This window comes from Etheostoma spectabile, unplaced genomic scaffold (genome assembly GCF_008692095.1).
Source record: "Etheostoma spectabile isolate EspeVRDwgs_2016 unplaced genomic scaffold, UIUC_Espe_1.0 scaffold00019033, whole genome shotgun sequence".
NCBI classification, from domain to species: Eukaryota; Metazoa; Chordata; class Actinopteri; order Perciformes; family Percidae; genus Etheostoma; species Etheostoma spectabile.
The window spans coordinates 1-50,687 of record NW_022604634.1 but is presented as its reverse complement, the minus strand read 5'-3'; the positions used below and the strand labels follow the sequence as shown (position 1 = coordinate 50,687).

General features: G+C 42.9%; 13 non-coding genes across 13 annotated transcripts; 4 read left to right on the top strand and 9 right to left on the bottom strand.

Moving 5' to 3' along the window:
* Positions 1–9,844: 9,844 nt before the first annotated feature.
* On the bottom strand, positions 9,845–9,917 carry trnak-uuu (transfer RNA lysine (anticodon UUU)). Its single transcript has one exon. It is a non-coding gene; the product is annotated as a tRNA-Lys (tRNA).
* Positions 9,918–11,081: 1,164 nt separating this feature from the next.
* trnar-ucg (transfer RNA arginine (anticodon UCG)) lies at positions 11,082–11,154 on the top strand. The gene has a single exon. It is a non-coding gene; the product is annotated as a tRNA-Arg (tRNA).
* A 4,283-nt stretch (positions 11,155–15,437) lies between these two features.
* LOC116683537 (U5 spliceosomal RNA) lies at positions 15,438–15,551 on the top strand. The gene has a single exon (XR_004330568.1). It is a non-coding gene; the product is annotated as a U5 spliceosomal RNA (small nuclear RNA).
* A 1,300-nt stretch (positions 15,552–16,851) lies between these two features.
* On the top strand, positions 16,852–16,923 carry trnap-cgg (transfer RNA proline (anticodon CGG)). The gene has a single exon. It is a non-coding gene; the product is annotated as a tRNA-Pro (tRNA).
* Positions 16,924–21,590: 4,667 nt separating this feature from the next.
* On the bottom strand, positions 21,591–21,663 carry trnak-uuu (transfer RNA lysine (anticodon UUU)). The gene has a single exon. It is a non-coding gene; the product is annotated as a tRNA-Lys (tRNA).
* Positions 21,664–26,865: 5,202 nt separating this feature from the next.
* trnav-uac (transfer RNA valine (anticodon UAC)) lies at positions 26,866–26,938 on the bottom strand. Its single transcript has one exon. It is a non-coding gene; the product is annotated as a tRNA-Val (tRNA).
* Positions 26,939–27,120: 182 nt separating this feature from the next.
* On the bottom strand, positions 27,121–27,193 carry trnav-uac (transfer RNA valine (anticodon UAC)). Its single transcript has one exon. It is a non-coding gene; the product is annotated as a tRNA-Val (tRNA).
* Positions 27,194–27,432: 239 nt separating this feature from the next.
* Positions 27,433–27,505, bottom strand: trnav-uac (transfer RNA valine (anticodon UAC)). Its single transcript has one exon. It is a non-coding gene; the product is annotated as a tRNA-Val (tRNA).
* An 850-nt stretch (positions 27,506–28,355) lies between these two features.
* Positions 28,356–28,443, bottom strand: trnay-gua (transfer RNA tyrosine (anticodon GUA)). Its single transcript is given in 2 exon segments — positions 28,356–28,391; positions 28,407–28,443. It is a non-coding gene; the product is annotated as a tRNA-Tyr (tRNA).
* Positions 28,444–28,609: 166 nt separating this feature from the next.
* Positions 28,610–28,681, top strand: trnag-ucc (transfer RNA glycine (anticodon UCC)). Its single transcript has one exon. It is a non-coding gene; the product is annotated as a tRNA-Gly (tRNA).
* A 1,253-nt stretch (positions 28,682–29,934) lies between these two features.
* LOC116683538 (U5 spliceosomal RNA) lies at positions 29,935–30,047 on the bottom strand. The gene has a single exon (XR_004330569.1). It is a non-coding gene; the product is annotated as a U5 spliceosomal RNA (small nuclear RNA).
* Positions 30,048–31,996: 1,949 nt separating this feature from the next.
* LOC116683536 (small nucleolar RNA U3) lies at positions 31,997–32,212 on the bottom strand. Its single transcript, XR_004330567.1, has one exon. It is a non-coding gene; the product is annotated as a small nucleolar RNA U3 (small nucleolar RNA).
* Positions 32,213–37,995: 5,783 nt separating this feature from the next.
* Positions 37,996–38,067, bottom strand: trnaw-cca (transfer RNA tryptophan (anticodon CCA)). The gene has a single exon. It is a non-coding gene; the product is annotated as a tRNA-Trp (tRNA).
* Positions 38,068–50,687: the final 12,620 nt, after the last annotated feature.

Here is a 50,687-nt window from a genome sequence, read left to right as displayed (position 1 = left end):
TTTCAAATCTTCAGGGGATGTAGCTCAGTGGTAGAGCACATGCTTTACATGTATGAGGACCTGCATCTCCAGCAGGTATTATGGTAGAGTCTTTAAAAGAGCTGCAACAGATATACCTCCTGTGGTAATCTGGCTGGTAGACAGACAAACAAGCACTTTGAACGTACATGTTTACGGTTTCCATTTACAGTATTTATTACCTGTAGTGTAGTATATTTACTGTATTACACTCCAGTTTTTATGGGGTTATAGCAGGAATAAAAATGTATGAGCACTGTCTTTATTTATGGATGAAATAATCTCAACATGAAATTAGTTTATCTTCAGCAGGTGGAGAGACATTTCACTTTCAGACACTGCAACATCAGAGGCTTTGGTAAAATCAACAGACGGGAAAATAATGATACAAAGCACAGGAATTAGCAGAGGATGGTTTTGATCCATCGACCTCTGGGTTATGGGCCCAGCCGCTTCCGCTGCGCCACTCTGCTCTGCTGATAACAATCAGGGGCTGGAAAATATGTGATTGACATTTGTGGGGAGATTTGGGAACCTGTGGCAACCAAGGTTCCAAACGCTACGGGTTGTAAAGTTCAACATTTGGGGAGACCTTGCATATCTTTATTTGAGCTCCCTGATTACTCACACATTGATTATCACATGTAACACTTGTGATTGGCTGGTGTTTTTTAAAAAAAGGGCATTGTGAGCACAGATATAAACATCAGTAAGGAGTCTACCAAGTTGCCTCTTATCATTTTAGTTGGACACCCAGTGAGGCTTACATGTAAAAAGAGGGCCTGGTCGGCTAGAACTTCCTCTGCTGGATCTGGCTGTACTGCACCGCCTAATATACACCCTTGACATCTGGATGTCCTATATTAATAACAGGCTTATATTGCAACTCGTCACCCTACATGTAGGTGTACCTATATTTAAATGAACACACTGTAGCAAAGCTTATGTAGGTTTTTTAATTTTACCTGTGTTTTCTGTGAGGACAAACTCTGTCCGGCTTATTTATGTAGCATGGAAGCTAGCGTTACACTAGCAGCCAGCCTAACAAATACTTTTTATTATCTCAACACTTTTTAACAGTCAAACTGAAACACTGGCGGTGAGCTCCAGGTCCTGCAGCTGCAGACGGACATGGATAGCTTCAGACCCGCTCACCACTAGTGTTGGTGGAATAGCAAGCTAGCGTTGCAAACTACCCCGCTTATAATAAATACCTTTTAATTATCCTAACACTTTAAACAGTCAAACTGAAAACACGGCGGTGAGCTCAGGTCTTGCCACACGAACGGACATCAATGGGTATAATGCGTGCCTTTTAAATTACATTTTTTTTAAGCGGGCTGGTTGGTTAGTTCGCTAACGCTAGCTTGTGGAGGTGGGCTCAGGGGGGTTGTGCCGCCGCTATCGGGTCTGGAGCTTTCCATGTCTCGCTGGAGATCAGATCCCGTTGAGGTCGGCAGCGGAGTTTCTAGCAAGAGTTGTCCCTCATCTGAGGATAGAAACACTTAACCCCTCCCCCCCATCCTGTTGCTCGGAGCCCCACAGACTAAGTCCACAGGTACAACTAGTTTGCACCAAATGTATCGCAAGAAGTGTGCAAAAGTTGAGAGCGCAGACTTGCCGCTGTGGAAAGTGACTGAAGTGAAGAAAAAAATGAAATAAAGTACAAGTACAGAATTTTTCTTACAACGCTCTCAAATCATATTCTCTAAGCGCCACCTCAAATCTACGCGATCTCACATTTGCACCATATTTACCTGCATATTTCTTGTTGAACTTTATTGCTTTACAAAACCAAAGCAAGTAAGCGCTGTGACTAACATTACTCTTCTGAAGGGATTTTGGAGAGGGACATCAGGTAGAAATACTCTGGTTGACTAGCAGGCACCATTGTATCATATAATAATCAATAAGGTTAACGTGAATGAAGTGACTGCATGTGCTTCCTCTAATTTCAGGTTGTGGTCGACTAGCGAGGCCGCTCGTCGGTTTGATAAACTGACGAGACCTGCATGCCTCTTGTTTCTTTGGGCTAGGTATTGCTTTAGCTGGCTGGTAGCAGCTTTCTGCTGGTTTCTTAAGTAACTATTAGCTTAGCCTGGCTGGTAGCAGCTTTCTGCGTTTCTTTAAGCTAACTATTTTGTCAGGGCTGCCAACTTTCCCAAAACTTGGAGTGAGATTTGGGGGGGCCACCCATATTTTGCGCGTACCAAAGCAATTCCTTTGGGTCTTTATCCTTTAGGGTTAATTGGGATTGTTATATGTGGGGGGATGGGGGCTCTCCCTAGGGGGTCTGGGGGTATGCCCCAGGAAAAAATTTGAAAAATAAACCATTAAAGGCACTTTCTGGAGAGTTTTTTTCGCACAAAAAAATGGAGAATCAAGTCTTGCATGATATGTGCAAAACTGTTGGGTTAAGAACCTTTGCATTGTTGTAGTATCAACAGGTTTTAGGGCATTCAGCATTTACATTATTAACTTCTTATGATATAAGAACTGACCCCACCAAGTGCAAACATAATGAATCACATGAAGAGACAGTAGCATATGTCACCAACAGCTGGAAGATTTGGGTCTGTGGGAACAGGTCCAGGGGTCCCTGGTGTAGGGACCAGGGACCCAAAGTTAAATTAATGTTGAGGGATCAACTAAGACCACTGAAATTCTAAAGAATGAGAACAACTGAGTTACATAAATTCTAATCCTTTAACCTTTGTGCCAAGGCCAGTAATGTTGGCCCTCATCCTCTGGCCCCACTTACTGTTTTTACTTTTTGTGAAAATAAAGACTATTTGTTCATTTTAAAAAACATCAAATTAATTATTTACAGTTACATTAGAGATGCAGAGTTAGAGAACAATAGTGGCCCAACGTTGCAGTATCGATATATATATATATATATATATATATATATATATATATATATATATAGTACATATAGTATAGCTCAGATGTGTTTCACCAGATTTCTGCTCATATTTACAACTTTGTGCACATTCAAAATATAACTCCTCCCATCTCTGTTGTCCGAGATTTGAAGAGTTGTAGGCTAATATAGTCTGCTGTGCATGTCATTGCTCCGCTGATATGGTAGATCTCATTCAGACCGCCTGACGGACACAGAGGCCCATTTGGGTCTCTGGTCTCTGACAGAGTTTAGAGTAGGCTGTACGCTGCTCTTAATCGGGGACTACACGGATGCAACGCGTCACTGCCCCCCCCCCCCAGAGCGAGTCCAATAACATGAACTGAAGTTGCTACACTACCAGCCGCGCTGCTCACCTCTATCTTTACAGAGAGAGTGGACACGAAGCGACGGACGGGTCTGTGATACTCAGAGCTCATACCTGAAGCCGGGAATGCACCTGGGCTGGATTGTGAAAAAAATGTTCTCAGTTTGCGACAATTTGAAAATTCCACAGACAGGGAGCGCTCTTGAACCCCTCACAGTCTCTGAAAGCACAACTAGTCGATCACAAGTGGCTCAACAGGTAAAACATAGATAAACTCATCTTTCAGAAATTTGACCGACCGGGTTGACACTTCAGCGTGAGAAATCGGGGGTGTGGCGTGTGCGCGTGTGAAACCATTTAAATGCGTGTGTCTCACGGCCAATGCGTGAGAGTTGGCAGCCCTGCCACTAGTGTTGGTGGATTAGCAAGCTAGCGTTAGAAAACTAACCCCGCTTATAAATAAATACCTTTTAATTATCTCAACACTTTTAACAGTCAAACTCAACAATGGGGTGAGCTCCAGGTCTTGCAGCCACGGACGGACCACCATCAGTGGGTGAAATGCGTGCCTTTTAAATTACATTTTTATTTTTTTTAAGCGGGCTGGTTGGTTAGTTTGCTAACGCTAGCTTGCTATTCCCCCAACATGGCGGTGGGCTCCCGGGGGGTTGCGCCGCTGCTACGGGTCTGGAGCTTTCCATGTCCCGCTGGAGATCAGATCACGTCGAGGTCGGCAGCGGAGCTTTCTAGCGATGTTCCCCGCTGGCCAAGCCCCACTGACGGCGGATCGTCTGCAGGACCTGGAGCTCAGCGCCAGTGTTTCAGTTTAATTGTTAAAAAGTGTTGAGCTAATTAAAAGGTATTTACAGTATTAGAAGCGGGCTGGATGCTAGTAAGCTTATGCTAGCTTTCATGCTACATAACTAAGCCGGACAGAGTGTCCCTCATCTGGGGATAGACTTTAATGCTTTACAAACACCAAAGCAAGTAAGCGCTGTGACTAACATTACTCTTCTGAAGTGATTTTGGAGAGGGACATCAGGTAGAAATACGCTGGTTGACTAGCATGACACCATTGTATTCATATAATAATCAATCCAGGCTAACGTGAATGACAGTGACTGCATGTTGCTTCCTCTAAATGTCAGGTTGTGGTCGACTAGCGAGGCCAGCTCGTCAGTTGGATAAACTGACCAGACCTGCATGCCTCTTGTTTCTTTGGGCTAGTTGTATTAGCTTTAGCCTGGCTGGTAGCAGCTTTCTGCTTGTTTCTTTAAGCTAACTATATTAGCTTTAGCCTGGCTGGTAGCAGCTTTCTGCTTGTTTCTTTAAGCTAACTATTTTAGCTTTAGCCTGGCTGGTAGCAGCTTTCTGCTTGTTTCTTTAAGCTAACTATATTAGCTTTAGCTTGGCTGATAGCAGCTTTCTGCTTTTTTCTTTAAGCGAACTATTTTAGCTTTAGACCGGCTGGTAGCAGCTTTCTGCTTGTTTCTTTAAGCTAACTATATTAGCTTTAGCCTGACTGGTTGCAGCTTTCTGCGGTGGGAAATGGCCGGGAGACGTTGTGATTATGTTGCATTAATCAGGGGGTTTAGTTTGTATTTGAGGAGAACATAAAACCCCAACTACTGTAGCGTCACTCACTACCCATCAAATACTATGACATCACTGTGTCAGAGGCAGCTGTTGCCAACTGTAGGCTACTTTTCTACACGCGAAGAGCCTCACTTCCCATACCAAACCCCGTCGGACTAACGTCACATCCACACGTTGCCCACATGGCTACCTGTCTTAAAGGGGAACGGTCGGATGGTAATAATCATGTAAAGGAGAAACGGTGAAAGGTTACTTTTCTATCAAGCAGCAAAAAAGTATTAACGTCAACATCGTAACGTCCTGCAATGTGACTTTCGCGCATGTGCACATTGCGATGTCGATGCTAAAACACAATATTGTTCAGCCCTAACTGACGGTATACTTCAGTAAGCTAGTTTGCCACTTTTATCTTGGGTAATGCCACATGTAAGTACATCTTAGTTTATTTAGATACCCAACATAGGTTATACTACGTACACTGCATAACAATACATTACATGTTTCTTTATTTCATCTTACATTTTTGCTAGCCTGTTGTGTAGTTATATTGTTTTTACAATTATCTTTGTTTAATATCTGTGACTCATTACTATCTAAGTAACTGGTCATTGTGTTTTCTCCCAGTTTCACCCTTTGTTACTCAAATAAACGTGTTACAAGGATCCCGGTCGCCAGTGCTTAATGGTGGAAGGTGTTTAGCTGCTGGTCAGATTGCACAGCGTTACGTACGTGAAGGACAAGACATATTTCATGGTAAGTATTTCCAGGTAATCTCTGCATCTCTAATCTCTGCACCTCTATAATTCTAATATTACCATGTAACAAAATTGAAACAGGCAGTTTTGCATTTTCCACCACTGATTCATGGTTGTTTGACAGTAACTACCAGAAGCATTTCCAGGTAATCACTACACCTCTGTCTTACTACGTCATAAAATAGAAACAGGTAGTTTTGCATTTTCCACCACTGATTCATGGTTTTTATTTCAGAAACTACCGGAAGCATTTCCAAGTAATAACTACACCTCTGTTTTTGTATTATTTCCATGTAATTAAATCAAAACAGGCAGTTTTGCATTTTGCACCACTGCCTTCTAAATTTCTAGCCATGCGCCATTTCTTGCCTAAAACAATATAACCAACAATATGTTAAATTAAATTTGATAGATGTAACTCCCTGATGGTCTAATGGCTAGGATTTGGCGCCCTCACTGCCGCGGCTGGGGTTCAATTCCCGGTCAAGGAATGGTCAGGACTTGACAGATACAGATTTAAAAGAGTAAGTTTTTGGTTGATTTGTCAAATTCTTCCTCATTAGTTTAACGTTTTAAAGAGTACCATTTCCTTTAAATCAGACCCCGACAGCGGATGTATCCTTTTGTCATCATTGATGGGTCATAAACACCTCCATCTCAATAACAATTCTTTTCATTTTTTCAAGCAGTAACTAAACCCCTAACCAACATTTTTAACTGAAAACCAATGTATGTGAGTGTCAAGTAATGTTATTGTTGGATTCAGGTCCAAATTTTGACATTTTAGCGCAATGCAAAGGTTCATAACAGATTTTTTTTCTACATACCTGGAGCGATGCAAAGCAGGGGTGGCCGACTAGTCAAGGAACAGCAAGAGACTTGGTATTTAAGAATACAAACTGACTATGTGACAGATGTGTAATCTGTCATGGCCTTCCTTCTGAAGCTCTAGCCAGGCGCCATTCCTCTCCTAAAACAATATGAGTTATTCCAGTAAGTGAAAAGAAAACTCACATTTACAAAGATAAATTTGAAAGATGTGACTCCCTGATGTTCTAGTGGCTAGGATTCGGCGCTCTCACCGCCGCGGCACGGGTTCGATTCCCGGTCAGGGAATGGTCAGTTAGTGCGCATGCGCCAACGTGCATGCAGCCTGTTGTAGTTGCTCCGTCTTCAGTCTTCTTACTTTAATTGTCTTTTTTGTTTCTTTTCAACCGTCTTTTTTTTGTTTCTTACGTGTGTGACTTCCAGACACTAAGTCACAACTTTACTACACTCTCCCAAATTATGCGAGTTGGGAGAATTTTGGAAAGCCATGGCACCGTCGCGAAGCAACTTAATGCCCGCTTTGTTTACACTCGGGACCAGCTGATTGCGCTGAAGCCGAACAAGGCGCCGTCTTGGGCGCCCCGGCCCACAGACATCCCCACGGAAATCTGGAGGAGGACACATCGAGGATGCAGAGGTGGAATGAAACGGCGAGGGAAGAGAGAGGGGTCCAGGCAACGAAGGCTTAGGAGAAGGAGTTTTAAGCCGTGTCTCCCCTCTCTCATCATGGGCAATGTGAGGTCACTGGCTAGTAAGATGGACGAGCTAACAGCGTTAGTCCGGAGTCAGCGGGAGTACAGGGAGTGTAGTCTAATGTGCTTCACGGAGACTTGGCTACACTCGGACATTCCCGACCACAACGTCTCCATCAACGGCTTTCAGACTGTTCGGGCCGACAGGGACTGCACCGAGAGCGGTAAGCGTAAAGGCGGGGGGCTTGCCGTTCTAGTTAACAACAGATGGTGTAATCCCGGTCACATTACGGTTAAACAGCGTATCTGTAGCCCGGACATTGAACTGCTCGCTGTGGGACTCCGGCCATATTATCTGCCACGTGAAATCTCACATGCCATCGCCGTTGCTGTTTACATTCCGCCCTCTGCCAACTCGACGTCGGCGTGTAACGTCACCCACACCGCCATTGCCCAACTCCAGACTCAACACCGAGTGCCCTCATTGTGATCTCGGGTGACTTCAACCATGTCACCATGACCTCCACACTAACTAACTTCACCCAGTACGTGAGCTGCCATACCAGAGAGGAGAGGACCCTGGACCTGCTGTATGCTAATGTCAGGGACGCATACAGCTCTTCCCCCCTCCCCCCACTGGGCAGATCCGACCACAACCTGGTTCACATCAAACCCTGCTATGTGCCTCTGGTGAAAAGGCAACCTCTGACCTCAAGGACAGTGAGGGATGGTCGGAGGAGGCCTATGAGACACTTTCAGGATGTTTTGAGGTGACAGACTGGGATGCACTCTGTGAGCCACATGGAGAGGACATAGATGGGCTGACTGAGTGTATCTCAGATTACATAAACTTCTGTGTGGACTGCACTGTCCCAGCAAGGACTGTTCAGTGTTACCCAAACAACAAACCGTGGGTAACAAAGGACATCAAGAACATCCTGAATGCTAAGAGGAGGGCTTTCAGAGCTGGGAATAGGGAGGAGGTGAGGGCCATTCAGGGGGACCTGAAGGTGAAGATCAGGGAGGCTAAGGAGAAGTACACTAAGCTTTCTGAACAATGTTCTTCATTTTCTGAACGCATTCACTCAGTAGTGTTTTATTATTGGTTGTGCATCTGTGATTGCCCTAGAGGTCTCTCAGTCCAGCACCTCTCCCGCTCATCTTTGTTAGTTTTACTCTGTCCAGCATAAATCACTGACACCATACCTCACACTCATCCATGCATATACATTCACCACTGACTAAACTGACTAACACCATCATTGAATTATCATTTCTTTTGTTGTGGTCATATTCTCGCATTTCCTTCAACCTTTGCACACGGTCTTTTGTCCTGGCCTTTTCATGGGGTCATGACAAAGCATCTAGGGTCAATTTTAGCCTTTGTGTGAGTACATAGCTTTCCAGATACATTGTTTTTGTGAAGATTGACGTCCAAATTGTTAGTTTTTCTGAAATTTTGCGAACCATTACAATACGTGTCATAGCCTCGTTGGCGCAGTAGGCAGCGCGTCAGTCTCATAATCTGAAGGTCGTGAGTTCAACCCTCACACAGGGCAGGTGTTTTAAAAAACACTACTGCTGCTGAAAATACAGTGACAGGTGGTTGAACACTGGCACAAGCACATGAATGGAATCTGTCATTCTTTGGTTATTTCTGAGATTGATACAATGAAAGGAATTATTTAAGAGTGGTAGCAAACCAATGAAAAGGGTTATAGACCATAAATGGTATGTCCTTAGACATACTATCCAAGCAGGGAGATGAGTACAGAGATTTGGGTGCTAGCAAGATGGACGTAGGTTGCCCATTGTTCATTTAGACTTACCAGCAACATTGTTATGATACAAACCTGCTTGAAAAACAGTCACAATTCTTTTTAAAGACTTGTGCATGGAACACATGATATGATAGTGTCTGAATTGGTCCATGTCCATACAGGTATGTCAAATGGACAACTCATCTAGCAGAGTTTGCAACTCTACACCTGAACAGGGACATAAACCCTGGACCCTCAGATTAAAAGTCTGATGCTCTACCGACTGAGCTACCCAGGCTTCTAAAACAGAGAACTGTGGGAAAAACAATCTCCTGAACTACAAATTAAAGTGCAAGTAAATGAAGACCAAAAAGCTGTTGCAATGATCACGGTCTTCTGGACAGAAGGAGGGTAGACCATAATTTGCACATTGCCTGAGAACACCAAATGTTATTGCACAAACTGGTTGAAAATTGGCTAAATTGACCAAAACGGTTAAAAAGCTCAAAGTCCCAACTCATCATGGCCACTTGCAGATTGTGAACATCCTGCAAACTTGAGCTGTGGTTTTCTTTTTCGCTCAAAACGTTGACAGCCTAATGCAATTTTATGGCTATAGACAAATAAACTTTACTGCTAGTGGGTACAATAAAACAACTCTCCCTCTGGTTCCGCTTCTATACTCTTAGTGTCCTCATTCGGAAGCACTATACGTAGTTTGATCAAAAGCCCTTGTGACAGGAAAAACCCACCAGATGACTTGCCATCCAAGCAGGGAGATCAGCACAGAGATTTGGGTGCTAGCAAGATGGATGTAGGTTGCCTATTGTACATTTAGACTTACCACCAACATTGTTATGATGCAAACCTGCTTGAAAAACAGCCACAATTCTTTTTAAAGACTTATGGATGGAACACAAACGATATGTCAGTATCTGAAGTGTTCAAGAACATCAACTCTACACCTGAACAGGGACTTGAACCCTGGACCCTCAGATTAAAAGTCTGATGCTCTACCGACTGAGCTATCCAGGCTTCTAAAACTACTGTCTGTGGAAAAAATAATCTCCTGAACTACAGATTGAAGTTTAAGTAAATGAAGACCATTAAGCTGTTGCCATGATCACGGTCTTCTGGACAGCAGGAGGGTAGACCATAATTTGCACAATTCCTGAGAACACCAAATGTTATTGCACAAACTGGTTGAAAATTGGCTAAATTGACCAAAACGGTTAAAAAGCTCAAAGTCCCAACTCATCATGGCCACTAGCAGACTGAGAACATCCTGCAAACCTGCATGACAGATAACAATAGCGAGCACTTCATACATATCACACAATCAAGCTGTTGCCTTACCAGGGACTTGAGCTGTGGTATTCTTTTTCGCTGAAAACGTTGATAACCTATTGCAATTTGTGGACAAATAAACTTTATTGCTGGTGAGTACAATAAAACAACTCTCCCTCTTGATCCGCTTCCTCTTGACGGGAAAAATCCACCAGATGACTTGCCATCCAAGTAGGGAGATCAGCACAGAGATTTGGGTGCTAACAAGATGGATGTAGGTTGCCCATTGTTCATTTAGAGATAGCACCCGCATTGTTATGATGCAAACCTGCATAAAAAACAGCCACATTTCTTTTTAAAGACTTGTGCATGTTACTTACATGATACAACAGTGTCTGAAAGTGTTAAGAATTGCCAAAGTGTACAACTCATCCAGCTCATCCAGAACTCTGCCAATTTTGCTCAATTTGGCCTTAATTGTTTCTGGACATCTGTTCTTTTTAAACAGTTAAAAAGCAGGCCGGTTAGCTCAGATTGTTTGAGTGTGGTGCTAAAAATGCTAAGCACCGGCAGACACTTTAGGGGTACTAAAATCGCCAAACCCTACGCCCAAAATAATCTGTATCCACCTTTTGTTTGCACAAATCGGCCATTAACGCAAAAAACAAGTCTCAATCTCTATAGCTCTGCTTTCCATGTCTTTTGTAGCAAGGCCACAACAGTTGTAAGGTTGTCTGATCAGTAAGTGCAATATGAGTCACAGGTAACTGATGTGCCTAGCATTCAATCTATTTCCTTCAACAAAAGCTAACTGGCCACCTAATTAGTCTGCCTTTTTTAAAAATGTTACCTCGCTCCTGAATTTCAGATAAACCATGGCAGTTCAGATTTGGAAATATTACCTTTTCTTGCAACCATGTGGCCTAATGGACAAGGCGTCTGACTTCGGATCAGAAGATTGAGGGTTCAAGTCCCTTCGTGGTTAGAAACTCCTGTCTACCTCCAGAAACAGAATGGTAGCATTTTGGTTTGGACTCTATAGCTATGCTTTCCGTGTCTTTTTTGCAAGGCCGAAAACATATGCAGTCCCTACAAACCATTCACAACCAGGTAACCCATCCAGAACTGGCCCAATTTTGCTTGATTTCGCCTGGTTTGTTTCCGGAAATCTTTCTTTTTCAAACACTTAAAAAGCAGGCTGGTTAGCTCAGATGGTTTGAGTGTGGTGCTAATAATGCTAAGCACCTGCAGACACTTTAGGGGTAATAAAATCACCAAACCCTACACCCAAGATCATCTGATTCCACCTTTTGTATGCACAAACAGGCCATTTACGCAAGTGAAGAAGTTCTTGTATCTCAAAGGCATATGAGGTTGCATACAGATGGAGAGAAGGAGGAGGAGAGAGGTACCTAGTGCATCATGGGAAGTCACCCGGCAGTCTAGGCCTATAGCAGCACAACTAAGGGATGGTTCAGGACTCACCCAAGCCAGCCCTACCTATAGGATTTATCAAAGAGGAAAGTCTTAAGCCTACTCTTACATGTGGAGATGGTGTCTGCCTCCTGAACCCAACTGGAACCTGGTTCCACAGGAGAGGAACGCTCTGGCTCCCATTCTACTTTTGGAAAACCTGTTCTTGACTTGCCTTTTCCCACATCCTCTGAATGCTTAGCTAACTAAATGACTTAAGTTGGCCAATAATTGTTGCTTTTTCATCTGCGTTGTGATTGTTGTGTGCCTTCAATATCATATCATATCAATAGTATGTGGATATTATGAAAGAACTGTCAAGCAAACACTTGCAACACTTTTAAAGGTTCCATGGTGTAATGGTTAGCAATCTGGGCTCTGAATCCAGCAATCTGAGTGCAAATCTCGGTGGAATGTGTTTTAAGTCACAGTATAGGTGAAAAAAATCAACCTTTCAACTTTCCACATTTAGTTTAAAGTGAGCTTACAGGTTTAATGTCCTTGGCCATTTAGACTGTAAACAGTACGTTGGTGGGGGCATGTTGAGGAGTCACCTGGTTGTTAATGTAACTTGAAGGAGTTCCAAATTTGACAGTATTGACTGGAAGTGATAGGCTTTGAGTTACATGGGGGGATACACACTTTGCATTCAGTCTCACAATCACCATAAAAATTAGGTATCACTGAAATTTGAACTTGTGTTGCTGCAGTCAGAGTATACAGTGCTCATCCTGAATGGACCAGTCTAGTTCATCAGAACTGCTTGTTGAATGGTCTATTAGCTTTGGAACCCCCCCTTCCCCACAGCTTTCAATTGTCTTTTTCACCTGTGCTGTGGCTTAAAAAGAGGTTTAACTAAGAATTGAAGTTAGATCACTGGATTCCCAGCCATCGCAGTAGCTTTCTTTGAGTCATGTTACTTTTTAACTTTGAATTATACAATACCAGTGCAAGCATTTTGCCATGGTTTGATTTGACCACCAGGTTTTGAAGCAATATACAACATTAACATTACATATTCCACCCAGGTTTCTTCTCTTATTCAGTGATCTCACAAAAAAGTCAAAAACATCTGAAAATCTTCAGGGGCTGTAGCTCAGTGATAGAGCCCATTTTGAGTCTCAATGCCCAGATGTGTTACAAGATTTTCAGTGAACGCTGCGTTGTCAAGCGATGGTGGTATGGTGGAGAGCATAGCTACCTTCCAAGCAGTTGACCTGGGTTTTATTCCCAGCCATCGCAGTAGTTTTTATTGTGTGGTTACTTGCTTTATTTGTCAAGATTAGCCCAAAAGGTTACTCGCCCAACCAGATTTGATGAAATATTAGATATTTGTTATGGCACAAATAAGGGAGCATATCAATGTTACAAGCTGCCTCCACGAGGATCCACAGACACAGGCAGTGCACTACGATTTGTGCTTTGCTCGTGTCTGGTAACTACTACTAACCAATTTATCAACAGAGCAGAAAGCAGCAGAAAAGCAACAGGTGTGTTACTTTTCAACTAGGATTTATACCTTTAGCAGTGCAAGCATTTTGCCCAGGTTTGATTTCCAGCCACCACAGTTGCATTTACAGGTTTTGAAGCCATATACAACCTTAACATTACATGTTTTACCCAGGTTTCTTCTTCTATTTCGTAATATTTCAATTTCTTTGCGGTGAGTCATCCCAAAAGGATTAATAAAGATAGGTCTAAGTTTATTTCGGAAAAAAAGTTTAAAAAAAGTAAAAATCTTCAGTGGATGTAGCTCAGTGGTAGAGCTCATGCTTTACATGTATGAGGACCTGTCATCTCCAGCAGGTATTATGGTAGAGTCTTTAAAAGAGCTGCAGAAGATGTTACCTCCTGTGGTAATCTGACTGGTAGGGTTATAGAACGTAGTGGTAGACTAAGACCTCCTGTCACACAAACTAAGCGGTATGCTCTCTCTTTTACACCTCAGACTATCAGACAGCACAACAAACACTTTAAATGTACATGTTTTACAGTTTCTATTTTATTGTATTTATGTACTTGTACTGTTGTGTAGCATATTTATTGTATTATGCAATGAGCATTGCAGAGATTTCACTTCAGACACAGATGCATTGTTAAACATCAACAAACAGGAAATAGACTTACTTTGAAACAAAGCACAGTAATTAGCAGAGGATGGTTTCGATCCATCGACCTCTGGGTTATGGGCCCAGCACGCTTCCGCTACGCCACTCTGCTCTGTTTATGAGACCTTCAGGTTCAGGAATCTGTGGCAACAAAGGTTCCAACAGCTTACGGGTTGTAAAGTTAAACATTTGGTAGACCTTGCAACTATCTTTTATGTGAGCTTCCTGATTACTCACACAGTGATTATTAGGGGTGATCCGAGTATCCGGCTGAAACGAGTATCCGGTACGGATAAAGCACTTTTGCCGAGTACAAGTATTATCCGAGTAATATGAGTCAATATCCGTGCTCGGATTGAATACAACTCCTCAACTGGCCGCGCTGCGTTCTGTGATAGTCACAGCGCCCCCCCCCCCCCCCCCCCCCCCCCCCGGCTACAAACCCGCTCGGATCAATCACACACACACAGAACATGGAGAAATGCGCTCTCTCTCTCTCTCTTTCTCTCTCTCTCTCGCTCTCTCGCTCTCTCTCTCTCTCGCTCGCTCGCTCGCTCGCTCGCGCTCCTTCAGTCAATTCGGTCTGCGGATCTGTTCCGTTAACGTTTAGGGTTTCTTCAGCTTTAGGTTTGTTTTTAACTTCGGTTTTTAGTACTTACAGACTTAGTAACCAGTAGATTTCTGGTGAACGTGGGGTTTGTAGTCCTTACATAGTAACCAGTAGATTTCTGGTGAACGTGGGGTTTGTAGTCCTTACATAGTAACCAGTAGATTTCTGGTGAACGTGGGGTTTGTAGTCCTTACATAGTAACCAGTAGATTTCTGGTGAACGTGGGTTTCAGACATGCTGCTTGTTTTAAATGCGACTCCAGTTGCGTCTCTGCCATCGGAGATTTTTTTTTTTTTACTGTCAGCTGCCCCCCCTCCCGCCCCCTCTCTCTCTGTGTCTCTCTCTTACTCACACACACACACACACACACACACACACACACATACACACACACACACACCTTGTGTGGAAATAAAATAAATAAAAAAAATAAAAAAGAACCAAAAACAAAAAAAATCAAACTGAACATACAAAAATAACAAGTTAAAAAAAGAAAGTTATATTGAGTATGAAAACTCTTTTTCATTACATTTTACTTCATAATTGCAACCGCATGTGTTGTATTAATTGTTGCAAAATGTTCTGTATATAGTTTGTTTGTTACCATGAGAACACCTTTGATCTGAAGCTTGATTTTGATTTAGTTTTCAAATCAGCAATAAATATAACAATTTTTGATCAACTCATATCAATTGCATGCTTAAATAACATACTGGTTAAAGACCCGCACATTTCAAGAGAACCTGACCCACTTCCGGGTTAAATCTGACCACTTCCGGTTTAGGCCCCGCCCAGTCCGAGTACAGATCCGGATACAGATAATTCATGTGGTAAACAGATACAGATACAGATACAGATAATGCTGTACTCGCTCATCCCTAGTGATTATTCACATTTGACACTTGAGATTGGTTGGTGTTTTAAAAGAAGGGCATTGTGAGTACAGATATAAACATCAGTAAGGAGTCTACCAAGTTGCCTCTTATCATTTTAGTTTGGACACCCAGTGAGGCTTACCGCGATGGTTTGGACTGGGACCACTAGGGTTTTCTGCTGCTCTCGAACAGACGGCTGTACTCACTCTGGTTTCTCTTCATAACGCACAAGTCTTTCCCCTTTTACTAAAGACTTCCTTGGAGGGGAACGCCGATGAGTTGAAACTATTTTTTGGTGGGCTTTGCTTTTTGGCCGAGCCTTTTGTACTTGTGAAAAACAAATATGCTGTCCTTAACTAGACTCAGATTCTTAACAGCAGCTAAATAATAGAAGCAAGATCCTTGCCAATTTTCATGGGCCGTGGACAGCGACTGAGACGACCGGACTCCCCCTGACTGAAAAATGGCTAGAATCTCTTTTATGGGTGGGATACTTGTCAATTGATCTACGAGTTTATGTGAATGTTTTTTTCTCCCTCCAGGGGGACCCTGTATTGACTCCGTTCGATAGCTTAGTTGTTAGAGTGTAGGACTGTAGAGGCATAAAGTTGAAATCCTTCGGTTGCTGGTTCAAATCTGGCTCGAAGGAGCACTCTTTTCCAGAGTTTCCCTGCGGGGATCTATAAAGACTTTCTGATTCTGATGTAGAGATGGACAGACAACCCAAAACCATAATACTTCTTGCCGAGACATAACAAGGAACAAAAAGAAGAAGTGTGGGAGGTAGAGTTAAAGGATTTTTTTTCAGGACACCCACATTTTGTCGCTCAAAATGGCAGGCATTCTATGCATCCAGGGCCAAATGTTTTACCATTTCATCCACTACGGGCCCCTAAGGAAACGTGTGACTGTGAACTCTTGTTACCCATAGCAACGACAAGTAACAACGAGTGGAAGTACTTCTCTCTTTTCGTCTAATCGCCATTATACGGCCCAGTTTAATCTCTGCAAACAGCTACGATGACTGTTTATCTGTGTGGATTTTAAAATCTATCTGTCAACCCCGTCTTGCCCGTATTGGATGGAATGATGTCAATTTGCGCTTTTTATCTGTTATACATAACAGCCTGGATGCAACAAAGAACCCTTTTCTCCTGTTTTGTACACAACCCAAAGTTTTACAAAACAAAAGATAACTTTCACCGAATCCCTCAGTTAAATCACAGTCAGTAACTTTATATGTGTGGACAATAAAGAGGCTCACAAAACACTGTACTTGCAATTGCGTTTCTCGTGCACATTCATGTCCTCTTGAATACAAAGAACTGCTATGTTCTTTATTCCCAATATCATGTCTTAGATGTTAGTTCCAAATGAAAACAATTTTTGTCAGAAGTGGGATTTGAACCCAAAATGAAGACCATTGTTCAGAAAGCTTAATGAAGCTTCATTTGACCATAACTATTAACCACCTGAACCTGGTAAAAGGTATGAGGTACTCCTGCAATTTTGTATCAAATGTTTCCTGTTGTCAAATGAGATCGGAAAGCTGAATCGGGCCGTGGAGCCATGAAAGCATCCCATGACAATCTACTAGACTTATGTGGCTTTTAAGTGGCTCGTTGGTCTAGGGGTATGATTCTCGCTTCGGGTGTGAGAGGTCCCGGGTTCAACTCCCGGACGAGCCCTGATGGCAGGAGCTGTTAAAACCCTAATCTGTAATTTTAAATCCAGTTTATCCAGTTAATTTAACACAGAATAGGAGCAGGCAATGTGTTGGCAATTTTTCATATCCTGCTTCGACTGCACGCAATAGAAAAAACTGGGTAAAAATGTGAGGAACAAACGAGCAGGACAGAACTCTCCTTGTTCGTTGGTCTAGGTTTATGATTCTCCCTTAGGGTGCGATAGGGTCTGGATGAGACTACTTTGCATAGAGGTGGAGTTATGGATTGAATAATCTGGTTTATTTATTGAGTGTGATGGATGAGAAAGTGTCACCTATTTGGCAAATTCATCACAATATTACTATTACTTTTTACTGGCAAAATCAAGTCTGTGTTTTGGTAATAATATTCTGTATCAAATGTTTCCTGTTGGCAAATGATATTGGGAAACTGACTCAAGCTGCATTTCCTTTTTACGAATATGAATGTTAACCTGCAGTTCTGGAATGTTAAGTTGCAGTTCTGGAACAATAGGTTGAAGTTGTAGAATTTCAAGTGTTGCGGTCCTAAACTGTTAATTACAGTTCTAAAATGGTACATTGTAGTTCTAGAATGTTAAGCTGCAGTTCTAGAACAATAGGTTGAAGTTTTAGAATTTGAACATGCATTGTCACCAGACTTTAGTTTGATCTGAGGAACAGGAGTTCAGCACAGGCCATGATTGTAGAATGCACGCACATTTTAGTCTGGTAAATTACAGGGATTTTTACACTGGGATGGAACTGCTATTCTTGCGATTGACAGACCCAATACAGCCACATTATACAGTGCAGAACTCAGGCATTCCTACTCTCTAAAACATCACAGCCCAACGTGGGGCTCAAACCCACGAACCTGAGATTAAGAGTCTCATGCTCTACCGACTGAGATAGCCAGGCACTTCTTAACCCTTTTGTTGTCCTTCGGGTCCTGGGGACCCGTGCAGTTTTACCCATAGTGTTGTCCTTCGAGTCCCCGGGACCCGTGGCGTTGTACTTTGGGTTCCAGGGAGCCGTAGCATTGTCCTTTGGGTCCCGGGGACCCAAAGGACCACGTCAAGGGTCCTTTGGGTCCCGGGGACCCTTGACATTGTCCTTCGGGTCCATAGGACCCGTGGCATTGGCCTTGCGGGTCCCAAGGACCTGTGGCATTGTCCTTCGGGTCCCGGGGACCCTTTACGTTGTCCTTCGGGTCCATAGGACCCTTGCCATTGTCCCTCGGGTCCATAGGACCCTTTACATTGTCCTTCGGGTCCATAGGACCCTTGACGTTGTCCTTTGGGTCCCGGGGACCCTTGACGTTGTCCTTCGGGTCCATAGGACCTGTGGCATTGGCCTTGCGGGTCCCAAGGACCCGTGGCATTGTCCTTCGGGTCCAGGGGACCCATGACGTTGTCCTTCGGGTTCCAGGGACCCTTGGCATTGGCCTTATGGGTCCTTGGGACCCGTGGCATTGTCCTTCGGGTCACGGGCACCCTTGACGTTGTCCTTTGGGTTCCAGGGACCCGTGGCATTGGCCTTATGGGTTCTTGGGACCCGTGGCATTGTCCTTCGGGTCCCTGGGACCCGTGGCATTGTCCTTCGGGTCCCTGGGACCCGTGGCATTGTCCTTCGGGTCCCGAGGACCCTTGACGTTGTCTTTCGGGTTCCAGGGACCCGTGGCATTGACCTTATGGGTCCTTGGGACCCGTGGCACTGTCCTTCGGGTCCCGGGGACCCTTGACGTTGTCCTTTGGGTCCTAGGGACCCGTGGCATTGTTCTTTCGGGTCACATGGACCCGTGGCGTTGTCCTTTTGGGTCACGGGGACACGTGTTGTTGTCCTTCGGGTCCCTAGGACCCGCGACATTGTCCTTCGGGTCCCAGGGACTCGTGGAATTGTCCTTCAGGTCACAGGGACCCTTGGCATTGGTGGTACACTCAATCGGACGTATTAGTTCTGCTACCCTCCCATCGTCCTGCTTTTGAGTCCCCGGGATTCTGGCCAGTGGCTTGTAGTTGTAGTAAAAACAGGAAAGGCAAAGGCGAGTGGAAAGGGAGGTTAAAAAATAAAACTAAAGGCTTGACATCAGTCTACTCATTATTTTTATTACACACACACACACACAATATACACTTTAGACACATTTGTCTTCTTGTTGTCGTCATTTTTTTTCACGTCATCTTGTTTTGGACCTGTGCACTTGTTGCACGTGGCTCGGCACAGCCGGGGGAGCAGCGGCAGCAAGGCCCGTCGTTTGACTCTGGAGTTGAAGCTGCATCGGATTCTCGTGAGCGGCGTTGCCGCTAGCAATGTCTCCGCTGAAGTCAAGGTACAAAAAGGAGAAAACCCACAAGAGGCCTGCGACAAACACGACGACGACAACCACCACCGTGACTGTGATGGCGGTGGGTGTGCGTCACAAGAGGACCAACACATACACGACCACAGCGGCAAAAAAGACTACTGCTACTACGACGACGACAACAAAGATGATGACCAAGGCCAAATGGACGTTGAAGTTCAAGACAAAGAAGGAGAACAAGTGAATGAAGAAGAAGAAGTAGAGGAAGAAGAAGACAAAGACAAAAAAGTATAAGTAGGAGAAGACGACGAAGAAGAAGAAGAAGAAGAAGAAGAAGAAGAAGAAGATGGTAGTGAAGACGAGGGGCAAGAGGAGGATGAGGAAACATTTGTGTCAAAAGATGGCAAAGTCAAATGGTCCTCGAAAACGTGTCATCCCAGTGTCCCTAGACCTCATTGCCATGCCACCGAAAAAGACAAACCCGACCAAGAAGAGGACACAACAGACGCTGCTGTTTGTGGCTGCCACAAATCTCGAGGGTCAAAGGAGATGCGCCACAGCCGGAAAGTGGAAAGAGATGGACGTCACGGACCTGCGAGCCTACCTCGGGCTGCTGCTCCTCGCGGGCGTGTACCGGTCCCGCAACGAGGCCTTGGAGAGCCTGTGGCACGAGAGCGGCAGGGCCATTTTCCGTGCCACGATGCCAATCAAGCAGTTCCACGCGTACTCTAGACTGTTGCGATTCGACGACCGTGAGTCAAGAGCTGTCCGCCAAGCCTTGGACAAACTGGCGGCCGTACGAGAGGTGTGTGACGGTGGACGAGCAGCTGGTGCCCTTTAGAGGTGTTGTATTTGTTGCTTTGTTGTTGTTTTCGGGTTTTTTTTGTACCATTGCCGTACAATTGTCTTAGTGTGTGTGTGTGTGTGTGTGTGTGTGTTAAATTTTTTCTTCCATCTCTTTCCATCATGTTCCATCTTCTTGTTTGGACACGCCACTTTCACACACCCGAGAGGAATCTGGTCGCCCGCGTGGTGCTGGACGTGACCTAGGGCCTGAGGGGCCTGCGTAACGTGACGTGCGACAACTTTTTCACCTCCTACGTGCTGGTCCAGCGGCTGCTGGTCCAGCGGCTGCTCGTTGAGCGGCTGCTCGTTGAGCGGCGCCTCACCGCGGTGGGCACGATGGGCAAAAACAAGCCTGAGCTGCCGGGGGCGTTGCTCGCCACAAAGGGCCGTGCGGTCTTCTCGTCCAAGTTTGCCTTCACGCCCGTCCCCACTCTGGTGTCCTACGTGCCCAAGAGGCACAGGAACGTGGTGCTGCTGAGCACGCTGCACACGGGGATGCGCGCGTTGGCGCCGGCAGGCAAGCCAAACCTGACATCATCCTCCACTACAACCACACCAAGGGATGCGTGGACAACCTGGACAAGCTCGTGGACACATACAGCTGTCGCAGGAAGATGGTGCGCTGGACCCTCGCCGTGTTCCACAACATCCTCGACGTGTCCGCCTACAACGCCTTTGTGCTGTGGCGAGAGCTCAGGCCCGAGTGGATGCGCGGCAAGCTCAACGAGAGGAGGGTGTTCCTCGAGCAGTTGGGAAGGGCGTTTGTGAATCCGCTCATCGAGAGACGGCGGCGTCTGCCTCGCACGGAGGCGTCCGCCGCACTTGTCAAAGCCGTCATCAAACCGAGGAGGTCCTGTGGTGGTGGCGGCTGTAGTGGCGGCAGCGGCGGCGGCACAGTCACAAGGGGCCTAGAGGAGGACGGGGATTCTGAACCGGACACACCGAGGGTGCAAAGCAAAAGGAAGCAGTGTCAGCTCTGTCCAGAGGGAAAGGACTGCAAATCACACATTGTGTGCGGTGGCTGCAAGAGATACATCTGCGGGAGCTTTACGCGGGCCTACTACTGTGCAGACTGTGTTTGTCCTTAGCCTCTTGGCCCGCGTGGACAAAGCCCCGAACAAACCTTGAACCTTTTGGATAAACACACACACACACACACACCCCTGGGTCCCAGGTACCCGCATGGCGAGGCTTAGGCATCAAGGGTAGGAGAAAGATGACATCGAAGGATGAGGGCGCCACGGCATTGGTGGAACTTACGTATAATGGCATGATAAATAAGACAGGGGGTCTCCGAGACCCGAAGGATGAGGCCACGATGGCATTTGACATGGAATGAAAGCGGAGTCTGGGGAGCCCGAAGCGGAACAGCAGGCTGGTACAAAAGGTCCCAGAAGCTAAACATGTCCCTGTGACACAAAGGCCAATACAAGGGTTAAATGACACAACAATGTCTGAAAGTGTTCAGGCATGCCAAAGTGTACAACTCATCATGGCAGCAAGCAGAATGTGCAACTCTACGCCTGAACAGGGACTTGAACCCTGGACCCTCAGATTAAAAGTCTGATGCTCTACCGACTGAGCTACCAAGGCTTCTAAACTGAGTGCCTATGGAAAAAAAAATCTCCTGAACTACAGATTGAAGTGCAATTAAGTGAAGACCATTAAGCTGTTGCCATGATCACGGTCTTCTGGACAGCAGGAGGGTAGACCATAATTTACACAATGCCTGAGAACACCAATTGTTATTGCACAAACTGGTTGAAAATTGGCTAAATTGGCCAAAAAACGGTTAAAAAGCTCAAAGTCACAACTCATCAGGGCCACTAGCAGACTGTGAAAATCCAGCAAACCTGCATGACAGATGACAATAGCGAGAACTTCACATATATCTCACAGTCAAGCTGTTGCCTTACCAGGGACTTGAGCTGTGGTATTCTTTTTCGCTCAAAACGTTGATAACCTAATGCAATTTTATGACTACAGACAAATAAACTTTGGTACAATAAAACAACTCTCCCTCTGGTTCCGCTTCTATTCTCTTAGTGTCCTCATGCGGAAGCACAATACGTAAATCAAGCAAAAGCCCTCGTGAGAGGAAACATCCACCAGATGACTTGCCATCCAAACAGGGAGATGAGTACAGAGATTTGGATGCTAGCAAGATGGATGTAGGTTGCCCATTGTTCATTTAGACGTACCACCAACATTGAAAACAGAGGTCTGTGGAAAAAACAATCTCCTGAACTACAAATTGAGGTGCAAGTAAATGAAGAAGATTAAGCTGTTGCCATGGAAGGACAAATCCACCAGATGACTTGCCATCAAAGCATAGAGATCAGTACTTTATACATATCCCACAATAAAGCTGTCGCCTTACCAAATACTTGAGTTGTGGTATTCGTTTTTACTCAAAACATTGATAATCTAATTCAAACAACACAGCTTCAGACAAGTAAAATTTACTACTGTTTGGGTGCAAAAAAATAACTCTCCCTCTTGTTCCGTTTCTATACTCTTAGCCCTCGTGACAGGAAAAATGCACCAGATGACCTTCTATCCAAGCAGGGAGATGAGTACAGAGATTTGGGTGCTAGCAAGATGGATGTAGGTTGCCCATTGTTCATTTAGACTTACCAGCAACATTGTTATGATACAAACCTGCTTGAAAAGCAGCCACAATTCTTTTTAAAGACTTATGCATGGAACAAAAAAGATATGGCAGTGTCTGAAGTGTTCAGGCATGACAAATGTACAACTCATCTAGCAGAATGTGCAACTCTACGCTTGAACAGGGACTTGAACCCTGGACCCTCAGATTAAAAGTCTGATGCTCTACCGACTGAGCTACCCAGGCTTCCAAAACAAAGGGTGGTGGAAAAAACAACCTCCGGAACTACAAATTAAAGTGCACTTAAATGAAGACCATTAAGCTGTTGCCATGATCACGGTCTCCTGGACAGCAGGAGGGTAGACCACGATTTACACATTGCCTGAGAACACCAATTGTTATTGCACAAACTGGTTGAAATTGGCTAAATTGACCAAAACGGTTAAAAAGCTCAAAGTCACAACTCATCATGGCCACTAGCAGACTGTGAACATCCTGCAAACCTGCATGACAGATGACGATAGCGAGCACTTCATACATATCACACAATCAAGCTGTTGCCTTACCAGGGACTTGAGCTGTGGTATTCTTTTTCGCTGAAAACGTTGATAACCTAATGCAATTTGTGGACAAATTAACTTTATTGCTGGTGAGTACAATAAAACAACTCTCCCTCTTGATGGGAAAAATCCACCAGATGACTTGCCATCCAAGCAGGGAGATCAGAACAGAGATTTGGGTGCCATCAAGATGGATGGAGGTTGCCCATTGTTCATTTAGAGATAGCACCCGCATTGTTATGATGCAAACCTGCATGAAAAACAGCCACATTTCTTTTTAAAGACTTGTGCATGTTACTTAAATGATACAGTGTCTGAAAGTGTTAAGGATTGCCAAAGTGTACAATTTATCATGGCATCAAGCAAAATGCGCAACTGTACGCCTGAACAGGGACTTGAACCCTGGACCCTCAGATTAAAAGTCTGATGCTCTACCGACTGAGCTACCCATGCGTCTAAAAAGAGGGCTGTGGGAAAAAGAAGTGCCGTTATTGCTTCCTAAACCCAACCGTCCCATTGTTGTCCTGCGTGTCATGGTTAACACAAATATGCCCGTTTCGTACAAGGGCTAATCCCGAATATTAGTAAAGGAAAGTTGCATTAGCCGGGAATTGGACCCGGGTCTCCCGCGCGGCACTCGGGAATTCTTTAGCTATAGCGCCCTAAACTGATTCCCATTCATTTCCTATGGTACTGCTAAACCACTACGGATGTAATATATCCTTGGCCGCTAGAGGGCGCACTCGCCTGCTGTGGTTACTAACACTTGAGTGGATGTGTTTGCATTTACAGTATGTGTGTCATGTTGCTTCCCCTGCTTAGGTTAAATTCAAATGAGTAACTACTAAATATTAATCCTTTAAAAAATGCACACAATGCATGTGTATGAATGAACATATTCTTTATATATTGTTATAAGAAAGTCTGTTTCACTATATAAGACTGAGATAAGCAGGTGAAGTAAAAGATGGGTGTCTTTACTTACTTACTAACACAAGTTTTTGTATTTTGCCGAAAATATAAATGACTGAACATACTTTTTCTGTTGTAGCACCATCAACTAAACTGAAGAGCTCACAAGAAGACGATAAATGCACTGTTTTGCTTCATCCATTCAAAGCTTTGTCGTAAGTCAAGTCAAGTTTATTTCATCCATACAAGTGGAAATTACAGTGCTCACACTCGCCATCATACCCATAAAAACTAGAGAATAAATACAATACCACAAATACACTATACAATATTACACATAAATACAATAAAAAAAATAAGATAACAAAACTTATAAAAATATGCGTTTAAAGTGCTTGTTGTGCTGTCTAATAGCCTGAGGAATAAAAGAGAGAGCATACCGTTTAGTTTGTGTTTTGCTTCATCCATTTAAAGCTTTGTCATACTCCCTATGCTTTTGTCCGTTATAAACTAATAATTGATTTTTGTTGTTGTCCTTCCCTTTTTGAAACCCAAGTCCTGCCAGCTGTAAAGAGACCTGTGCCCCTTCCTCATGAGCTGAGGTTTCTGATGCCAACAACAGCAGGTCCTCTGCCAACAAAGACGACTGTAACAGTTCCAGGTGTGTATTATTAAAACCATATTTGCATCTTTAAAAAATATCCATCTGTTGTGTCCATCGTAACTGTTGTAAATCCTTTAAAATGTTTAAAATTGTTGTATATCCGATACTGTTCCACAGTTTTAAGACAAGCCGACATTTAGGTGTACAGTCTACTAAGAAAACTGTAATATAAGTAGTTATTAGCCATGAGTAAGTCAAGTAGAACCGTGTTATTTTATATTTTAGTTTTGTTTGGCTTTAGTATTTTTTGTGATCATACACTACCTTAAATTGTATAATTTAAGGTATTTACTTGACTTAAGATAAAAAAATCTAATAAATACCTATTTATTTATCTTTAATAATGCATCACAGACATAGCCCCAACTGGGATTCAAACCTACGTCCAGATAATAATTATTAAATGTTCAGGAAAAAAACTCGGCTGGTTCAGCACCTCAGACAGCACTAATAATGCTGCAACTTCATTGGCTGTCAGCGAATGCCACCTATACGCGACAGGCCCAGCTCTGGCAGGCGAGAATTCTACCACTGAACCACCAATGCTTGATGCGGTATAAGTTCCACCACTGAAAAAAATCAGTCTGCATGGCCACATTATAGATAGCTAGATAGATAGATAGATATTTATTGATCCCAAAAATATGGGAAATTACAGTGTTACAGCAGCACACAAAATATACATACATACAATATACATGAAATAATAATAATAATAATAATAATAACAAAATATAAGAATAAAATATAAGAACAAGTATTTAAATATATACAAGATGGGGAAAAAAAACAAAATCTGCAACTGTTTAAGTTTATTAAAATGTAAATGAACCAATCGTGCCGGTTGCCCTTATTGCAATATTGTGGTGTCTCAGAGTCTCATCTAGCACCCAGGGATGACGCGTTGAAGAGTTTTATTGCCTGTGGTAGGAATGATTTCCTGTAGCGGTCCGTGCTGCATTTAAACTGTCGGAGCCTCTTTGAGAAGGAGCTCCTCTGTAGGACCAGTGGGGGGTGGAGAGGGTGGTCAGGGCTATCCATGATAGATAACAGTTTGATCAGTGACCTCCTCTCCACCACAGCTTCAAAAGTGTCCTGTTTGCAGCCGATCACGGAGCCAGCCTTCCTGATCAGTTTGTTCAGTCTGTTTGTGTCGCTGGCTCCGATGCTGCTGCCCCCCCCAGCAGATGGCGGAGGAGAACAGGGCGCTGGCCACAACAGACCGGTAGAAGATCTCCAACATCCTGCTGCACACGTTGAAGGATCTCAGCTTCCTCGGGAAATAGAGTCTGCTCATCCCCTTCTTGTAAACAGCAGTGCTGTTGGTCTTCCAGTTCAGCCTGCTGTCGATGTTGACACCCAGGTATCTGTACTCCTCCACCATGTCCACGTCACTTCCCAGTATGCAAAGGGGCTGCGGAGCCGTTCCCTTCCTCCTGAAGTCGATCACCATCTCTCTGGTCTTATCCACGTTCAGAAGCAGGTGATTCTTACCAGACCACTCCACAAATTCATCCACCAGTGCCCTGTACTCTCCCTCCTGTCCATCCCTTATACACCCAACAACTGCAGAGTCATCAGAAAACTTCTGTAGATGACATGACTCTGAAATCTGTGGTGTATAAGGTGAACAGAAAAGGAGACAGCACAGTCCCCTGTGGGGCCCCCGTGCCACTCACCATCTACTCAACATCAGATGGAACACGGTCCAGACCGACAAACTGTGGTCTGTCTGTCAGGTTGTCAGTGATCCAGGAGACTGTGGACGCACCGACACCCATCACCCGCAGCTTCTCACCTAGTAGCACAGTAAATGGGTCAGTAAAACAGTAATATTTTTCATTCATGTGTACACTGCCAAGAATGAGAGACAAAACATATTTGAAGAACCTTAAAGAAAGTCAATTTTCCATTCATTTTTACAATTCTATGTATAACTATGCCCTAATTGACTGAGAAAAGAAGGCATTGCTGTGTTTTTTTTTCAATTGTTGTTCAACCCTTTTCAAACTGTAACAGGACATAGTTCTCACTTCAAACCATAAGCCTGATTCCACTAGGGATTGAACCCAGGACCTTCTGCATGTAAAGCAGATGTGATAACTACTACACTATGTAACCTCTGACGTACTGCCATCTTTAACATAATCAGAACAATACAGTAAAAATAATGGCTTGAGGTGAGGTTCTGAAAAGACATGGGCTTATATTTTATTATTTGCATTGAATTCTTTCTAAAGACTTTTTAAATGACAATTGCCAGGTGGTACCAAATACATAGTTCTTACTTTAAAGCATACGTCTGGTTCCACTGGGGATTGAACACAGGACCTTCTGCGTGTAAAGCAGACGTGATAACTACTACACTATGGAACCTCTGTAATACTGTTATCTTTAACATGATCAGAACCATACTGTAAATAAAATGGATGGAGGTCAGGTTCTAAGAAGTGAAACCAATGCAAGAGCACTGAAGAAGTCTTTCAGATAGACAATATGTCTTTGGAGCATTTTTTTTTTGATTGCCGAGTATAGTTCACTCCAATTTTTAAGACTTTTCCAGGGACGCCTGCCAGGTGATAACAGGACATAGTTCTTACTTTAAACCTTAAATTTGGTTCCACTGGGGATTGAACCCAGGACCTTCTGCGTGTAAAGCAGATGTGATAACTACTACACTATGGAACCTCTATGATACGCTTTTTCTTTACATAACCTGCATATAAATGTGACCTGAACCATAGACTGTAGAATTAGCTGTACTGTAGCTCCGGTTCTGAAAAGTGAAAACAATGCAACGGTGAACGAAGTGAAGTGAGGTTTCTTTTCAGCACTGTAGCCAGGCTGACGGATGGTCACAGCTCTATTGAGCCAAGTATTATCATAGCTCTTAGTAGTAACGACTTTATGAGATTCGTCAATGATAAAATTACAACTATTAGGAGCAAAATTCACCAAGACCTGCCTTTAACTGGCACTGACTTATCTCTAAAGTCAGGAACCTTAGAAACATCAGTAAAACCAGATATGTGTTTAGACTGCTTTGCTTCACTTGATCTTTATCAATTTAATTCAATTATTTCTTCATCTAAACCATCAACCTGCCTCTTAGATCCCATCCCGACTAGGCTACTTAAAGAAGTTTGACCATTAGTCAACACTTCTTTACTAGATATAACCAATCAGTCTTTATTAACAGGCTATGTACCACAGCACTTTAAGGTAGCTGTAATTAAACCTCTTCTGAAAAAGCCCAACCTTGATCCAGATGTTTTAGCCAACTATAGACCTATATCCAACCTTCCATTTCTTTTTAAGATTCTTGAGAAAGCAGTCGCCAAACAGCTGTGCGACTTTCACAACTTTTGCCTAGTTCTCTATTCTGTCGGGGCTTAACTCTGTCTCCCCCACCTCTTCTTGTTTTTTCTTGTTCTGTCTTGGCAAGAAGTATTATGCTTTTCGGTTGTCTGTCCATCTCTACATCAGAATCAGAAATACTTTATTGATCTGTGAAGGGAAACTCTTAAAGAAGGACTGCTCCTTCAAGCCGGATTTGAACCAGCGACCTAAGGATTTCAGATTCATGACCCTACAGTCCTCCGCTCTACCAACTGAGCTATCGAAGGGAGATAACATACAGGAACACACTTCCCATTCTTGTTGATGTGATGACACAGGACCCCTTGGGGGGACTTTCTGAATCATCAGGGACTGTAGCTCAGTGATAGAGCGCACTTCCAGTCTCAATGCCCAGATGTATTACAAGATTTGAAGTGAACATTGGATTGCCCAGCGATGGTGGTATAGTGGTGAGCATAGCTGCCTTCCAAGCAGTTGACCTGGGTTCGATTCCCAGCCATCGCATTAGCTTTCTGTGAGTGATGTTACCTGCTTTATTTGACAAGAAGTCAGCAGAAAGGTTACTTGCCCAACCTGGTTTGATAAAACATTAGATCTCTTTGGGCTGCACGATTATGGACAAAGTTATAATCACGATTAGTTTGATCAATATGGAGATTATCACAATTATTTGTTGATTTTCTACTTCAAAGTGCCGGAAAGGAAGCTTTCACCAATCGAAAAAAAACCTTCGCAAAGAAAAAGCCAATACTTTATTAAAAAATGCCAGTACTTTATTAAAAAATGTTATCACACTTTGTCATTTTTCTCTGGCATTGTTGATTATTAGAATATTGTAACCAGCATTAAGTGAGTAGGTTTAGGTCTGTGTGAATATGGGCCGAGCATCTACCTGGGCTGAATTTGAGAACATCTTCTTTTGCATTTTCTCTGTAAAGAGCCATTACTCCTCCATGTAGGGCGTCAGAATTTGGGTTTCTTGAAAATGGTTCTTTGAATACAGGTAAACTAGAATGCTAAAACAGGATTTTGAAGAAAAGAAGAAAAATGTTTGAGGGGCAAAATGAAAAGCACTCAAGATCTGATATAAATAGAGAAAAATAAGCAATGTTCTAATCAGTGGTTGAAAGAAGCCAAATGTAAAAAAAAAAAAAAAAAAGAGGGTGCATCAACAGTTAACTCCAGAGAAGACAAAAAACAAAGAAAGGACATATGAACAATGTCACTAACGCATTTTCTCTCCATCCAAGTCCTAAAGATGGCGAATAGCTGCTCATCCCACCACCACCCTACCCTCCTCCGCCATCCAGGCCGAAGGGAGAAACACCGTCCGTGTCTCTCCCAGAAGCAAGCGCCAGGAGCGGACAAGATCCCACACAGCCCCCACCTCGCTGCAAGCTCTCTCTCTCTACAAGCAGCCACGGCCCCCCCCACCTACATCTGACATTAAGATCAGAGAGGTATGATCCCATCCAGAACCGTGCCATAGCTGCAGTTTTAGGATTTCTGGATGGGGCCGTGGCTGCTGTTATGTGTATAGCTATAAATCTGCTCCTTAAAAACAATAACAGGTCCGGCACTCCTTTCCCTCCTTTCTCCTTTGGCTTCTTCATCACTCTTCTTTGTACTCGTTCCCACTTAGACCTTTACAGGAAATAAAAGATGGCTTGTTCCGGGTCTAAAATCCCTTTTCTGGGTGGGATAAAAACAGAGCTGATGAGTAAAAGCAAAGGTAAGCAAAAGCAAGTACAAAAAGCTGGGCCAAACAGCAAAACCCACCAAAATAGTTTCAACTCATCAGCGTTCCCCTCCAAGGAAGTCTTTAGTAAAAGGCAAAAGTCTCGTGCATTATGAACAGAAACCAGAGTGAGTACAGCCGTCTGATCGAGAGCAGCAGAAAACCCTAGTGGACCCAGTCCAAACCATCACGGTAAGCCTCACTGGGTGTCCAAACTAAAATGATAAGAGGCAACTTGTAGACTCCTTACTGATGTTATATCTGTACTCACAATGCCCTGTTTGTCAGGTCTATTTCCCATCTGGCAGGGACATTTCTGGATTCAGGTGGACATTGTTGACAGATACATTGGTGGATCTTTATTCCCACCATAGGATTTGGCCTGTATTGCACATTGTCTTCACATCCCGCGCAATTTATTGCCATTGTCAAGCACATGACAGATTTTTTTCCAAGCTCTCGTGTGTTTTTTCATTGTGTGACATCAAATTAAAATCTTATTTTTACAAGTGCAAATTTAAACATTTAGTTCAGATTATTTTGTTCTGCAAGCTCTCACCTTTTGCCCCATATTTCCCTTCATATGAGTCAGAGCCAGCAGCACTAAGGAAGAGCAGCCTCTCCTACGGCGAGTAGTGGCGACCCACGGGGAAACTTTGGTTTCCCAGTCAGTTCCAGTAGTACAGGTGAGAAAGTGGTGGATAAAACGATTACTGTGGGCCGGCGTTGTTGGTACGTGAGTGGAAATACATCCAACATGCTAACGCATATCCAACGCCATCACCCAGACATGACAATTACTGGAACGAGACAAAAAACTATCCAACGTCTCCTCCCTACAGTGGTTAACCAGCCTTTAGATCCAAATACAAATAGGGCCAAAAAATCACTGAATCAATCAGGATTTCCACATCACCTTCAATGCCCCGTATCCACTCGTAGAGTAACCTGGCTTCAAGTATTTGCTGTATGTACTCAAACCTCGTTACAACATGCCATCCCGTCCACCGGGACTTCAGTGTACCGTTCCACCCCTTTAGTCACCACCACTCGCCGTAGGAGAGGCTGCTCTTCCTTAGTGCTGCTGGCTCTGACTCATATGAAGGGAAATATGGGGCAAAAGGTGAGAGCTTGCAGAACAAAAAATCTGAACTAAATGTTTATATTTGCACTTGTAAAAATAAGATTTTAATTTGGGAAGTGTTCTTTCCTTTGGTATGATCTGTTGGTTTGGCAACGCCACTGAAGCACAAAAAAAGTACATTAGAAAAATAATAATAACTTCCAGCAAACTTTCGGGTATTCCATTTCCAAGTATGGAAAGTTTATACAAAAACAGGATACGGAGAAAGGCAAATAGCATTGTGGGCAACCAGAAGCACCCCCTTTCCTCCTCATTTGAACTGCTGCCCTCAGGACGACGATACTGTGCTCCTTTGTTTAAAAAAAACAGATCCAAGCTCTCCTTTGTTCCACAGGCCATTAAACTCCTTAATAATGAAGGTCCCGTCCAATGATATATATATTTTGTGTATCTATTTTATTCTCTTCTTTCTCCCAGCTGGTCTGGAACTCTACCCCCCCCCTTCATATTATTCTGGTTTATGGTACGAGTGGTGGTGTACATATGTTTTGTTTTTGTTTTTCCTCCTTGCCTTATCTGTGTTAATGTTGAATACCATGTGATGTGATCTGCAACCTAATTTCCTATGGGGACAAAAACATGAACTAACTAACTTTAATACATGTCAATCAAGCTGAGCCTGTAAAGGCCACACAGTCTGATTAGTCAAGAGGAAACACCTGTGGGAGTGGAACATGGATGTGTACAGATGGGCTTTCAAACAATGCACCTTTTTTACATGTCAAGTAGAAAAAGCAAAGGTAAAAATAAAAATGAATTATGGCTTAACTCAGTTTACATTTTTAAACCGGACATAAGGCATCACAAAGTCAAGAAAGTAGGTGTTAACCCGTTAAAGTAACCTTGTCCACCATGGACAAAACATACTTCAAGACTGACTATAATTTCGCATGGTTTATTACCTTCATACAATTACGTTTTTCACATGTCTGCTACTACCACTCTGATCATATTCCCTTCTTCAATACTCCATAAAGAAGCAAAGAACAATCATCAATGACAGAAAGCATATGAAGTGAATCATTACTCACTGTCAGTCTCACGCTCGGAAAAGAATATCACAACTCATCATCGTGGTCAGCGAGACCAAACACTTTAGAAACACATTCCTCAAGTCAGAAACTCTAGAAATGATCCCTGAAAGTATAGTCTTGGTTAGACTGGGGGGGGAAACTGCATCTCATTCACTGCAGAGTGATTGTCACTCAGGGTTCAGAGGGACAGACGCTAATCGTTACGTGCTCCAGATGACTCTGAGGTGAGAAAATCTATTTAGATCTTTAAAGCCCATGTTGCAGGTTAACCACCACTGTTGATTATTGGGTACAAAAAGCACTCAAGATTTTGTATCATCTCCAAATATTGTTAAAGGGGTGATAATGCAAAACCGATTTTACCTTGTCATAGGTGAATAACGACAGTTCAGTGGGTAAATAGGACATACATAAAAGCTTTAAATCCCATTAACATGCCTTTCCTCTGAAAATCCCACATTTTGAAACTGCCGCTGAAAACGGGCGAATCCCAACAAAGCCAAAAGGTGACGTCAGGATCTCAGAACCATCAGCTTTGTCACGCCCATGGACGTATAAGGAGAACGGTCCAGCCCCAACATTTACACACAGGCCACTGACCTGAGACCAGCTCCTAATGTTGCTGGCGTTAGGTCGATTAGATGTCCGACTGAGAACGCTGCTCCTGTACTCTGACGGGATTTACTAAGAAGAAAGTTTGAAATATTTCCCAGGACATTGACAATGAACCCGGGTTGTAAATGCAGAGTTCCAGTCTGTACAGGGAACGGAGACACTTCTCATAGCTAGTTCCCAAGGAAGCAAACACTCGACGGACATGGCTGCTGTTTATAAGGAGATCCCTGTGAACTTTTCCCCCAAAGACAGTTTTCAAAACTTCGGACAATTAAAGCAGGATTTGCTGAGCTGCTGCTGCTGTTCCGACTGTCTGGTCATCCCAACATCAAGCTGTAAGTATGATTTCGTCGCTAACAGTAACATTAGCAATGCTAACGTAGCCTGTAGCTAGCATAGGCTGAATGTGTGTTGATAACTGTAATGGCAAAGGGGCTAACGTTTCATTTTCCTAACTGTTCCATTCAAATAAATACCCCGTGTTGTCATGTAGCTCCATCTATAGTTCACCGTGCATGTTGGTCCACTTTGGCAGGTTAATTTTTATTGTATTTCAGCAAGAAAGCTAACTGCAGCTGAGTAGAATCCTGATAGTTTGGTTGCGAGCTAGCTAGCGTTAAGCTGTAACGTTACTCAGCTAGCTAGCTAGCTAAATCATCCCGTTAGCTTCGGCAACAGAACTAGAAACGTTATCATTTCATATGATATTGAGTCAATCTCGTGAAAACGGTGTGTATATAGACTGCAATGTATTGATTTGCAGTTTTTTTTTATTTCAGAGCACAGAAGAAAGTCAAGACACGAAAGATGCGGCTTGCTAAACAGATGCTCAGAGTGTGTCATCTCGGGGACACAACTGTCTCATAAGACATCTAGACCTCATGTAACCAGGTTTACTTAGTTAGCAAAATAAATAAACTGGTTAAAAGGAAATTAATCAATAAATATGTTAACATATGGTTAAACGTTTATTGAGAACCTTTGTAATATTTATTCCATGGTATGTCATTTCATGAGTTATTTTGTATTAAAAAGCATGTGGACTTTTATTTTGAATATGTGGACTTTTATTTTGAAAAGGGCACGTTGTTACGTAACCCAGGTGACTATCACTCACCAATCAGATTGTCAAAAAGTTTCTCTTGCTAGGACAGTTTGGTTTTTGCAGAGCGAGCCGCAGATGAAAAGCTGTGAGAGTAACGGAGAATAAGGTGGACAAAACCTGTACCTTTTGAAAGCCAATTTGGTTGACTTTTGTGAAAGATATCCCATGCAGGCACGGCGTCATGGGTGGGCCTGACGGGCCTAGGCCCACCCACTTTTCAACAGGCCCACCCACAAATTTTCATTAAAAAAAGAAGAATATAATAGGCTATATTTAATTATAAAGAATTATTAAAAAGTGTCAAATTATCTCATAATTTGTGCTAAATAGTCTAAATCTTAAGTAGTTTTTAACTTAATTAAAAAAAAAGTTGTTTGTCTATTAAGTGACATCGATCTGCGCAACATTTCCAACGCGCTAGACTGCCAGCTTAGCGAACTGAACACTCGATTCCACAGTGACACCTATGGCCTCATGGCATCTGCAGCAGTCCTGATGTCTCCTAGCCTTCATACAAATGACACCAGCTGGTCAATGAGGACGTTTTCCCAAATATCCGTGCTTTCCTAAAAGCTCTGATAACACTGCCGATGACATCCTGTACAGTTGAACGCGTCTTTTCCAGTGTCAATCGGATTAAAAAACCAAACAGGAGCACCATGCTTACGTCTCGCCTTATGTCTCTGTGTCTGTTGACATACGAGAGCTTACAGTAACTCTTGACTTCGATGATATCATCTACATTTTAAAGAGCAAACCCCGCCGACTACTGCTGTAGATTGTGTGTGTGTGTGTGTGCGAGGCGACCTAAAAACATGCGATGAATCCGTAGGCTACATGTTGAAAGTTAGTAACATAGCAGAGAGAGAAAAAGGGAATGAGTCGTTCCATGTTCGCTTCTTCTAGGCCTTTTTAGTGAGTTTAATTGTGTACCACGAGGGGATAAGAGTATGTGAAGGCTACTCTGTCTGTATTGAGATATATTAAAATAATCGATTCATAACCCGTTACAAATCTACAGGCGCATTTCTATTTCTATATCAGCTTGTTACTGTTCTTTTTCCCTCCTGGGCTCCCTTGTTATGGGCGCTGTGTCTGATGTTAATGTGATTTATTTCCTTTTGTTAAATATGGTTATAACATGAATCACACTAAAGTAACAGTTTGTCTCTTTCGGAAATAACTTGAGTTTTACACGACAGATGACGTCAATGAACCAGTTCTGTGCCCGAGTTATGAATGAAAACTGTCGGGAGGTGTTGTTGATCTGTAGTGCTGAAAACATAAAAACAATTAAACAGAATTGTGAAATATTTGGCCTCCTGTTATACGAGCAGAACTAAATTATGTTTTGGGGAAATAATAAATCCCCGACCACTGTTCCAGTCTTAGGTCTATGGAGCTTTGCGTAATAGCGCAGCCAGATATGGTGCGTAATGGAGATTCCAACGCGCTCCTCTCTGGGCAGAACCAAGGAGAGCGGTGGCGGATAGGGTCGTCCTATACAACCAAACGTTTGTACAATGTTTTTTTACAACATATTTAAAGAGCATCAAGCTATTGAAATCTCTATTATGTTAGCACATATAATATAACAGTATAGTAGTCATTTGTATTAGGTTAAACAGTGATTTGATATCATGTTTTAATTTAAGGCCCACCCAAAATTGGTCTGGCCCATCCAAAACTGAAATCCTGGCGCCGTGCCTGATCCCATGTACTCAATTTGTCCCTGGTGAAGACGATTAGTGCATTGGAAATCGGGACTTGGCTATTTTGAGTGGGTTGAAGAAATGTTCAACCGACGTCGACCGACATCGACTTGAGAGACACGAGGTTGAAACAAGATGGCGAGCCACCCAGTGATCTGCTGAACCGTTGTGAATACCTGAGTCACAGCGTCTCAATAGGACGTTGCTCACAATCTTCTGAACTGGTAGGATTCATCCAGTTTCTACGAATCCACACTTCTGACTAGTAGGATTTCCTTCAGCTTCTGCAAATTCTGCAGCGGACTCCAAACGAACTTTGAGTTACGGTTAACAAGTAAAAAGACGATAGGGGAGAGGCGAACTCCTTTTTTTTCTTATTTCTGTTGGTCCTAACCACCAATTTGTTCAGTCTTTTGCTGAATATTATGGTTTTGTAACTCCAAATTATTGTTTTTTCATTTTTCTTTTCCATGGGTATTACCACTTGTAAATGGGTACATTACTACATGCAAATACTCTAATTAAGAGGTGAAATTCACTGATGTGATTTAGATTAACTGAAGTTAACTAAACAAATCAAAACTCTAAACAGAACTAATTAGAGAACTAAAAAAAGGGAAAAGAAACCAAAAGGGATTAAAACCTAAAACCAAACTGAGGTTAAAACTGAAATTAGATTAATATAGAACTAATATTGAACTTGGTATAAACTCAAAAGGTGAAAACTAAATAACTTAACAAAAAGGGTGTTAAGTGGGATTGTATTTTGTGTAATTGTTGTCAATGGTTTTGTATGTATATGTGTATGTTAATATTCAAATAATAAGCCGGCAGTTAAAACTTATTTCCTGGTCTGTGGTTTCTACTTTTTCTTTCAACATGTTGTAATATTAACTCTTCTGCTCCAGTAGACGAATCTAGTAGAACAATTCTGGTCCATAGAGCATAGATCACTACAACTAGTAATTACCCAACAGAGGGGTTACATTATGTTAAATACAATTAAACATAAATGTCAAAATGACCTCTTCTCGGATACACCTACACTTTTAATTTGACATTTTCTTTCAACCTTAAATATTCTAGAAATATTTTCCAGGGTGATGTCCACTTCCTGGGTTTGTATGGTTCTGGCTCCACGCCAGAGGGTGGCTTTGTATCAGTCTTAATACAACTTAATACATATTTTCCATTATTTTAATTTTTACATAAAATACAAAACACATAACATTTACAGCATGTACAACAGAACATAAGAACTAAGGCATCAATACAAAAGCAGAAAAGGCCTTTCAAACAACACAACTATAACTTACTAATTGCAACAAATAATCATATACTTACATACACTAAAGTCTAACATACAACAGTTACTTTCATTACATGCAAATTGTGCAGCTCTTGATGGCCACAGCACTCCACCAATGTAAAGGTATAAAGTCCTTCTCCATGTCTTCTCCGAACTTCTCCCACACCCGCTGCTTTGGCTCTTCCACAGCAGAGGCTGAAGCCCTTTGGGCCCGTCGGTACCTTGCTGCTGCTAAACAAATGGCTTTCAACTGAATCTACCGTCCATTCTCTGCAGTTCATTGACAATTTTAACATTTTCCGGGACCGCAGACATCTTTTTAAAGCAGATGGACTTAGAATTCCAGTCAATTTTAACACGTAGCTCTGTAGTTTGTACATTAGGAGGTCTGTCAGTGGAGAGAGAAATGAAACCAATCGGTGGTGTCTACCCCGTGTTATCCTCCTGCTAGAGTTAGCACCCAACAGGCTTCAACAGGGCAAGTTTTAAACCTGTTTTTAGCCTCTTAACATGTTCAAAATGTCATTACCAGTGCCTAGCCATGTGCAGTTATTCCTTCCGAGTTAACACTGCTGTAGATGGGACAGAAAGGCGTGTTTCCACTAGTGTGGACTTCACCGGAAAACAGGAAATAACCAGAGGTATGTGCACTGGCTGAATTAACAGAACTTTTATGCATTTCTTTCACATCTACTGCAATGAAATTCATTGTGTTTACTCTGAAGGAATCACTGCACATGGGGGGGGGGGGGGGGGCACGTTTAATGAAATTATGGACATGTTTAAAGGCTGGTGGTAGTACAGTGTGTAAGTGTATCAACTTTCGTTTTGATTAATGCATACACACATCAACTTTCGTTTGATTAATGCACATACACATCAACCTTCTTTTAGATTAATGCACATCATCTTTCTTTTAAAAAATTAATGTAATATGTATACTACTTTTTGACACAATTTACACTCTTTGATAGTAATCACACACAAGTCTGAAAAACACACACATGCTCAGGACCTATTCATGCCTAAATGGAGAATGTCAGAGCTGGCCAGCACCCTGAGAGGTTGGGAGGGGGTGGGGTATAATGCCTGCTTAAGAACACCTGGTAGTGCCGAGACATTCTCGTTCCTACTGACTGAGCTACTGCCACCCTAAACATCTGACCCCGACTTGATTTGAACACGAAATCTTCTGATCTGGAGTCAGATGCGCTACCATTGCGCCATGAGGTCTACTGATTAATGTACGTACATCAACTTTCTTTGAGATTAATGCCTATACACATCATCACTCTGGAAGCCCCCTAGACATAACAATAGTATCAGGCTTTTCCAGATCATGCCCTGACATTAAAGTGTAGTCATGACGTCTCTTTTAAAGGCACAGTTTCTAGAAAACTGGCTGTGTGAATTAAGCGTTTTGTTACTTTCACAATATTTATATTGCACATCAGCCTGGTTTTGAATCAAAGAAAGACACAGACATCTCCATTTTTTTCAATATAGGACTTTCAAGGGATGTCTTCCGTTTTTCAAAACCTGAACCCTATTTTCTTACTTTGTTGTGTCTAAGTGACTGATAGATAACAATCTTTGACACTGGTGTAGTATTAAGCGAGATCGCTGCAGTCGGCAGCAACAAAACAAGCTACAATATGAGTTAAAGAGGAAAATGTCCAGCTTGTATATACTAGGGATGAGCGAGTACAGCGTTATCTGTATCTGTATCTGTTTACCACATGAAATATCTGTATCCGGATCCGTACTCGGACTGGGCGGGGCCTAACTCGAAAGTGGTTAGATTTAACCGGAAGTGGGTCGGTTTGTCTTAAAATGGGCGGGGCTTTAACCGGTATGTTATTTTAAGCATGCAAATTGTTATATTTATTGCTGATTAGAAAACTATTTACATGAGCTTCAGATCAATGGTGTTGTCATGGTAACAAACAACTATATACAGAACGTTTTGCAACAATGAATACAACACATGCGGTTGCAATTATGAAGTAAAATGTAATGAACAAGAGTTTTCATACTCAATATAACTTTCTTTTTGAACTTTAAATTTTTTTACGATCAGTGTGATTTTTTTGTTTTTGGTTCTTTTTTATTTTTTTTTTTCCACACCAGGTATGTGTGAAATGTGTGTGTGTGTGTGTGTGTGTGTGTGAGTCAGCTAACAGTTAAAAAAAAAGATTCTGATGGCAGAGACGCAACGGGAGTTGCATCTTCTTCCTGCTTCTGGCGAGAGCAGACGTGTTTTTCCTCCTCTCCCCTCTTTCCTGAGACATCGAATATGGAATTGATTAACTGGTCACTCAGCGCTATTGACAAGATTTTTTCATCTAAACATGCTTCTCCGGGTGAGCCGAATTGTCCCAGCGGGACGTTCCCTGCAGGCTACGCTCGCGATTCCTATTCCGGGAGTGGCAGGTGGTCTGCCTGGACGTTCTCACTGTGGAGGACGTTGAAGACATTTGGATAATTGGAATTCTGTTGGTGGGGCTCCTGATCATCGGCCTTGGGTCTCACTGACCTATCGAAAATTGGTAAGACAGCCGCCAGCAAATTCACCCACAAGCTGTCTGGGGAACTTAAAGAGTGCCTACACGGAGGAGTGGTTGAGGGGATGAAGGTTTTACATCTAAGGGCTAACCAGTCCAGTGAACTGTCTCGTAACATCTCAGACCGTGGAAGCGCAGAAGGGGACTGATAACAACAGGGCCCAGTCGGTGGAGTTGCTTCGTGTGACCACCGGACTGGCAGAGAAGTAGATGGACTGCAAAAATCACTACGTGATATGGATGCTCGCATGACGCTGAGGTCGGTGAAATGATTGATGGACATTGATTTGGATAAATTCTACCGAGTCACCCTAAATTGGACTGCAACTGATCAACTACCCCCCCCCCCGCCACCCTTCACCCGAGCAGGAAAACAACCAGCAGCTGGCCTTCTATCTCGTCCTGTGCTCTGGTTATCTCTTCAAGGTCACGCCGATGAACTGAGCTTTTAACAACACAGACAGTTGACGCGCACATTGCACACACAACTCACTATCTCACACACACACCATACACTCCCTCCCCCATCCCGCCCCACATCCATATGTCTGCCTCGTTTCTGTGTTTCTCGCACCCTCTATATGCCACCTCAAAAAATTCCTTCATGTGTCCACATGAACTGTGTGTTGTCTTGCATTATGTTATGTTGTTATGTCTTGTACTTTATCTTGCTACAATGCTGATTGATTCTGTTTCTGATGCATCTGAAGTGAAGTGTGCGCATGCGCTGAAAAGTGCGAGCTGCCTGTTGCAGTGCTCCGTCTTTGTCTTCTTACTACTGGTGCTACTGTGATACGAGTTTCCCTTCGGGGATCAATAAAGTATTTCTGATTCTGATTCTGATTAAACCAAGCAGCATGTCTGAAACCCACGTTCACCAGAATCTACTGGTTACTAAGTAAGGACTACAAACCCCACGTTCAACAGAAATCTACTGGTTACTATGTAAGGACTACAAACCCCACGTTCACCAGAAATCTACTGGTTACTATGTAAGGACTACAAACCCCACGTTCACCAGAAATCTACTGGTTACTATGTAAGGACTACAAACCCCACGTTCACCAGAAATCTACGGGTTACTATGTAAGGACTACAAACCCCACGTTCACCAGAAATCTACCGGTTACTATGTAAGGACTACAAAACCCACGTTCACCAGAAATCTACTGGTTACTATGTAAGGACTAAAACCCCATGTTCACCAGAAATCTACTGGTTACTATGTAAGGACTACAAACCAAAGTTAAAAACAAACCTGAAGCTGAAGAAACCCTAAACGTTAACGGAACAGATCCGCAGACCTGATTGACTGACGGAGCAGGAGAGAGAGAGAGAGAGAGAGAGCATTTCTCCATGTTCTGTGTGTGTGTGATTGATCCGAGCGGGTTTGTAGGCGGGGTGGGGGGGGGGCGCTGTGATTATCACAGAACGCTGCGCGGCCAGTTGAGGAGTTTTATTCAATCCGAGCACGGATATTGACTCATATTACTCGGATAATACTTGTACTCGGCAAAAGTGCTTTATCCGTACCGGATACTCGTTTCAGCCGGACACTCGGATCACCCCTAGTGTATACCTTCACAAAAGTGCTTGTTTTGCCACTGAGAGGCTCTGATTATTATTAAAATTTTGACAACTTTATGGAAAGGATTTTAAGGAGGTTGACCTTTCTGTTGAAGAGTAAGATTCTTTTTTAAAAAAAAAATCCACGTAATAAAATTGCTAAATCCATCAGACTCCATGTAAACATTAATTTTAGCATCGTAAAACACGCACTTCATTCAAAGTCGAAAGAAACTAAATAAAATATGAAAAGCCGTTTGGGTCGTTTTCACTTCTCAACCATCACAGCTCTAGTTTTGGTTTAATAAACTCCTAGTTACCGACCTACAGGTGAAAATACTCTGCTCTATACACGTTAAATTAATTACACATTTATAGTGTGATGTGCAGGGGTAGAGCGGTTGCCGCAATCGGAAGGTTGGTGGTCGATCCCCTGCCCTGCAGTCATTGTCGAAGTGTCCTTGGGCAAGACACTGAACCCAAGTTGCCCCTGGTGCTGCGCATCGGAGTGTGAATGTGTATGAATGTTTTCTGATGAGCAGGTGGCACCTTGTATGGCAGCCCCGGCCACAGTGTATGAATGTGTGTGAATGGTGAATGTTCCCTGTAGATGTAAAAGCGCTTTGAGCAGTTGTTAAGACAGGAAAAGCGCTATATAAATACAGCACATTTACATTTATTCTCATAATGTATTACAATATGTTTTGTTTTCATCCCTCAAAAATAAATAAAATAAAATGAGATAAGTTTTATGACTGGAATTGTCTACGGTGTATGACATCACAGCATTCTCTAACACATCAAAAGAACTACTGGCCAATCAGCTGTGAGTTCACGATGACCTCATCAGTGAGGTCACAAAACGTCCATAGGGGACCTTATAAGTACAGCCATGTTGAGTCTTTAAGTTCAGGCTTCTGCTCCGGGTAGCTGGAGGCCAGCGGCTTCAGCAGAGACTAGGCGCTGCGAAAGCAGTTGGTCTTTGGAGGCCTCGCTCCCAGAAGACTAGGACCAGATGCTGCTAAAGCAGTTGGTCTTTGAGGCCTCCTTGTCTGAATCCGCCGACCTCCAGTCAGCCAGAGCAGAGGGCCCGACCTGCTCCGCCGAGGAACAGAGCTACCAGCTCTGGGGGCAGGGGTCAGGGACCAGGGTAAGTGGTTTAGAAAGGTATTAGGGATCATGAATGTGCTTCAGCAAAGCTTAAAACAAGTCTGAAAAAAAAGCTCATAGTGTCACACCACCTTGTGGTGTGTGTGTGTGTGTGTGACCTCTCAGGTCATCTGGGACAGGTCTACTTTCTGTCCCCAGAGTCAGAACTAAACAGGGTGAAGCAGCTTTCAGTTTCTATGCCTCCTCATATCTGGAATAAACTCCCAGAAACCTGCAGATCCGCTGCTACTCTCAGTTCTTTTAAATCAAGGCTGAAGACCTTCCTTTTTGATGCTGCCTTTCTTTACATGACTGCTCATTTCTTTAAATTTCTTATGCTGCACTGTAACTTTTTTTCTTGTGTTTTATATGTCCTAATGTTTCTATTTTGTTTTAACTTTCTATTCATGTGTTTTATCAGTTTTTAATGCTTATGATTTTAACTGTTTGTACTTGTGTTTTATCTGTTTAACTGATTTTATGTAAAGCACTTTGAATTCCTGTTGCTGAAATGTGCTCTACAAATAAAGCGTGTGGGTGTGTGTGTGTGGTGTGTGTGGTGTGTGTGTAAAAAATGAAATGCTTTGGACTTTTAATGGCACTTTAGGGATTTATGGCTTAGACCAATGCTGTTTAGGTAATATTTTATGTTTGTCTGTGATTGTCAGACCTGCTGTACTTTCCTATGGACTATGGGATCAGGTCAGAGTTGACTGTGGGAAAAAGTTTTTCTGGCATTATTCATACAGGAAAATCTGGCAGAATACAGACACAATACTAAAAGGCAGCCTTACCTTCAGACTCCTTCTACAAGGGTGAAATGAATGTTTTGTTAAAAATTTATCCAGGTTTCTTGTAATTGCATTTCTAATGAAGGCTGGCAGACTTACACTATCCTTAAAAACCTGCACAGATCCATGTGAATGAGAGAATGTGGTGGGAGGTGAATCCCAGAGTCAACTACCCTTTGAAGACAGCTTTGGTAGAGCTGGGGGACCAAGAGGAAGTCAACATGGACAAAACATCAAAATATTATGTGTCAAACCAAAGACATGCCAGCTGGCTAGGATTGGCATCACAAAAGTCATAGAGGCATGGAATGCACACAGGATCCCAGGTATAATTAATTTAATTTTACTAACTACATTACTTACATTACATAACTTTTTTTTTGTAATATTTTTATTGTAAATATGCACAACAATACTTACAGTCACAGATACAATTTATCTTTTTTTTTTTTAAACATACAGTGCCTTGCGAAAGTATTCGGCCCCTTGAACTTTCAACCTTTTGACACATTTCAGGCTTCAAAAATAAAGATATACAATTTTTATTTTTTGTGAAGAATCACCAACAAGTGGGAAACAATTGTGAAGTGGAACGAAATCTATTGGATATTTTTAACTTTTTTAGCAAATAAAAAACTGAAAAAATTATTCGGCCCCCTTGCGTTAATACTTTGTAGAGCCACCTTTTGCTGCGATTACAGCTGCAAGTCGCTTGGGGTATGTCTCTATCAGTTTTGCACATCGAGAGACTGAAATTCTTGCCCATTCTTCCTTGAAAAACAGCTCGAGCTCAGTGAGGTTGGATGGAGAGCGTTTGTGAACAGCAGTTTTCAGTTCTTTCCACAGATTCTCGATTGGATTCAGGTCTGGACTTTGACTTGGCCATTCTAACACCTGGATACGTTTATTTGGGAACCATTCCTTTGTAGATTTTGCTGTATGTTTGGGATCATTGTCTTGGGAAGGCAAGGCCAGGCAGCTTTATTTGTATAGCAAATTTCAGCAACAGGGCAATTCTAAGTGTTTACACAAAATCAGTTAAACAGATAAAACACAGGTAAAAACAGTTAAAAATCATGAGCATTAAAAACTGATAAAACACATGAATAGACAGTTAAAAAATAGACACATAAAACACAAGAATAAAAGTTACAGTGCAGCATAAGAAATTTAAAGAAATAAGCGTATGTGTATATTTGGTTAATCTTACAGTTTTTAATGATATTTTTATCGCGAATTATAATGTTTATTGGTACCGTAATTTGACATGCTAGCAAGTTAACCTTAGCTAGCTAACAGCGGTACAGTTTAACCATACACGGCGAATCATTTCTAAGCTAACGTTACATGTGTTGTAGTACGTTGTTTATTGTGTTAAACTATCGGCCCACTGTAGAAGATGTTAGCGTTAGATTTATGATCTTGTAAATATATCTACTCAAAGCTGCAAGCGTTAGCAGTCATGTTAACGTTAATGTGTTACTTAATATGTAAACAGTGCTACTCCTGCCTAATCTGATTCATGTCATCGTTAGGGACAGACGAGGACACGAGGTCCCTCATTTTGTGGAGGACGGTGAACGCCTCCAGCTTCACAGGGAAGCGCAATGCAGCCCTGAATGGATACGATTAAGTAAATGTATATCTCATCTTACATTGTTACATCTGTGGACCTATATTTTACATTGCTAGCTACATCAAAAATTGTATTTTCGTTAGGGCGTACATTGAAAGTCGAGGGCTGCAGGCTAGGGTTACCCCCGTTTTTCTGACGAAAAAAATGGGAAAATCTAAAACAAAATACAAGGTTGGTTAACTGTTAAAATCATTGTGAGTTAATCAGCCCCATTGTCTGGGAACATTCAATTGTAGTTGAAAAAATAGTAGTTGACGTTTGAAATTAAAATTGAGTGTTTTCTGTTGTCTGTAGGATCTGAAGTGCCCCAGATCTGGGGTCAGCACTGAGGGGGGTGAGGCAACCGCTGCGTCCTGGAAGTGGTATCCTCTTGATGGATGAGGCAATGGGGGCAGGCCGTCAGTTACACCGCCTGTCCTCATTGCCTCATCTTGCCAGGACGTGGCGGTTGCGAGCCCCCCTCAGTGGTGACCCAGAGAGGGACCTAGCCACGGCCTGTGCGACATCCACTCCCAAACGGAGGGGGTGGATGTCGCACAGGCCCTCAAAGACCTCCAAGACAAGGAGGACAGTTTTGAGAGGGACATTGCAAATATGGAGGAAAAGGCAAGAGAGAGAGAGAGGAGAGGCGGCACCGAGAGGCAGTGGAGAGAGAGGAAGCAAGAGATGAGAGAGAGGAGAGGCGGCATCGGGAGGCACTGGAGAGAGAGGAAGCAAGAGATGAGAGAGAGGAGAGGCGGCATCGGGAGGCAGTGGAGAGAGAGGAGAGGCATTTAAAGAAATAAGGGAGAGGGATGACAGGAGAGAGAGGGAGGTGAGGGAGAGAGAGGAGAGGAGAGACAGGGAGGTAGTAATGAGGGAGGAGCGTTTTTGTCTGTGCTCGAAAGACTTGTAAATAAATAAATAATAACTATCTGATCTGTCTGTTATTATGTTGCTAATAACTAATCTGTTATGGTGTATTACAGTTGGTCGGCAGCTGAATAGTATTGATGTCAGCCATGGTACACAACCTACTTCCTCATTGCTCACACGGGGAAATGTGTAGATACAGTACAGCAAATCGTTTATATCATTACATTTAAATGAAAACACATGCATTTGGATTGCTTAAATGTTTTTTAAACAGATTATAATACACAAATGAACACGAACAGCAGAACAACAATATAATTACAATAATCACATTTAGGCATAATTATGGTCAGGCACCAGGCACATCATGGCCATCCTCGGCCTGTCCTCTGCTCCACAGAAGGCGCCTTGAGGAGCTGGTTGAGGATGGTCCTCTGCGTCTCCCTCCACATCAGCTTCTGGCTCCAGCAGGTCCCCATTGGTCAGGCAGATGTTGTGCAGGACTGTGCAGCAAGCAATGACCTCCGGTACATAGAGGACATCCACCTCCAGCGCCTTCAAAAATATGGACCTCCATCTGGTCTTCAGGATGCCAAATGCCCTCTCCACAACACACCTCGCTCTAGACAGGTGACTGTTGAAGCGGACCTGGAGGTTGTGTGGACAGGCTGCCTAAAGGGCGTCATGAGGGCGATGGGTTGCCTGAGGAAGGGGTAGCTACCATCCCGATGAGGCAGAAACCAGGAGGAGGGTACCTGTGCTGGTAGTACAGGGGCTGTTCTTTAAACCCTCGCATCATGAGCTGACCCAGGGAAACCCATAAAAACATCAATGAACTTTGCTGTGTGGTCACACACAGCCTGAAAATGAACAGAATGAAAAATCTTCCTGTTCAAGTAACAGGCTGCGTCCTCTGCTGGGGGGGTCACACGGACGTGGCAGCCGTCGATGCTGCCCACAAATGTGGAAGGCTGCCGACCCGGCCAGCCGCGCAAATCCTGCTCCAATATGAGGAAAGTCCCCTCTGTCGGATGACGGACAACTGGGGAGGACAGAGAGGACCTTCTGCTGGTCTTGTGGACAGCGCGATGCACAGTGGTCTGGGCATGGCAAAGGCCCTGGCTACCACGCGGTAGGATGTACCTCGGGCCAGCCAAAAGAGGAAACCAGGGCCTCAATGACGGGTCCCCAGCCATGGTCAGACCCCATGCCGAGGATGGCCATAAGGGCGTGGAAGGATCCCCGAGAGAGTCGGAAGTCCACCATCATGTTGCTCTCCCCGTCAAATACAGCGCCAGCAATGGCACCGTGTGGTTGACCTGGCAGTACTGCTGGGGGTCTGGAGCCTGGAGAAGTAACGCAGGACCATCTTTTAAAATAAAACTGGACTGAATGTGTTAAATGTTATCTGTTTTACTCTTGTATTGTCACTGTAATTAATAGATTAATAGTTAAGTCATTTATCAAGTCACTAGTTCCAGCTTTCGAAAATGTGAAATCCACACCGGGGAAAATATCTGTACTACAGCAGCTTAAAGCAAATACATCAGTATAACAAGTAGAAAAATTGAATTAATTATTATTATAATAATGATGGTAATAAAACATTTATTCTTTAAGTTAACACGTCAGTTGGACATAATTTAAGTACTCCACTTTTGCTGAAATAACATAATGGCTAGTTTTTGGTTTGTTTTTTATAAATTATTTAGAGCAAAAGTATGAATATCAACATACCTGTATATTTTCTGTTAAAAGCAGGCGGATGATACGACGGCGGCGTCGCAATCCTCTCATTCTCGCAAAAAACAGAGGGCAGATACAAGCAACATAACCACAATTCACATCATCTTGATGAACAAAGCAGAAGTGTATTTTTCGCGGGGGGACAATAGGTGGAGGGAATGCTCTCTTTTCTGGGTGCAATTCGCAATTCACAGAAGAAGAAGGAGGAGGAATGAGCTGTTGTGATCGTCATTTCCGGTAAGTACATCAAGAAGTGCGCGACACTCTCAGAAATTTTACGCACTATCAAGTAAGTACGTAGTGTACGAAGTGCACTTCCGTTAGTGCACTAAGGGAAGTGCGCGATTTGGAACACACTATATGTGTAATGCTTTTGCTCTTACCAGAGGTGGGTAGTAACGAGTTACATTTACTCCGTTACATTACTTGAGTAAGTTTTTGAAAAAAATGTACTTCCAGGAGTAGTTTTAAATCACTATACTTTTACTTGTACTTGAGTAGATTTGTGAGGAAGAAGGGCTACAATGAGGCTCTACCACGTGACTGTGTTTCACCATCAAACGTAGTTGTGCAGTTTCGTCATGTTTCGTCATACTCAAGCTCATCGGCGCGGGACTTTGGCTGTCTATAGGCGCCGGGACAGGTTAGCTTCAGTACGGTCGGAGCAAAATTAAAATGTCAGAGTCAACGTCGGCAATTGCGACACAGAAGAGGAGGAACACCCCTGGCCTCATATAGAAAGTATGTTTACCGTAGTGAATTGAAAAACAGCAGCAACATTATGCGTGTCTTCTCTGTCTACAAGGCCACCTGTTCATCAGATAAACACTCACACACATTCACACTCCGATGCGCCCCACATGTAGCGGTGAGTTTCTTAAATTCGTTTTTTTTGCTGTGGATAGGCGAATGTTGTCTTTTTAGGTTACTTTTTTTTTTTTGATATTAATAGCTATTTACCTATATCCATCCATCCAAATTTGATGTAATAGTAAGTCTCTTTTAATATTAGAAGTGCCGGGATTCCATACAATAGCTAAAATTGCCGTGAGCGGTCATTTTGACCGCCACATTTCAACTCTAATCTCTCAAGATAAATACCTAATTGTATATTAATGCAGGTATTGTATACGACAAGTTTGAAAAACGAAATAACACCAAAATGTACAATTAACGAGTTTAATTATTACACTTAAGTAGCCCACGCGTTTCAATAATTCATATCATGGCTTAGTAAAACGTAATTATTTTATAGGCTGCATTAATATCGGAAAAATATTATATGGAAATTCATTCAACCTAAGTTCATAACAGGCAATCACACAAAAAGTTCTTATTATTTGTCCTGCTCGGACCATGCTCCACTGCCCTTTTTTCCTCCATTAACTCCGCTCTCAGCTCCTCTGCATTGCTGCATGTACATCTTCGGACAATTTCACTGCTGGTGAACTCTTGGAGAGGTGTGTGCAATGATTCAAGCCAGTTCGAGGATGTATAAAATTATATGAACACGTAGGAGCACGGCCATCTAGCTCCGTGTACCGCGGTCTATCACAGAGCGAGCCCCCGCGCTGCCTTCTGATCAGAACAGAGTCCATTCACGCATATTTATTGTGGTAGCCAGCGTTACGACTCTGGCTTTGCCTTTGGCCCATTGCTGATGCCCACAGTTGTTACCATAGACAGTAAAGTTACTTGTTACTCGAGACCGCTTATGACGTTTCTCCGACAGAGACGCTGATAGTTACTAAGCAACCAATATGCAAAAGCTCGAAATAATAAAAACAATAAATACTGTGGAAATCTGAGCAGTCAGTATGATTATGTGGGCCAAAATAGGTAAAAGCTATTTTATTTCACTTGCCTATTGGATGTCATGTGTGTATAAACCATTTTAAATGAAAATATAGACTCTTTTAGAAAAAGTCAGGTACCAGCAGGATTGTATTTTTGTATTTTTTTCTCCCTGTAACCTCAGATATTTTTTTTATCCACAGAGGATCATCCCAACAAACTGTCTGAGTACACAAACTTACTGGAGAACCACAGAAAATGCAAGTCCTCCTCTTCCAGGATACTCCTGTGAAAAATGCAAAATCACAGCCTTTTCTGCCCAGGGGGGTAACACAAGCAAAAGCTTGACAGCTGGTACTAAACTTTGTATGTGAGGCCAACCAACATTTTCTGTGGTTGAGACACCATCCTTCAAGACTTTGATTAAAACCTTGCAACTCATACAGTAATGATGACAAGGAAAACGTTATGCACAAGAATACAAGAAGAAGCTGCAAAACACAAGAAGAGCAAATCATCAAAAAGCTGAGTGCTGTGAACTGTTGCTACCACAACAGAATGCTGGTCTGCCAGACAACGTAGCTACTTAGGTGTCACTGTCACTGGATAGACAACACTCACTGGAGAGGCACTCCGCTGCATTGGCTTGTAGACTGTCAAAGGCTCGCATACGTTTGATGTCCTTGCTGCTGCATTAGAGGAAATACATTCTGAGTACCACATAAGGGAAAAAGTAACCAGACAAACAACAGACAGTGGCTCAAACTTCCTGAAGGCCTTTCGATTATATGGTGAGGGAAAGAGGAGGAAGCCACCAATGTACACGAGGAGAGTGGACTCCACCCTTGATGATGCAACAGAAGATCAGAGTGAGTCAGAGGTGAGGATCAAGATGTGTCTGCTATTCTGGATGACAACACAGGCCTTGAGTACCAACTTCCAAGGCATCAAAAGGTGTGCATGCCATCTACTCAACTCATATCCACAGTTGATGCCACGCAGGAGAAGCTACAAACGAAACCTACAAGAGGCTGTTCTCGGTCTGCTTTTGCAAAATGTCATGCTCTCTTGGAATAAACCAGCAGGTCCACCATGGCCATGAAGCAGTGAACGTGAATGCAAGCTGCAGTTTCTCCAACCCAATCCAGACACGCTGGAGATCCTGTCCTTGCGTAGAAAGGATTGTGCGCATTATCGAGAGCAAGGAGAAAACAAGCAATTCGCAATGTCGGGACAGCATAAAGATAAAGATGTAAGTTGACAAAATTTATATTTCTTTTAAAGAATAATACAAATAATATACCTGGCTGATTAATGGGTGTCTCAAGTTTTCTTTGGATACTGATTTATTTGTTTTTATTATTTGTGTATTTAACATGTACAATGCATATAGACATTGGAACAGAAGTAGCTATAAGTTATTTTTATTGTTACATCTTTTATAGGTTCAATCCAGTTGAAATGGGGTTTAGTCGGGTATGCTGCTGTGATGAAGCCTGTTGCCATGGCCCTTAATATCTCCAAGGGGAATCATCTGTGCATATGGGCCTCCTGCTGCAACACTTTACCAGTTGTCGGACATGCTGAAGAGGTTGGGAGTCAACTTGCAAAATGGTCCACCTCTTGTTAACGCCCTCCAGCAAGGGATCCAGAAATGGTTTGGAGACGTCATGAAAGAACCTGAGCTGCGGCAGCAATACTCCTACCAAGATTCAGAACATCCTGGACCACAAAGGAGAACATCTTAAAGCT